The sequence below is a fragment of the Dendrobates tinctorius genome, unplaced genomic scaffold (genome assembly GCF_039654945.1).
Source record: "Dendrobates tinctorius isolate UK_male_01 unplaced genomic scaffold, ASM3965494v1 ptg000129l, whole genome shotgun sequence".
Taxonomy (NCBI): Eukaryota; Metazoa; Chordata; class Amphibia; order Anura; family Dendrobatidae; genus Dendrobates; species Dendrobates tinctorius.
The window spans coordinates 37,806,282-37,871,251 of NW_027361797.1; the positions used below are offsets into that span (position 1 = coordinate 37,806,282).

The window sequence follows — 64,970 nt, forward strand, 5'->3', positions numbered from 1 at the left end:
GAAAGAACGTTTGGAGGGAGACATCTCAGATACCGGAATGCTCATCGTTCCCTATGTTCTAGAGGTCAAAGACCATCTCGCCCAGCTAGCTACCTTCGCTAAAGAACATCAGCGAATGGCCCAGTCCAGACAAAAAACCTGGTATGACCGTAATGCCAGGACCCGGGAATTTATGGAAGGACAGCAAGTGCTCATGATTGCTGCTTCCCCTGCCAACAAGCTTCAAGCAGTGTGGGAAGGCCCTAATCAGGTTGTCAAGAAAATTAATGACACTAACTATGTTATTGCCCTGGACTCTAGTGGTCGACGACAGAAAACCGTCCACATTAACATGCTGAAAGACTACCACGACCGATCTCTGCTTGTTCTAGCTGTCTGCCACCCCCCTAGTGATACCACCGATGACGTGTATCTCCCCGATCTCCTCCAGGTTGCCCAAGCGGGAGGATCACTGGAACAAGTGCCCCTGGGCTCCCATTTATCGGATATACAAAAGGACGATATTGTCGCCGTACTAAGGCCGAGGGCTGCTGCTTTCTCCTCAAAGCCGGGGAAGACTACTCTCACCAGCCACCATGTGACAACCCCTGGACAACGCCCCATCCAGCAGACTGCCTACCGGGTTCCAGAGGCTGTTCAAGGCATGATAAAGAGCGAACTGGAGGAGATGAAGCGACTGGGAGTTATTCAGCCATCTCACAGTTCTTGGGCCTCTCCTGTCGTCCTGGACCCCAAGAAGGATGGTACAACACGATTCTGCGTTGATTACAGACAATTAAATGATGCCACCAAGAGTGATGCTTATCCCATGCCCAGGATTGATGATCTATTGGATCGCCTGGCCAGTGCCCAATTTGTGACCACGTTAGACTTGAGCAAGGGGTACTGGCAGATACCCCTAACGGAAGACACTCGGGAGCGCTCGGCCTTCATTACTCCATTTGGGCTTTTTGAGTTCCTGGGAATGCCCTTTGGGATGAAATCTGCCCCTGCTACTTTCCAGAGACTGGTAGATCGACTGTTACAACAATGTCAGGACTTTGCCTGTGCTTACTTAGACGACATTGCCATTTTTAGCACAACCTGGGAGGAGCATCTTAAACACTTGGGCACAGTGCTAGACTGTATCCTTACTGCAGGACTGACCATTCGCCCTGATAAGTGCCAAATAGGGATGGCTGAGGTGCAGTACCTCGGGCATAGAGTAGGGGGTGGGACTCTAAGGCCTGAGCCTGCCAAGGTGGAAGCCATTAGCAACTGGTGTAGACCCCAGACTAAAAAGCAGGTACTTGCATTTTTAGGAACTGCTGGTTACTATCGCAAATTTGTTTCTAACTTCAGCACCTTGGCCAAGCCCCTAACCGACCTGACCCGCAAGAACATGCCTAGGAATGTGATGTCGACGACTGCATGCGAGGATGCCTTTTCAGCGTTAAAGACCGCCCTCGTCACTGCTCCTGTCTTGGCTGCCCCGGATTATAAGAGCAGGTTCCTCGTGCAGACAGATGCATCCACCTTTGGGATTGGGGCAGTACTTAGCCAAGTGAACGCCGCCGGAGAAGAACATCCTGTTGCTTTTGCCAGTTGGAAACTACTGGATCGGGAAGTTGCCTATGCCACTATTGAAACGGAGTGCCTTGCTATTGTATGGGCGCTAAAAAAATTGCAGCCATACTTGTATGGCAGAGACTTTACAATTGTTACAGACCACAACCCCCTCACATGGCTGAACCGCGTATCAGGGGACAATGGAAGATTGCTGCGGTGGAGCTTGTCCTTACAACCCTACAGCTTCTCCATCCAATACAAGCGGGGAAGCCAACACGAGAACGCCGATGGTCTGTCTCGACAAGAAGAACCATAGGCTCCCCAGGCCGACCTACCCCTGCCACTGTACAAGGAACTATAAATGGTTGAGCAATGTGGACTAAAGTGAGCAGGCCAGAGGTCTGTGTAGACCTCATAGCATGCTCACTTATTATGGGGGGAGAGGTTGTGATGGTGTGATAGGCTATGTGGATATCATTTTGTGTATATTTCTATTTCACTTATTTTCATAGTGTTTTTCTTGTATGTCTATAGCCTGACTGTATCTGTCTCTTGATGACCCCCTATAGTTCTTTAATCCCCAAGGCTCCTTTGTTCTCCTCTGGGAGGCCTGGAAACCGCCCCAACCTGTTTGACTACCCCTGGACACAAGGAAGGGGGTGGGGAGGACAGGAGCTGGTCAAGTCAGTTCCTGTGTGGAGAGGATTGTGTAAAGACTGCACTTCAGAGAGAAGGACCCATTTTATCCTCTGGTGCTAGAGTTTTGGACTCTCATCTCCCTGGACATTTTATCCTGTTACTGGACTACATTCTTGTTCTGGACTATTGTATCCTCAGTGTGGTGGATTGTTTATGGACCTTCTAATTTTGCCTGTAATAAAGGTCTTGGGATTGTTCACCCTTCCCTCTTTCTGTTGATTGTGTGGTATCGGAGAAGGACCCCGTGACAACTGATGGCAGTGGTGGGATCAACAGAGCGTAACCCAATGGAAAACCACCCACAGAGTGAGTACAGACCCCGTGACAATGAATAATATCAATTATGGGAATCCATAATCAGGAGGAATGATGTGCTGTAGAATCTTTTATAATTCCATACTCTAATTAATATGAAGAAACCCTTCAGAATCTTTATGGAATTGCAACAAATTGCTTTCACTTAACGATAGTGATAGCAATCAGAGGTGGCAACAGCAGTGCTTAAAGCATACAAAACCTGTCAAAAAGCATGGCCTTATTCCCTCTTACCCCACAAGTTAAAAACAGCACATGACAGTGAAATATGTCCAGCACCTGTCCCGATTCTCATACTCTGTAACTTGCCATCCACTCTGGATAGTGCTCTGCAATAGCATTCTGTCAGCGCTATAGGAGCTGGAGTTTCCTGTTAAGAATAGGTCACCGAGGAGGATGGCAGGAATAGGCTAGTCCACCAGGAAACCAGAAAGGTTGGTAACTTAGCGGATTACAGACCCCTAATTCTAACAACATAACTAGCAGTAGCCGTGGGGCGTGCCTACGATGCCCTAGACGCCTCGGCACAGCCGGAGAACTAACTAAGCTTAAAACAAGAAAGGTGAAATCTAAACTGCCCCAGAGTAGAGCCCCAAAGAAATAGCCCCCAAACATATATTGTTGGTGAGACAAGATAAGGCACAAACACAGGCAGAAAATAGACTGAGCAAATGATGGGGCCCAAACTGTCTAGTTAGGATAGGAAAGGAAAGACACTGTCTGCAATCACGCAAAAACCCTAAAAAATCCAACACGTCTGATGTACAAAAAACACTGAGGTCTCACGACCTCTCCACTATATCAGCATTCTTGTGAGAACTGGCAGCAAAGCAAAAGAGACTAATATAACAGGGGACTGAACAAACTGACACAAGCTGTAACATATGGAGAGGGGTCCAGCTCAGCCCCAGCAGGGAGCACACTGAACCCTCACAGCAAAGCAGAAAGAGGCAAAACCAGATCAGATGCAAAGGATTAGCAAATGAACAACTTAACTGAAAAATGCAGGATCAGGCAGGAGACAGCAGACCTCAAAATGCACAGGAAGAAACAATCATCAGCAGCAACTGAGGGAAGCCTGCTCACTTATATCTTCCCAGTTAGTAACCCCTGATTTCCAATCATCGTCGTCAGGTGGCAGACTTCTGACAACCCGGCCTGACCCACTACCCGCAATAACCACCAGAGGGAGCCCCGACTCAGAAGTTAGATCAAGAGAATTCACAACAACTTTTGTTTCCACACTTGCCAGCATGCAATGCTCCTGCCATTGCACAATGCCTTTCCTGCCCCCAAATCAATGACCTGCCTCTCTCTTTGGCCTGCAGATGGATAGTTAGAACATTTCTCAGTATTTCTGTTGCTAATTTACATTTGAAACTAGGCATTAGACAGCGAGTGTCATGATCCATGCTGGATCATGACTGATATAAAGCACAGGTAGCTGTTGTGAGTTCATTTTCCCCTTCACTACTGAGGCCCGAGGAACTCCCTCTTCTGGTAAAGAAAGGTAGTGAGCCTGATTATCAAACACCTGAGCCTGATGATGACTGGCTGAGTGGAGTTACTGACTGGATATAAGGCTGCCGACGCCCTTCTGCCCTGCGGGTGATTTCTCTGTGGGATCCTTGGAGACCAGTCTGAATTCCTGCTCTTCTAAAGCTAAGTTTTCTGCTCGGCTTTTTGCATTTGTGCTTTGACTTTGTTTTGCTTTGTTTTTCTGGATTTCTGCCATTCCCTGCTGGGGTGAGCTGAATTCCTTTAGCTCTGTCTTCTGAAAATACCAGAGTGCTGATTTAGTTTTTGAAGCCTAGCTGCTTCAGGGTCTTTTTCCATATCAGCTTGTTGGCTTATGTCTTTGATAGGGTTTTGGCAGATTGCAGACAGCAACCTTCCTTTCCTGTTCTGTTTAGTTAGCTTGGGCCCCATCTTTGCTCAGTCTATCTTTCTGTCTGTGTTGTGTTTTTTCATCTTGCTTCACCGTCATTATATGTTGGGGCTGCCTTTTACTTTGGGGTCTGCTCTGGGGCAGTTTAGATTTCCTTTTCTGTCTTTAGGCTATTTACCTTTCCGGCTGTGATCGAGGGGTCTAGGGCATCGTAGGAACCCCCCACGGCTACTGCTAGTTGTGTTGATAGGTTCAGGGGTCTGCAATCTGATAATTGCCAACTTCTCTGGTTTTCTGGACGTAGCTTCTATTTTTGTGTCTGCCTCCTACGGTGACTCAATCATAACAGAATCACACGCCATACCGCAGATCCTAGGTTACTCAATAGCAGGAAAGAATTGTAAAAAAAAAAAAAAAAAAAGGTGTATATTTTTTCCTCTATATCTCTGAGGCCGTAAGGGGAATTTTTTTTTCTCTCAATGTAGATAAAGCAATTGTCTGATCGTGTGGAGCAGCTCGCTGCGGAAGTGCGGGGAATTTCCGCCTACATTGCTCATTCACATGCTGCTGAACCAAAGATTCCTACACCTGATGTATTTTTTGGGGATCGGTCTAAATTTTTGAATTTCAAAAATAATTGTAAATTATTTTTTGCCTTGAAGCCTAACTCGTCAGGGATCTCCACGCAGCAGGTTAAAATTGTCATCTCTTTGCTGCGTGGCGATCCCCAGGATTGGGCGTTTTCTTTGAAACCAGATGATCCTATTCTGACTAATGTGAACGCATTTTTTCAGGCCTTGGGGTTGTTGTATGACGAACCTAATGCCATTGATCAGGCTGAAAAGACCCTGCTGGCATAGAACCAAGGTCGTGATTCTGCAGAATTGTACTGTCAAAAATTCCGAAAGTGGGCAGTACTTACTACCTGGAATGATAATGCCTTGGCTGCTCTCTTTCGGAAGGGGTTGTCAGAAGCCGTAAAAGATACTATGGTGGGATTTCCTGTTCCCTCTGGTCTTGACGATTCTATGTCATTAGCCATTCAGGTTGATCGGCGTTTGCGCGAACGCAAAGCTGCACGAGAGGTGTTGCCACCTGTTGAACAAATGTCTGAACCTATGCAATGTGATAGAGTTTTTTCCAGAGAGCAGCGTCAGGAGTTCAGAAGGCGTAATAAGTTGTGTTTTTTCTGTGGAGATGCCTCGCATATTATTTCTGTCTGTCCTAAACGAGAGAAACGCTTTGCACACACGTTTTCTGTTGGGGGTGTTCAACCTAAGTTTCTTCTGGCTATTATTCTGATCTGCTCCCTGTCCACATTTTCCGCCAAGGCTTTTGTGGATTCGGGAGCAGCCCTAAACCTAATGGACTTGGATTTTGCTAAACGTTGTGGATTTCCGATGACACCTCTGCAGACGCCTATCCCTTTGAGGGGGATTGATGCTACTCCTTTGGCTAAAAATAAACCTCAGTTTTGGACCCAGGTGGTAATGCGGGTCGCCCCAGACCATCAAGAAAATTGCAGATTTTTGGTGTTGCATAATCTGCATGATACTATTATTCTGGGGTTTCCCTGGTTACAAATTCATAATCCAGTTTTGGATTGGAAATCTGTGTCTGTGGTGAGTTGGGGTTGTCGGTGTGCCTTTAGTGAGGCTCCGGTGTTTTCCACCTCTCCTCAGTCGCATGATGTTCCTGATTATTTGGCGGACTTTTATGATGTATTTAGTGAGAATGAGTCTGCGTCTCTGCCTCCTCATAGGAGTTATGACTGTGCAATTGAACTGAGCCCGGGGTGTAAATTTCCCAAGGGTTGGCTCTTCAATTTATCTGTACCCGAGCACGAGGCTATGCGATCCTATATTAAGGAGGCGTTGGAGAAGGGTCATATTAGACCATCCTCGTCACCCTTAGGTGCCGTTTTTTTTTTTGTAGCCAAAAAGGATGGATCATTAAGACCTTGTATTGATTATCGTGCCCTCAACAAAATTACTGTTAAATATCAGTATCCGTTACCCCTGATTTCTGATCTATTCTCCAGAGTTAAAGGTGCTTGCTGGTTTACCAAGCTTGACCTCAGGGGGGCGTATAATCTTATTCGCATTAAGCATGGGGATGAATGGAAGACGGCGTTTAATACTCAGGAGGGACATTTTGAGTACCTTGTGATGCCTTTTGGGCTCACTAATGCCCCTTCTGTCTTCCAGTGCTTCATGAACGATATTTTCCGAGATTTTGTCGATAAATTTTTGACTATCTATCTGGATGATATTTTGATCTTCTCCAAGGATTGGGATTCTCATGTGGAACATATTCGGACTGTGTTCCGGATCTTGAGGGAGAATTCCCTGTATGTCAAAGGATCTAAATGCCTTTTTGGAGTACAGAGGATTTCTTTTTTGGGATTTATTTTGTCCCCATCAACTATTGAAATGGACCCGGCCAAGGTACAGGCCATTTACGATTGGGTTCAGCCCACTTCTTTGAAGGCCCTCCAGAAGTTTTTGGGTTTTGCTAATTTTTATCGGAAATTTATAGCAAAATTTTCTAGTATTGCCAAGCCATTGACTGATTTGACTAAGAAGGGTGCTGATGTGTTAAATTGGTCTCCGGAGGCTGTTTCTTCCTTTCAGGAGCTGAAGCGAAGATTCACCTCCGCCCCGGTTTTGCGGCAACCTGATGTCTCACTTCCGTTCCAGGTAGAGGTGGATGCTTCTGAGATTGGGGCAGGAGCTGTTTTGTCCCAAAAGGATCCTGTAACATCTAAAATGAATCCCTGTGCTTTCTTTTCCCGAAAGTTCTCTCCATCTGAACGTAACTATGATGTGGGGAATCGGGAACTGTTGGCCATGAAATGGGCATTTGAGGAGTGGAGACATTGGTTGGAGGGAGCTAAGCATCAAGTCGTGGTCCTCACTGACCACAAGAATTTGATTTACCTAGAGTCGGCTAAGCGCTTGAACCCTAGACAGGCTAGGTGGGCCTTGTTTTTTACACGTTTTGATTTTGTGGTTTCTTTTCTTCCTGGAACTAAGAATGTCAAGGCAGACGCCCTCTCTAGGAGCTTCTTTGCTGATTCTCCTGTGGTGACCAAGCCTGCTACCATCTTAGGCGAAGGGGTAGTTCTTTCTGCCATCTCGCCCGATTTGAGACGTGCTCTGGAAGAGTTCCAGGAGGACAAACCTGAGCGTTGTCCCAGTGGAAAGTTGTATGTTCCTGACCAGTGGAAGAAGAGAGTGATGTCTGAAGTTCATTGCTCTGCTTTGGCTGGTCATCCAGGTATTTTTGGTACTAGAGATCTGGTGAGTCGGTCTTTTTGGTGGCCCTCCTTGTCTCGTGATGTCAGGAATTTTGTGCAGTCCTGTGGGACGTGCTCCCGGTCTAAATCCTGTTCTCGCTCTAGTGGGTTGTTGATGCCTTTGCCTGTCCCCAAGAGGCCATGGACCCATATTTCAATAGATTTCATCTCTGATATGCCTGTCTCTCAAAGGATGACTGTTATTTGGGTGATTTGTGATAGGTTCTCTAAGATGGTTCATCTTGTACCACTCCCTAAGTTGCCGTCTTCCTCTGAGTTGGTTCCCCTGTTTTTACAACAGGTGGTTTGCTTGCACGGGATTCCTGAGAACATTGTATCTGACAGAGGAGTCCAGTTTGTGTCTAGATTTTGGAGAACTTTCTGTTCCAAGCTGGGAATTCAGTTGTCCTTCTCCTCTGCTTTTCACCCTCAGACCAATGGGCAGACAGAGAGAACAAACCAGACCTTGGAGTCATATTTGAGATGTTTTATTTCTGCTGATCAGGATGATTGGGTTTCATTTTTGCCCTTGGCCAAATTTGCTTTAAATAATAGAGCTAGTTCTGCCACTTTGATGTCACCTTTTTTTTGTAACTTTGGGTTTCATCCTCGATTTTCTTCAGGGCAGGTGGAGCCCTCTGCCTGCCCAGGTGTTGACACTGTGGTGGAGAGAATGCACCAGATCTGGGACCAAGTGGTGGATAAGTTATCTCTCTCCCAGGAAAAGGCCCAGCGGTTTTCCAACCGACATAGGACCATTGGTCCCCAGTTTAAGGTTGGTGATATGGTGTGGTTATCATTAATAAATATTGCTATGAAGGTGGCTTCTCCTAAGTTTAAGCCTAGATTTATTGGACCTTACAAGATTTTGGAGATTATTAATCCGGTCTCTTTTCGTTTGGCTCTTCCTGTCACATTTAAAATCCATAATGTGTTCCATAAATCTTTGTTGAAGAGGTTTGTTGAACATGTTGTTCCGGGGGTGGCACCTCCAGACCCTGTATTGGTTGAAGGTAACATGGAATATGAGGTAGAGAAAGTACTGGATTCCCGTCTGGCTAGACGGAGACTCCAGTATTTGGTTAAGTGGAAGGGTTATGGTCAGGAGGATAATTCCTGGGTCTCTGCCTCTGATATGCATGCCAAAAGATTGGTACGTGCCTTTCATCAGGCTCACCCTGATCGCCCTGGTGGCGTGGTTGAGGGTTCGGTGACCCCTCCTCAAGGGGGAGGTACTGTTGTGAGTTCATTTTCCCCTTCACTACTGAGGCCCGAGGAACTCCCTCTTCTGGTAAAGAAAGGTAGTGAGCCTGATTATCAAACACCTGAGCCTGATGATGACTGGCTGAGTGGAGTTACTGACTGGATATAAGGCTGCCGACGCCCTTCTGCCCTGCGGGTGATTTCTCTGTGGGATCCTTGGAGACCAGTCTGAATTCCTGCTCTTCTAAAGCTAAGTTTTCTGCTCGGCTTTTTGCATTTGTGCTTTGACTTTGTTTTGCTTTGTTTTTCTGGATTTCTGCCATTCCCTGCTGGGGTGAGCTGAATTCCTTTAGCTCTGTCTTCTGAAAATACCAGAGTGCTGATTAAGTTTTTGAAGCCTAGCTGCTTCAGGGTCTTTTTCCATATCAGCTTGTTGGCTTATGTCTTTGATAGGGTTTTGGCAGATTGCAGACAGCAACCTTCCTTTCCTGTTCTGTTTAGTTAGCTTGGGCCCCGTCTTTGCTCAGTCTATCTTTCTGTCTGTGTTGTGTTTTTTCATCTTGCTTCACCGACATATGTTGGGGGCTGCCTTTTACTTTGGGGTCTACTCTGGGGCAGTTTAGATTTCCTTTTCTGTCTTTAGGCTATTTACCTCTCCGGCTGTGATCGAGGGGTCTAGGGCATCGTAGGAACCCCCCACGGCTACTGCTAGTTGTGTTGATAGGTTCAGGGGTCTGCAATCTGATAATTGCCAACTTCTCTGGTTTTCTGGACGTAGCTTCTATTTTTGTGTCTGCCTCCTACGGTGACTCAATCATAACAGGTAGCCTTTTTTTTTCCCTAAGCTGTGCTTAAGGTGTTTTTGCCCCCAGTGGCCATTAGGATTATTGCACTGTGTGTCGTTTGTTCTAAGTTTTCCCCCCGGGGGTAGTGAGCGTCATTGCACTCTAGTTTCTTTTGTTTAGTGCACATGATTATAATACAGGTGTGATTGCTGGCTCAACTATAAAAGAGTCACAGGTGTTGCAATCGGTGTTGGTGATAGTGTTCATTTCAACCATCCTTGGTGGAGGAAGGAGCTGGAGAGCAGCTCTGACAGAGCCTGGTGTGAAAGGAGTCATAGGGGATTTCCTTAGCTCTGACAGAGCTTGGTGGCAGCGAGTCAGGAGGAGAGTTGCATGTTGGTGGTGGACTCTGTTGCCACGAGCAAGTGCAACAGAGTAAAGCTAAGTGATGTTTCCCTGTTTGTGTTTTTCCTTAGTGTGTATTAGTACAGCGGTGGGGCCAGTGCCTGCGCCACCCAGCTCCCTAGCAAGGGATAGGTGTAGGGTGTGCTAGGGCGACAGGTTCGTGATCGGTGCCCGGTGCGGAACCGGCATAGGGAACGTTAGGAGCAGTAGGGACACTGACTTAGGGGAGTGCAGGAGGTCTCCACATCCCCTTTCCCTATCGCAGGGCCCACCATTGTAACTGTTTTCCTTACCCCTTGTCTTGTTTTAGTTACCGGCCTGCGAGCCGTGTCACACAGGACAGTATCACGTGCCGCGTCCTGTTGTTTTAGTTACCGGCCTTGCTGGTCGCGTCACACAGGACGGGTCCACGTGACATTTAGCACCAATCTAACTTTTTTTTCTGCTGAGCCATGGACCCAGTTCAGCCCTTTGGCCAATTGCTGCAAACCCTTATTAATTAGATTAGGGGGCTGCGCTGAGAGTTGGTGCGGCAGCTGCGGCTGTTGGTGGGCTCTGGGGGCTTGGTCCAGGAACAGGCTCAGCCAGAACCTAAGATATCCCTCCCTGACAGATTTTCTGGAGGGAGAGATCAATTCTTGGTATTTCAGCAAGCCTGCAAATTGTATTTCAGGCTGCGCCCTCGTTCATCAGGGAGTGAAGACCAACGGGTGGGAATTATTGTGTCCCTTCTTAAAGGGGATCCCCAATCCTGGGCCTTCTCCCTACCGGACGATTCTCCATCATTAGAGTCCGTGGACGAGTTTTTTGCGGCTTTGGCGCTAGTGTATGGGAATCCTGATGGCGTCGCCCTGGCGGAATCCTGACTCCGTAGGTGTAAACAGGGAGCCCAGGTTGCTGAGGAGTACTGCTCAGAGTTTAGGAGGTGGGCCACTGACACTCAGTAGAATGACGCTGCACTTAGGAGTCAATTTGTGCAGGGTCTGTCTCCAAGTTGCAGGATACTCTGGTGCAGTACGCCGCCCCCAGGTCGCTGGAAGCCACCATGTCCCTTGCCATCCGGGTAGATAGACGCCTTAGTGAGAGACATACACAAAATGTGCCCCCTGTAGTCCTCGCTAGGGAGGAGGACCCACCAGTGCGGATGGAGGAACCCAAGCAGCCCAGTGTTGTTGGTACTAAAAAGGGGTTGTCTGCGGTTCGCTGTGGTGGGGGGGTATGCTTTTCCTGTGTGAAGCCAGGCCATTTCATGAGAGCCTGCCCAGTGCGTGCCAAGTTTCCTGACGAACCTATGCAAGTAGGAGGAGCTACTTTGGGTACGGAGCTGCCTACGGTTCGGGGAGTGGTGTCGGCATGTTTGTACTGTGGGCAGACTGGTCATGTCCTGAAGGCCTGCCCATTGCACGCCAAATTATCTGTGCCATCTAAGAAGCCGCATTCCCCTGGTCGCTTGGAGGGAGGCGACCAGGGAGTATACATTTCCTACATTTTGCCCTCGCAAAGTACCATGTCAGCAGAGGTCTTGGCTGGCGGGGTACTGGAGGGAAAAGATTGGCGGGCGAGGGAAGTAGCCAGCTGGGGGCAGTTGTGTGAGGGCTGCCGCCTAGGGACTACAGTCTCTGCCGTCTCTCTTCAACCAACCCCTTCCTCTCTGGTGAGGGCAGCAAATGTGCTGCAGGAGAGTAGGGGCAAGTCTCAACCCTCGCCATTGACCAACCTTGGGAGGTGCAGACCTCGTGGTGGAAGGGGTTGGAGGGTGGTGCACCCCTTGGTGAGGTACGGGAGTGTGAGTGTGATGACACAGGGGGACGCCTCTGTTGTCAATCCCAGAAAGAGTTCTCTAAGTGGTGACAAACGAACGAGTGGCAATAAACGTTCCGGTCCGGACCTGTGTGTGAACGAGCGTGTATGGGCGGCCACCAAAAAACATCCAGTGGAAGTGTGTTGTGGAGTGTTACCAGCTCATACCAAACATACACAACCCGTTCCCCAGGTCAGAGCTTCGGAGATGTGTGTTGCCTCCAGAACATACGTTGCCAATACCAGCGGGCTCGTTTGTCATAAACCTGTGGTGCAGGTAGTTGCAAGGGTGAACTCTGGATCTGGGCATCCCCGCTGTAGGTGGTTCCCTGATGGGGAGCGGTTTTGAGGGTCCAGAGGCCCCTCATTAAGGGGAGGGTACTGTCATGATCCATGCTGGATCATGACTGATATAAAGCACAGGTAACCTTTTTTTTTCCCTAAGCTGTGCTAAAGGTGTTTTTGACCCCGGTGGCCATTAGGATTATTGCATTGTGTGTCGTTTGTTCTAAGTTTTCCCCCCGGTGGTGGTGAGCGTCATTGCACTCTAATTTCTTTTGTTTAGTGCACATGATTATAATACAGGTGTGATTGCTGGCTCTGCTATAAAAGAGTCACAGGTGTTGCAATCAGTGTTGGTGATAGTGTTCATTTCAACCATCCTTGGTGGAGGAAGGAGCTGGAGAGCAGCTCTGACAGAGCCTGGTGTGAAAGGAGTCATAGGAGATTTCCTTAGCTCTGACAGAGCTTGGTGGCAGCGATTCAGGAGGAGAGCTGCATGCTGGTGGTGGACTCTGTTGCCAGGAGCAAGTGCAACAGAGTAAAGCTAAGTGTTTCCCTGTTTGTGTTTTTCCTTAGTGTGTATTAGTGCAGCGGAGGGGCCAGTGCCTGCGCCACCCAGCTCCCTAGCAAGGGATAGGTGTAGGGTGTGCTAGGGCGACAGGTTCGTGATCGGCGCCCAGTGCGGAACCGGCATAGGGAACGTTAGGAGCGGTAGGGACACTGACTCAGGGGAGTGCAGGAGGTCTCCACGTCCCCTTTCCCTATCACAGGGCCCACCATTGTAACTGTTTTCCCTACCCCTTGTCCTGTTGTTTTAGTTACCGGCCTTGCTGGTCGCGTCACACAGGACGGGTCCACGTGACAGCGAGTTACGCTTAATGGAGTCAACTAGTGGGCAACACCTAAGAATCATTTTTTTTTTTAGGGGTAAACATAATTTTAATATAATTTGCAGATTTTCTATTGTTCACATTATCTAGCAAATGAGATCAAGTGTTATGAAAGTAGAGGCAATTTATTTATTTTTATCCCACAATAATTATTGAAAATATATCATAGATGGATCTACTGCTACCGAATGCTGTGTTCCGCACCGATCGGCAAAATGGGATACTTTAATCCCTACTTTAAAGGAACCCCAGTTCGCATGCAGGACCAAATTTACATTTATTCCCTATTGGGCTGCTGTGTTCGGCTTTTTCCAGCTGCCCTATAGAGAATGAATGGAGATGTGGTCGGACGTCTGTATGACCTGCCGCAACATTATGTTAAGGCCTCTTTCACACTTCCGTTTTTGACAATCAGTCAAGATCCGCCAATTTTGAAAAAAAACGGATCCGCCATTTTTCTTTGCGGATCCGTTTTTTCCCCATTGACTTTCATTATTGGCGGATCCTGACTGATTGCCGTCCGTTGCATCCGTTTTTTTGAGGATCCGCCACAATGTTAGTGTCCGTCAACATCCTCAAAGATTTCTAAACAGAGCTTGCAACGTTTTTTTTGCCGGCGGATCCTCCAGACACTGAATTAACCCCAAAATCTGTCTGGGTGCCGGACAAAAAAAATTCTCTCTCTCTCTCTCTCTCTCTCTCTCTCTCTCTCTCTCTCTCGGCCAGCGGTTCGTTTAAATTTCCTCATTTTCAGGATCCGTCTAAAAACGGATCCTGTGCCATCCGTTCACATCAGTTGACAACGGATCCGCTTGTCTGCCTTTTTGGCGGATTGTAACTGATGCAAATAGCTGAAATGTGAAAGAGGCCACGACATTGGTTAAAAAAAGTCCCCTATCTACCGACCCGTGAAGGTCCCACGGATTAGGAGGTTATTACCCATCCTGACGATAAAACAACTCCTTTTAACTGGACAACCCCCTTAAGAAAATATTTCATTAGCTTAGAGAAGGTATATTAATCATGAAGAAGATGATGCTAACTGATGAGACAGTAATGTTTTCTTACGCCTTCCATGAAAAAATGACACTAAATCTTTTTAAGTCTAAGGAGTAACATTTCTCCCTGTGGCAAGTGACAAACCAAGCATGGCAAGTCAGAGTGAGGAGACTTATAAGCCTTGTATGCTCCTCTGGAAAATTAAATATGGAAATTGTCTCTTCAGACAGGAAAAGGACTAGACCTCTAGTGCCACCTATTGGAATCAGCGATCCTAACAGTCAATATTGACTCTTTAGCGAGGATAGGATAAAAGCCAAACTAGAATCTCAATTTGCAGACATGGTGTTTCAAGGTGTTGTCCCCTCATCAGTGCAAAGTATGAGATCTGATTTGGCTTATAAGTCTCCTCACTCTGACATGCCAGGCATGGGTTGCATCTCCTCACAAGGTGAAATGTTACCCCTTAGACCCCAGTCCAGAGCCTCTCACTTAACCAGATCAGATTTCATACTTTGTACTGATGAGGGGCAACACAATGTCTCCAAATTGAGATTCTGGTCTTATATTATAACTAATGTGCCAAAAGCAAAAAAAAAAACAGAAAAAAAACTGCAGAATAAAATAGTCAGATGTACCCTGGTCATACATGAAGATCAGCAGATCATGTCATATTGCTACAGAAGTAATAAAACACCTGTACAGAGGAGACATGAGTAGCAAAATGAAACTGGTCTCGGAGCTTAGTTATGCTCCTGACACTCTGAAAGTGCCAGTGACTGTCTAAAATAGATGCATCGAGAGTCCACATTATGGAAATCTTTAGGATGAAGTAAAAACCACAGATTTTTTTTTTTTTGCAGAAATTTCCACAACTGAAAATCAGTTCCATTCATCTGCACTGGCTGACTATTGGAACCGAGCGTCCTTAATTACCAGTTCTCCAATCGCCCAAAAATGCTCATTCTTCACGTGAAATGATTTTTTAAGTTGGCTTAAAAACATCCTTCTCGGCAGCACATCGTCCTGCGTAAACTGGACATGTTTTGCCAAAAAATGATGGCTTTCTTTAATGAGTCTTGTAACATGACAAGACAAAAGACAAACTAGAATCTCAATTTTCAGACACGGTGTTTCGAGGTGTTGCCCCCTCATCAGTGCAAAGTATGAGATCTGATTTGGCATATAAGTCTCCTCACTCTGACATGCTGACATCATTTGACATGATGGCTTTCCATATAATCAGTCTTCAGCGCTCACTTACTGGGTGCAGCAGCGCTGTCGACCTGACACCAAGAGCAGCGGTGGAGACTTAGCGCTGGACCAAAGAAGGGTGAGTAAGGCACTTTTTTTTTTTTTTAAATTGCAGATAAGAGACATAGGTATTCCAAAACCAGAAAACCCCTTTAAGGACTCATTCAGACGTCCATGTTTTCATGTATTTCTCACGGAGCGCACACCCATTGTTGTCTATGTCTGTTTTTTTGTGGACCAATTATTCACAAAATTAAAAAAATAAAACAAGACGTCCATTTTTTATCTGATTTGCGGATCTCGCCCATTCAAGTAGAAGAAAAAAAAAGGAAACGTATATCGCTCGGTTGCCATCCGTGAGTCGTCCCTGTTTATGGGTGAAAGAACCTTGAACTTTTTTTTTTCTGTTTTTTTGGTTTTTTTTTTGCACACCGCAAAACATTGATGGTAAAAATGGACGCAGGGACCGAAAATGAGACCCGAGAATTTCCAATTAATGCACCTGCGCTCTCGTTTCCAAAAAATTAGTGCAAAAATAGAGACATTTTGTCTGCGTAAAGTCTAAATTAGTCCGTATATGATTTGCAAATACAGTTTTTAAAGAACTACAAGCCCCACAACGCCCTGCCAGACACGGGCCAGGTACCATGCACACCTGGGGCCACTGCTTGCCGTGTGAAGCCTCTAGGGGGGGCCTGCGGCTATGTTATCATGCAGGATGTCAGCCGGCGCTCGCTGTCAGCTGCCCGGTAATGCTGTTAGTTCAGCTGAAGATGACAAATAAAGAAGGCAGAGATGTGACTGGAGTAGGTTCTTCTTGTGATGTAAGCTGGGGGTCTACAACCGGGAACTTATGCCAGGGACGGAGTTAAACTCCGCTGGTTGGACCAGTTTGAGCTGTCAGCTGGATGGTGAAGGGACGTCAGTCGGGTAGGTGTCCTCCAGTAATCATCTACACTACTAATAAGATCTAGAACCTTTATTGCATTTGTGTCATATTTATCAGATGTATTATAAATATTTACCTAAGATTAGGCTTGGGGTGTCCAGTTTTGGGGCGACTGAGCGATTATTTTCCAGCCTCGGTTGTCAGATCAGATGCATCTTGACATGTCCGCCTGTGCCGGTCATATTGGTTGCAGGTCTTTGGACCATTGCAATGTTTCTTTATGATATTTCCACAAATTATTTATTGCTGTGTTTTTCCATATTTCTAGACATTCACTGCATTCACTGGCGCTGAAACCGATAGTAGCACCCAACACTTGTATGCGTTCCTAGCAAAGGTTTAGTAAAATGAGCCGAAGCTTCATTATTATTGGATGTGAAAAGAGATTTTTTGCAAAACAAGTTTCCTAAACCGCTTACACATTAATAATAATAATGTATAGGGCAAGTGGTGTCCAATCTGGTCAGACATAACCCTAATATAGGTCTGATAAGGCCGGGGTCACACCAACATTTTTTTTTTCTCATGCGGGACATTCAGGTCCATTATGCTACCGAGTGTGATTATTATGTCATCCGATTTTCTCACAATGGAGAACATACAGAAATTGTTTACTCATCTGCCAGTCCGTGGAAATCAGACTGCATTCAGATGTCATCCGAGTGCAGTCCAATGTTTTCCATGGACCCATTGACTTTTGTGGCCGAGTGTGATCCAAATATGGGATCAAACTCGGGGATGCAGTGATTTTAAAGGATAAAATCTGACATGTTCGCAACTCCATGAACTAACATTGGTCTGAGCGCGATCCGATGTTTTGTCAGACCGCTCTTAGAGACCAAAAGTGCACCTGTCCTAATCTCACATCTGCACCTAAAACTACAGGTGTTGTATTTTGCTGCCAACATCGGGAACACAAATGTATGGAAATGCTTTAGGGTCATAAACTAAAGATGAAAGGAATATTTTCATACGAGCTCGTAGCTTTCTGTGGTTGTTAACGTCTGAAACTAGGGAAATATGGCCAATGGTGTGTAATTCTTTGCCACATTTTTTTTTTTGCTAGATTTTTTTTTAACAATATTACTGATCTCTAACTTCAGTCTGGTAAGTTAATGGTTAAATCATGCATTCATTATGGGTGATCCTATTTTAAGGGGATTATCAAATTAACAACACCACCTATGTTCATGATAGATGATAAAGGTATGATCACTGGGGGCCAGGGCTGCCACTAGGAATTTCGGGGCCCCTTCTGTACTGCTGTTCACCGGGTCCCATACAGCAGTAAGGGCAGTCATGTCCTGATGACGACCCTGCTGGGGGCCACCTGCTGAGACCCCAGGCCACGGCTCCTACCGGCAGTGATTGGAAGCAGTAGATGGGGATCTAGTGGATAGGTGACATTTCTATGGGTCAGCATCTTTAAGTAGTAGGCCAGATTAATGATCGAACTGACTGATGTTTTTCTGATTATTCCCTGAGTAATCCTATCAAAGAAAACTGTTGCCCTTTCAGTGTGTGTCTGGCACTTGGATTTGTCAGGATGTGGTTCCCCCATTGGTACCCGTCGGTAAGGTCTAGGTGGAGAAGTGTATGGCCATCAGGTTCCGCTCTCCTCTTACCCCTGGCTCTCCTTTCTCGGGAGGGGAGACAACCATTGATGGTTTCTAGTTTTCATCTGGGTGGAAGCCCAGGCAAATGTTAGGATCAAGATTTGGTCTCTCTTGGATTCGACTAGTCCCTGACCCTCGATGTGGCCTTCTGGCTCGGAGGGACGGAGAACGGTCTGTGGGGGCCTCTCACCTGTTGGACAAAGTTACGACTGACCGCATCACATTGCCCTTTTTTTGTGGCACGTTTAGTCGCCTTTTTTTAGCTCATCAAGCACACTCTCGGGCTCCAATGACAAAAATTAAGCATAAAGCATTCACGCTCCTTGCCTAGGATAGGTGGCCGCCTGGCCGGTAACCTAGGTAATGAACAGCTCTTGGGAACGGAGAGGATTTTTAATAAATAAATTGCAAAGTTTCTTGGTTTTACAAACACTTCTCAATTCGAACAATTTACAAAGATAAGACAACCGCTCTAAACTGTGTATCTTTTATTCCATAATAATTGTAAAACATTGTGAATTATATAGCCGGAATCGTCCATGTTGGGAGCTCTGGGAGTCTGAGCTCTCAGCTGAGCTCAGTTAGCCACTCCCATCAACTTTATAGTCTGGGTCCTGACTGAAACCCATGTCAGAGCTAGCTTATAATAATAATAATAATCTTTATTTTTATATAGCGCTAACATATTCCGCAGCGCTTTACAGTTTGCACACATCATCATCGCTGTCCCTGATGGGGCTCACAATCTAAATGATGCATGGCTGGGAGGAGAGGTGTTTATATGAGAAGGCGTTTGGAGGAGGTATCTGTGACTGTTGCGTGGGTTTGTAAGTGTAGTAATTCCCTTCCCTCCTCTTACTTTGTTTTTTCCCCCTTCTCCACTCCCCGGTGCATTCCTCTGTTATATGTGAGTGAATATTTGTGTGCCTGGTATTTCCAGTTTACCATTATTTGTCTGATTGGTGTACTGCGATGCACGTCAGCTCCCCTCTTCGCTGGGTGGGGGAAGAGAACAGATGGAGGGCAGATTGAGGAGATAAGTGAAGGTTGGTGGCCCCGGCATCTTCACCTTGAGAAGTATCCCTGGGAATAGGGCAAGCTAGGGCTCCCCCTAGTGTTAGGGACAGGTAAGGAGTCCCTGGTCCTGGGTCACCCGATCTGAGTCGTGACACATAAGTGCACTCATTCAAAATCGGACATGAGTGATCGACATCTCTCCCGACCGGGACCATATACATTAGACCCGCGGCCGAACCTGTTAATACTGGCGGGTTCAGCTGACATTAGTCTGATGTGTATGAGGGCTTAAAAAAAAAAGAGAGGTTCCATATCTAATCACCCTTTGAAACTAATCAAGACATTTGTGTCTCAAAAGTTTACTAGCACCTGAACCACTGAGATTCCTGCTGATTATGTAATATGTGTATGCAGACATTGACATTAAAGAAATTAATAACCTCCGCATCTAAAACTTTTGTTTTTTAGGAGCTGCTGTGACTCTCCAGCACCGCTTGGATCTGATATTGATCCACAATGTTGATTTTCATTTTATGCTTTCATGCAAAATTGTATAAAGGCAGCAATGAATCTAATATGCTAGGTTGCATTTTCACATTGTGCCAGAAATATTCAAGTCTACTTTTAGAAAATAATGTAGGGGTCACTGTGTGTTCCCCTCAGGATATGGAAGGAGCCCTATTAGACCTGCTGGAGTGCCTTGTGGTCACAGCAGGACGCCTGTGAGTCACAGGGCAAAATAAAAGTAAGCGTGGACCTGGTCAAGCTATTTGGCTTGGCTATTGTTCAGGAAAAGTCACTATGGGCTTTTATTTTTGAAACTGACTACAGGAAGGAAGTGGGGCTGGTCCGTTTTCTCCGAGTCAGGTCTTACAGGTGGCCTAAAGGCCCTTTTACATTTAGCGATGCACCAGCGATCCGACCAGCGATCCGACCCGGTCAGGATCGCTGGTGCATTGCTAAATGATCGCTAGTGAGCTTTCACACAGAAAGATCTCACAGCGACGCAGCGCTTGATACTCACTTTTCACACACAGCGATGAAGACGTCCTCCCGCCCGCCTCCACGCGTCGCTCGTCGTCACAGCAGGAAGCCCCAGCAGGAAGCTGACGACGAGAAATGGAGCCGGACATTCTCGCGCCATCAGCGATAACCAACGGGGGAGCTGGTCGGAGTTAAGTATCACACATAGCGATATCGCTAGCAATATCGCTATAACGTCACAAAATCGGTGACGTTATAGCAATATCGCTAGCGATATCGCTATGTGTAAAACCCCCTTAAGCCCACAGATTTTAGTTTCAAATCCCTGCAGTAAAGGGGTTTGGGTGTGTCAGTATCAGAGTGGAGTTTGCAGCAAGCAAAGCAGACGGCTCTGCAAAAGCTCAGCTCTGTGTGAGAGTAACATAGCGCCTAGCAGAGCGAACTCCTGGCACCCCACAGTGTACACAGCGGTGCAGTCACCCAAGGCAACCGGTCAGAGGTGGACCGGCGTATTTAAAAACTGTAATCTGGAAGATATGGTTCCAGGCTGCGATCCAGAGGATATTGTTTGCTGTGTAGAGCCGTGAGTTGGACATTAATGCTGTTTTTCTGAGTTGGACATTTAAACGCTGTGAAGTAAATGCATTTAAGAGTCTTTTGTTTGGAACTTTGCTGGGTCACTGCCTCACCACTGCATAAGTGTGCTACCGCTGCACTACAATGGGTACACATGTAAAATAATATTTTTTAATTTTCTAATTCAACTTTAATTTGTGTTTGGCAAAATTTGTGAAAAATAATAGTCAGGGAAAAAATTGATTAAAAGGTCCTAAACTAAAAAAAAAATTACTACAATTATGTAACATACAAAAACGATTCAACTAAGATCTCAGACACTATTACTACAATTTCAGAATGTGTTACAGAGGGTGTTTTCTCTCTGGGCTTTTGTTATGCACTATGGTGTATGTGTTTTTTCTTCTGCTGGATATATTAGTGCATTTTTAGGTGCAGCTCCATCCAAAGCTCAGGAGATCAACAGGATATAATTTCCTTGAGCGAGTGCCATGTTTGGAGTTAAGTCGTTCTTACAAGATGGGTTTGATGTACGGAGTACAGACTGTGAGGCTCCGTCTCATCACTGATAGCAGAATAATCTGATAGGTACCACAAGTCCAGACTTTAGGTGACTGGTGACACTACTTCATCAACCCATTTGCTAAATCTGTATTTATATCCATCGTTATGTATGGTCATCACATGGTGCAGAGTAACATAAGATTAGAGAGGAATTTCTTATGTTCATGATGGGAACAATGAGGACCAGAATGCAGCCATGATCTCACATGCCCAGGTCATGAGCGTGCTATTCGGCAGCACCATCGCTAAACAGGATGTATCTGTTGAGAGGTCGCATCCATGATGAGGAACCTAGGACATGAGTTAGGGGATGAAATTATTTCATACTTCTCTCTTCACTTGGAAATCTTGACCGAAACTACCATAAACTGTCTCCGATGCCCGACATTCCGAGAGTGTACCCAGAGAGGAGCAATGACGTCCAGACAGAGAAGGAACAGCAGAGTCATTTTAACTTTTTGTTGTTATTTTTGGTTTATTACAGAATTAAATGACTTTTTCAGCACCATAATATCTGGTTAGGGATAGCCGTACCCCCATCAACCTCACTGAGAAGTTGATTAAAGGGGCAGTGGTGATCCAGCAAGAACATCCATTCGGCAGAGGGAACAGCTGACCAGTGGAAGGTACCGCTTGTCTCTCATTGACCTCAGTAGTAACTGTCAATGAGCTGTGGTGCTAGCCATAGTAACAAACAAATATATGGAGCTGTGCCCGGTAAGCAATGAAGAGCAGGCAGTGATCAGTTGCGGAGCTGCACAAAAGAGCTCAATCAACTGCATAGTGACCACACCAGGGTACTACATGTCCACCCCTATCCAAATGGGTAGGGGTAGATCTGCAGTGCCCCCAGCCACTATGCAGTTGAGAGCGATGTGCTTTTCCGCTCAACAGCTAAGCACATCCAGCCACCACAAGCCCCAGGAACAGCTGATTGGCCGGGGTGTAAGGTGTCACACCCCCACCGATCAGATATTGATGACCAATCCTAAGGAAAGACCATCAATTCTAAACTACCAGACAACCCTTTTAACTGCTTTGTTGTGATTTTCACAGTGTAAGCCACATGCTATTCTTCATCTCAGTGCTATTCTGGCGTTGCCAATATGGTAAAGCTATGTCCTCCACATTTCCTGAGTTTGCCCTTCCATAAAACCCTCCAGGTTTGGAGAATTACTTCTACTGTTGTGGCCTAAAGTTTTTTTGATTTACATAAATTTTGGTTTTCCCAAAGTTTGCTGCTTCAGTTTTTTTAGATATCAGTTGGATGTTTCTGTGGTTATTGAAGTACAATGAAAAGCGTTTTGTAAGGTTTTATACTTTTATTGACAAATACATCAAGTTTCTATAAGTTCTTAAAGAGGTTGTCCACTACTTTTCAATTGATGACCTATCCTTAGGATAGCCAATCAATATCTAATCGTCCCGGGGTCCGGCACCTCCGTCGATCACCTGTTATTGGTTCCGGCGGAGGCCTCTATCCGGAAATACTCACTACAGGAGCTGACCGTCTTCTGATAGTGGCCACGTCCAGGTAATATACATCCTCCTCCTCTTGATTTGAATAGGAGGTGGATGTGTAATACCAAGCCCCTACCAGAAGACAGCCAGCTCCGCAACTGAGTATTTCCGTCCGGCCACCTATCCTAAGAAAAAGTAGTGGACAACCTCTTTAATATTTCCAGTGTTGAGTTTTATTTTTCAATACTTCAGCAATTAGTATGCTGGATAATCTCTTTACGTATAATTCTATTTTACTAATTTATACAGTGACACTAATTTCAACAGCACTTTACAGACATTATCATCCTGGTCCCCATTGTGGCTCACAACCTTATTTCCCTAGCAGTATGTCTTTAGAGCGTGGGAGGAAACTGGAGCAAACCGACACAATCACGGGAAGGACATTCAAACTCCTTGCAGATGTCCCTTAGTGAGATTTGCACCCAGGACCCCCGTTGTGGTAAAGCTACAGCGCTAACCACTTAGCTCAGTTTCAGGACCAAATCCTGACTGATGACGACACGTTCTTGCCTAATCAGTGTTGGAGTTTATCACACTTTTTATGTTTTTATTTGTCCCCCGACTTTTTAAGGATTAACTACAGGTTCTCAGTAGGATTGAAATTCTGGGGAGTTTCCTGGCCATGGACCCAAAATGTCAATATTTTTTTTCACTGAAGCACTTAATTATCACTTCAGTCTTGTGACGTGGTCTTCATCCTCCTGAAAAGAGTATGGTCCATTACCAAATTGCTTTTGGATCGGTGGAAGATGTTGCTCTTGGAGGATGTCTAGCTTCCTTCCTTTATTCATGGGCAGCATTCTTAGACAAAATTGTGAGTGAGCCCAGTTTCTTGGATGAAAAGCCCCCACACAAGAATGGTCTCAGGGTGCTCTACTGTTGGCATACCACAGGACTCATGGTAGCGTTCACATTTTCTTCTCCAGGAAATTATTTTTCCAGATGTCCCAAACAATCTGAAGAGGGCTTTGTCAGAGAAAATAACTTTGTAGGAAGTACAACATTGGATTTCCTCTGTAACTGGGGCTGGTAAATCACTGTTTTCCCTGCTGCAGATCTAGCAGTCCTCTGAATGCTGAGCTCTGTATAACCCTGCTCTCCTCACTGATTGGCTGCTTTCTGTATACACTGTGCACAGGCAGAAAGCTGCCAATCAGTAGTGGGGGCAGGGTAAAATATTGAGCTCTTGTATATGGAGGACTACCTGGCAGTAGATTTATTAGTCCTCTAGTGAAAATCTCCTGTTGATAAAACAATGACTTTATCATAACTACAGCAAGCAGCCCAGTACGTGACACATCGTTGGAATCATGGTCTCAGTCTCGAAATTATGCTGCTCTCAGATTAGGTATGAATGTGAAAAAGATAGGTACAGGTGTAGTTATCGCAGGTACCCGGGATGCAGTGACGAGACGGGAGCCGGAGTAAGCTTAGAATGCAACCTTTATCTATATATCTCTATATATAAAACTGAATGTGTGTGTGTGTATCGCCAACCAATAAAGAAGCATCTTTCATTTCACCAGAGCTGTTTAAAAGAAGCTGAGCTGTGATTGGTTGCTATGAGCAACAGTTTTCCCACTCCACAACACCTCAGCAGACACTGATATGGTGGGTGAAACCTAGCATCCCCGGGAACATAAGCTCCCAGCCATTGTCTGCCCCCCAGAAAGGAGCAGAGAGCACATGACAGAAATGAATCACCCCCTCCCTGCCCATATCCCCATCACACATCCTCCATCTCATAGGTACAGCTTCCCTCTTAAAGGGATCTCCGGTATGGAAGTTATGGCAAATCCCTCAGCGCTCTGATTCTGACCCCAGGCTTCTATAAAAGGGATCATTGGTATGGAAGTCAGGGCAAATCCATCCAGCACTTTGGTTTTGACCCCAGGCCTCTCTTAAAGAGATCCCCGGTATGGAAGTTAGGACCGTTCCACTCAGCTCTGTGGTTCTGACCCCAGGATCTCTTAAAGGGATCTCTGGTATGGAAGTTAGGGCAAATCCCTCAGCGCTCTGATTCTGACCCCAGGCTTCTATTAAAGGGATCATTGGTATGGAAGTCAGGGCAAATCCATCCAGCGCTTTGGTTCTGACCCCAGGCTCTCTTAAAGGGATCCCTGGTATGGAAGTTAGGGCAATTCCACTCAGCGCTCCGGCTCTGACCCCAGGCCCCTCTTACAGGGATCCCCGGTATGGAAGTGAGGGCAAATCCACTCTGCACTGTCGTACTGACCCCAGGCCACTCTTAAAGGGATCTCCGGTATGGAAGTTAGGGTAAATCCCTCAGCACTCTGATTCTCACCCCAGGCTTTTATTTAAGGGATCATTGGTATGGAAGTTAGGGCAAATCCACTCAGAGCTCTGATTCTGACACCAGGCCTCTCTTAAAGGGATCCCCGGTATGGAAGTTAGGACTGTTTCACTCAGCACTCTGGTTCTGACCCCAGGCTGACAGTATGATGTGGGATATTTGTAGTAGTTGTCCGGTGGCTCTCGCTGACGGGATGATGTGGGTTATTAGGGGTATTAGCAGGCCCGGTTTTAGGCAAAGTGGGGCCCTAGGCAAAGTTTAAAATGGGGCCCAAATGCTAACATAGTGTACATCACACAGAAGCATTTCGATTGTAGTTACATGTGCTGAGTTCAGGCCGCTAAATGAGTGTGATCGACAATATTTATGTCGTTCAACACTTGTTTCCCGGCCTCTTTCCATTGTCTGAGAAAGAATGATGGGGACAGAACAATCACTAATGGATCAATCTGCCCCCATACAGTATCATGTTATCAGCAGCATATCTGCAGTTTACACCCCATAGTCCTCCATATAATATAATGTGCCCCATAGTCCTCTATATATTAAAATACACCCAGTCCTCCATATAATATAATACACTCCTCATAGTCCTCCATATATTAAAATACACTGCTCAGTCCTCCATATAGTATAATACACTCCTCATAGTGCTCCATATAGTATAATACACTGCCAGTCATCCATGTAGTACAATTCACTTCCCATAGTATAATGCTCCCCATAGTCCTCGATACAGTATAATGCAGCCCACATATAGTATAATGCAGCCACCCCATAGAGCATAATGCAAAGACCCCACGGAGTATAATGCAGCCCCGCCATACAATATAATGTAACCCCCCCATAGAATATAATGCAGCCCCCCTCTTATAGTATAATGCAGCCACCCCACAGAATATAATGCAGCCCCTCCATAGAATATATGGCAGCCCCCTCATAAAGTATAATGCATCCCCCCATAGAATATAATGTACCCCCTTATATCGTATAATCTAGCCCCTCCATAGAAAACAATGTAGCCCTCATCACATAGTATAATGCAGCCCTAATAGAATATAATATAGCCCCCTCAAAGTATAATGAAGCCCCCCATACAATATAATTTAGCCCCCCCATAGAATACAATGTAGCCTCCTCATATAGTATAATGTACCCCCCTCATAGAGTATGATGCAATAACCCCCCATAGAATATAATAAATATAATACAGCCCCCCATTGAATATAATGTAGACCCGAATAGAATATAATACAGCCCACCTCCCCATAGAATATAATGTAGCCCCCATATTATATAATACAGTCTCCCCCATAGAATATAATGTACCCCCATGGTATATAACACTGCCACATAGTATATAGCACAGCCCACATAGCATATAACACAGCCCACATGGTATACAGCACAGCACCATGGTATATAGCACAGCCCCACATGGTATACAGCACAGCACCATGGTATTCAGCACAACCCCACATGGTATACAGCACAGCCCCCTTCCCTCAGTACAGAACCATGGTACACAGCACAGCCCCCCAGCACAGCACCATGGTATACAGCACAGCCCCCAGCACAGTACCATTGTATACAGCACAGCCCCCCAGCACAGCACCATAGTATGCAGCTCAGCCCCCCAGCACAGCACCATGGTATACAGCCCCTCAGCACAGCACCATGGTATACAGCCCCCCCAGCACAGCACCATGGTATACAGCCCCTCCTTCCTCCCAGCACAGCACAGTAACTAGCAAGCTAACAACAGTTATCCTCACAGGGATCAAAACAATAATACACAGGTAACACGATAATAACTACCCGGTTGGAACCGGTAACTATGAGGCCGTGGTATGGCCAACGACGGGTCCAAGAACCATGTTTTATCAACTACAAGGTGTCACTTATCCTCCTCTGATGTCCGGCAGAGTGGTGATCGTGTCGATTCGGGGTCTCAGCCGCTGGGCCCCGCCGACGAGGAGCTGACGCACGCTTCTGGCGTTCCTACGCCCAGGTGGAGCGAGGGCACAACAGGCCCCTGAAGAGTTCCTCTGCGTTGCTCCTCCCGACGGAGGCGGGATAGCGGTGGCCGGGGCCCTGGCCGTAGTCGGGCAGCAGCGACCGCAGGTGGCAGCAGGCAGGCCACAGCCACGGGCTGAAGTTGGACAGTGGCGGCAGCAGGCAGGCCGCGACCACGGGCTGGAGTCGGGCCACGGGTGGCAGCTGGCAGGGCGAGACCGCAGGCTGGAGTCGGGCAGTGGCGGCCGCGGGTGGCAGTGGACAGGCTGCAGTGATGGGAGCGGGCGCGCGGTCGTCCGGTCGGCGTCCCTCGGCTGGGCTGCTCGGTGCTGTCTCCTCTCTGACCATGGTGATACCCCCTCCAATCTCTCTGGTCGTCGCTCACTCCTCGCTCTGGCGCCACCTAGGCTTCCTGCTCCTTTTCTCCCACTCTGTTGAGTGCCCCCTGCTGGCGTTCTCAATTCATTTTATACCTGCTCCTCCCCCACTCCTTCTAGAACTGTCCCAGGTCCATCCTCTAATTATGTCCCCCGGAAACAGTTTCCCTAGTAACCTTGGTGACAGTCTCCTTGGTTCCGGTCCGGTTACACAGTGGGGAATCTCCCTCCTACACAGGTATCTTGTAGCAAAAGAAAAATCCAGCTCCACGAAAAATCCCAAAACTCTTCTTTATTGGTGTGAATAGAAAACACTCCAGTTGGTGAATTAAAATGCCATGGTAGCAGATAAAACAACTAGATTTAGGTATTGAAACCCTTAGGCTGGGTTCACACGTACCGGAACTCTCGCGGAAATTACCACAGCCACATGCGGAAAGTAAGCAGAACAATGCATTCCTATGGGTGCGGGATCGCCGCGATTCCGTGAAATTAATGAGCATGCTGCGTTTTTTACCGCAAAGCAATTCCGCCACGGTAAAAACCGCAGCATTAGCTCAGCATTGTGGAATCCCATAGGAATGCATGGTATGCTTATTTTTCGCGTTTTCACGGCAAAATCGCACGGTTAAAACCGCCGCGGAAACGCGAAAAAAAGCCACGTGTGTACTCAGCCTTAACCCCTTCCTGACATCCGACGGTATATCCCGTCCATGGGACCTGGGCCCCTATGCCCATGGACAGGATAGTACGTCGGGCGCGATCAGCGGCGCCCACGTGGTGAGCGCCGCTGATCGCGGCCGGGTGTCAGCTGATTATCACAGCTGACACCCGGCACAATGTGTCAGGGGCGGTCACGGACCGCCCCCGACACGTTAACCCCTTGCACACCGCGATCAAACATGATCGCGGTGTACCGGGAGTTAAAGGGAAGCATCGGCAGGGAGGGGGCTCCCTCCGTGCTTCCCTGAGCCCCCCACGGCAGCGCAATGTGCAGCGCTGCTGCGGGGGACTCCTTTCCTCCAGGTCCCCGAATCCAAGATGGCAACGGGGGCCTTCGGGGGCCTGAGGAAGCTGGCTTCCTCAGTGCCTGCAAAGCGCAGGCATGAGGAAGCCCTTTTGCAGTGCCTGTGTCAGATCGCTGATCTGTCACAGTGATCTGTGATGTGACAGATCAGCGATCTGTCACAGGACAGTGATGTCCCACCCGGGACTATTTAATAAAGTAAAAAAAAAAAAAAAAAAAAAGTGTAAAAATAATTTAAAAAAAAATCGCCAAATAAATTAGAAAAAAAAAAAAAATATTCCCCCAATAAATCCATTTTTTGGAAATAATAAAAAAAAAAACAATAAAAGTACACATATTAGGTATCGCCGCGTCCGTAACGACCCGCCCTATAAAACTGTCCCATTAGTTAACCCCTTTAGCGAACCCCTTAAAAAATAAAAATAAAAAACGAAGCAAAAAATAATGATTTATTATCATACTGCCAAACAAAAAGTGTAATAACGCGCGATCAAAAAGACGCATATAAATATCCATGGTACCGCTGAAAACATCATCTTGTCCCGCAAAAAACGAGCCGCCACACAGCATCATCAGCGAAAAAATAAAAAAGTTATAGCTCGCAGAATAAAGCGATGCAAAAATAATTATTTTTTATATAAAATAGTCTTCATTGCATAAAACCGACAAAAACATAAAAAAAACCTAAATGAGGTATCGCTGTAACCGTACTGACCCGAAGAATAAAACTGCTTTATCAATTTTACCGCACGCGGAACGGTGTAAACGCACCCCCCCAAAAGAAATTCATGAAACGCTGGTTTTTCTTCATTCTGCGTCACAAAAATCGGAAAAAAAAAGCGATCAAAAAATTTCACGTGCCCGAAAATGGTACCAATAAAAACGTCAACTCATCCCGCAAAAAATAAGACCTCACATGACCCGGTGGGTCAAAATACGGAAAAATTATAGCTCTCAATATGTGGTGATGCAAAAACTATTTTTACAATAAAAAGCGTCTTTTAGCGTGCGACAGCTGCCAAAAATAAAAAGCGCCATAAATAGTAAATCAAACCCCCCGTTATCACCCCCTTAGTTAGGGAAAAATAATAAAATAAAAAAAATGTATTTATTTCCATTTTTCCATTAGGGTTAGGGCTAGGGTTAGGGCTAGGGGTGTGTTGGGGTAGGGTTAGGGCTAGGGTTAGGGTTAGGGTAGGGTTAGGGTTAGGGCTAGGGTTAGGGTTAGGGCTAGGGGCATGTTGGGGTTCGGGTTGGAGTTAGAATTGGGGGTTTCCACTGTTTGGGCACATCAGGGGCTCTCCAAATGCAACATGACGTCTGATCTCAATTCCAGCCAATTCTGAGTTGAAAAAGTCAAATGGTGCTCCTTCCCTTCCAAGCTCTGCCATGCACCCAAACAGTGTTTTACCCCCACATGTAGGGTATCAGCCTACTCAGGACAAATTGCAAAACAATTTTTGGGGTCCAATTTCTCCTGTTACCCTTAGGAAAATAAAAAATTGGGGGCAAAAATATCATTTTTGTGGAAAAAAATGATTTTTTTATTTTCACGTCCGAGTGTTATAAACTTCTGTGAAGCACTTGGGGGTTCAAAGTGCTCACCACACATCTAGATAAGTTCCGTGGGGGGTCTAGTGTCCAAAATGGGGTCACTTGTGGGGAGTTTCAATAGTTTAGGTACATCAGGGGCTCTCCAAACGCACATGACACCCGCAGACCATTCCATCAAAGTCTGCATTCCAAAACGTCACTACTTCCCTTCCGAGCCCCGACGTGTGCCCATACAGTAGTTTTCTCCCACATATGAGGTATCAGCGTACTCAGGACAAATTGGACAACAACTTTTAAGGTCCAATTTCTCCTGGTACCCTTGGGAAAATAAAAAAATGGTGACTAAAAGATCATGTTTGTGGAAAAAATACGAATTTTTTATTTTCACGCCCGGGCGTTATAAACTTCTGTGAAGCACTGGGGGGCTCAAAGTGCTCACCACACATCTAGATAAGTTCCGTGGGGGGTCTAGTTTACAAAATGGTGTCATTTGTGGGGGGTTTCCACTGTTTAGGTACATTAGGGGCTCTCCAAAGGCAACATGACACCCGCAGACCATTCCATCAAAGTCTGCATTCCAAAACGTCACTACTTCCCTTCCGAGCCCCGACGTGTGCCCATACAGTAGTTTTCTCCCACATATGGGGTATCAGCATACTCAGGACAAATTGGACAACAACTTTTAAGGTCCAATTTCTCCTGGTACCCTTGGGAAAATAAAAAAATGGTGACTAAAAGATCATGTTTGTGGAAAAAATACGAATTTTTTATTTTCACGCCCGGGCGTTATAAACTTCTGTGAAGCACTGGGGGGTTCAAAGTGCTCACCACACATCTAGATAAGTTCCTTGGGGGGTCTAGTTTACAAAATGGTGTCATTTGTGGGGGGTTTACACTGTTTAGGTACATTAGGGGCTCTCCAAAAGCAACATGACACCCGCAGACCATTCCATCAAAGTCTGCATTCCAAAACGTCACTACTTCCCTTCCGAGCCCCGACGTGTGCCCATACAGTAGTTTTCTCCCACATATGGGGTATTAGCATACTCAGGACAAATTGGACAACAACTTTTGGGGTCCAATTTCTCCTGGTACCCTTGGGAAAATAAAAAAATGGTGACTAAAAGATCATGTTTGTGGAAAAAATACGAATTTTTTATTTTCACGCCCGGGCGTTATAAACTTCTGTGAAGCACTGGGGGGGTCAAAGTGCTCACCACACATCTAGATAAGTTCCTTAGGGGGTCTAGTTTCCAAAATGGTGTCATTTGTGGGGGGTTTCCACTGTTTTGGTACATCAGGAGTTTTCCAAACGCGACATGGTGTCCGATCTCAATTCCAGCCAAAAACGTCAAATGGCGCTGCTTCCCTTCCGAGCTCTTCCATGCGCCCAAATAGTGGTTTACCCCCACATGTGGGGTATCAGCGTACTCAGGACAAATTGCACAATAACTTTTAGGGTCCTGTTACACTTGGAAAAATAAGAATTGAGGGTGAAAAGATCATTTTTGTGGAAAAAATATGATTTTTTAATTGTATGGCTTTATGTTATAAACTTCTGTGAAGCCCATGGGGGTTCAATGTTCTCACCACACATCTAGATAAGTTCCTTAGGGGGTCTAGTTTCCAAAATGGTGTCATTTGTGGGGGGTTTCCACTGTTTTTGTACATCAGGGGTTTTCCAAACGCGACATGGTGTCCGATCTCAATTCCAGCCCAAAACGTCAAATGGCGCTGCTTCCCTTCCGAGCTCTGCCATGCGCCCAAATAGTGGTTTACCCCCACATGTGGGGTATCAGCGTACTCAGGACAAATTGCACAATAACTTTTAGGGTCCTGTTACCCTTGGGAAAATAAAAATTGGGGTGAAAAGATCATTTTTGTGGAAAAAATATGATTTTTTAATTGTACCGCTGTACGTTATAAACTTTTGTAAAGCCCTTGTGGGTTCAAAGTTCTCACCACATATCTAGATAAGTTCCTTGGGGGGGTCTAGTTTCCAAAATGGGGTCACTTGTAGGGGGTTTTCACTGTTTAGGTACATCAGGGACTCTCCAAACGTGACATGGCGTCCAATCTGAATTCCAGCCAATTTTGCATTGAAAAAGTCAAACGGCGCTCCTTCCATTCTAAGCTCTGCCATGCGCCGAAACAGTCGTTCCCCTCCACATATCAGGTATCTGCGTACTCAGGACAAATTGCACAATAACTTTTGCAGTCCAATTTCTCCTGTTACCCTTGGTAAAATAAAAAAAATTGAACCTGAATTATTTTTTTTATGAAAAAAAGTTAGATGTTCATTTTTTTTTAAATATTCAAAAAAATTCCTGTGACGCACCTAAAGGGTTAATAAACTTCTTGAATGTGGTTTTGAGCACCTTAAGGGGTGCAGTTTTTAGAATGGTGTCACTTTTGGGTATTTTCTATCATATAGACCCCTCAAAGTGGCTTCAAATGTGATGTGGTCCTAAAAATAAAATGGTGTTGTAAAAATGAGAAATCGCTGGTCAACTTTTAACCCTTATAACTTCCTAACAAAAAAAAATTTTGGTTCCAAAATTGTGCTGATGTAAAGTAAACATGTGGGAAATGTTAGTTATCAAGTTTTTTGTGTGCCGTATCTCTGTGATTTAAGGGCATAAAAATTCAAAGTTGGAAAATTGCGAAATTTTCAAAATTTTCGCAAAATTTCCGTTTTTCTCACAAATAAACGCAAGTTATTTGAATGAAATTTTACCACTAACATGAAGTACAATATGTCACGAGAAAACAATTTCAGAATCACCGGGATCCATGGAAGCGTTCCAGAGTTATGACCTCATAAAGGTACAGTGGTCAGAATTGTAAAAATTGGCCCGGTCATGAACGTGCAAACCACCCTTGGGGGTGAAGGGGTTAATCATGACTTCATCAATAAAGAAGAGTTTTGGGATTTTGGTGGAGCTGGATTCCTTTTTCTTTGCAATCATTCAGGTCCAAGCCGCGGACGCTTCCTTTGCTCTGGATCTTCAAACAGTGCATGCGGGTGAGCTGAACTCTATCTTTCCCACAGGTATCTTAGCCAACGGAGGAGTTCATGGGGACAATTCACCTACAATGGTCAGAGGCACTGTAGATGTCGAAACAATATTGAAAATCTAGTTTTCCAAGGTTGTGGTAGCTTTAGTGATACTATTAGATATTTTATGTATATTTATTCATGTGAAAATCATATCAATATCCAAAAGGAACTGTTTAAAGTTAAGGTTGGGGTTAACAGCTTTCTTTGTCTAGATCCACATTGCTCATTCCTGTTCGGTAAACTGCAATTTGTCTTAAATTATATTAATGAACAAAACTTGAAAATTGTTGAAAAATGTTAGTTATTTTTTTTTTAATTATTTTATATTCAGGCTAAACTGCTTATATCTGGATAAAACATTCTATCATGAGAGAAACCAAGTATGTCTGTGAACTTGAAGACCTAAGAAACCGTATTGAAAATGAAGAAATGTGCTCGGAATGTCTAAAAAATGCTCTGCCCCTAAGGACAGTCCGAACCAATGGTGTGGTGCCCCATCAAATCAGGGTTTCCTGTATGCCAAAGGTACACTCAGGCCCATGGGAGAAAACTAAAGTGCTGGTCACTGGTGGAGCAGGCTATTTGGGACAAAACCTTGGACTAGCTCTTATAAAATTGGGCTATACTGTTATTTTATTTGATATACACAAGCCGGACCGGGACATTCCAATTCGTGCAACGTTCATACAGGTGAATCCAAAAGTCTAATCCGGAACCTTAAAGACTGAAGAAGCCTCCTGCGTCCCGTGGCCATTAAGCATTGTTTGTATTGTAGGGTGACATCCGAGATTATGACGCACTGTACGACGCTTGTGAAGGAGTCGACTGTGTTTTCCATGCAGCTTCCTTCGGAATGGCGGGATCTCAGCAAGTGGGTAAAAGATACTTTTCTAATTCGATGTTTTTACATATAAAAAGTTAGATGGGACTTTGTTTGGCACCACGTAGATAATAAAAGGAGTTCTTTACTGAAAGAGAAAAAAATCCAACGATTTGGTAAAACAAATTTTTTTGAAATGTTTTGAGTCAGTCTTTCCCAAATTATGGCGGAACCTCTCGTAATCACAGTACTGTATCTTTCTAAACCCATAAAAAACATTGGTTTAATTATTTCCCCGACATACTGCTGTGCCGACCTACCTGTATCCGTTGTGTTCCGCTGTAATTGGACACTTGCGGGAAACCATGTAGAGGACCGAGTGTCTTCTGTGGGTGCAGAATGCCAAGGTCAATTTATGCCCCTTGGTAGATTGAACCAAAATAATGTGAGGATGAAAACTAGGCAGGCTGTGGTTAAGGTTAACGCTGTTGAAGGGCCAAGGGTTGGAGGGTTGATCATAGCCAAGCGCCCACTGCCAACATCACACTAAATTCAATGCTGTATATAAGGTGTAAAAATTAATTGAACTCTCAATAGTTAAAATGGCCGATTCAGCCATTAAAGTTGATTTCTTTGCATTTGCTTATTATGAACTTAGCTGCTTGACTTCTGGTATAGTTCAATTGAAGAGGTTGTCGAGGCTTGGAGTACTCCGTGTGACTGCAGACTTGTGAATCCTAACAGTGCGCACAGTGCACACTATCAGGATTCTCCAGCGCTGTGAGCAGGCGGTCATGTGACCACAAGTATGTTATTTGCATACTTCTGACCACAATCCTGCTAGACGTATCCTGCTTTGTTCAATTCACTTTGCCGCGCACGTCTAGTCAGCAGGTGACCACGTGCATGCAGAACGTGTAATTGCAGTCACACACCCACAGCTTTCAGCGTCAGCACCGGAGAATCCTGACTGTGCACACTGTATGCTGTGAGGATTCACAAGTCTGCAGTCACATAGAGTGACTGTAGACTTTAACCCCAAGCCTGGACAACACCTTTGAGTTGGGAGAACCTCTTATACTTCAATGCTTTGGGTGTGAGTGTTATTCTCTTTATTTGCAACCATTCTCACCTACAATAAATTCAGACTGTTGCGATTGTTCTAGAAGGGACTCACCAGAAGAGACAGTGATAAATGCGGTGCACAGGGTGCTACTATAACAAGCAATTATATGGATCAGAATAGACCTAGGTGATGTCTCTGTAACTCTCTTGATGCCAAATCTGAGCCATCAATCCACAGGGCTTGTAGCTTCTGGTAATGGTGTTTCTCTTCAAGTAAATACCCATTTCCAGGTTCAATAACCAGTTGACTTTATTTATAAATTCTGGGATTATGGGTACCTACTCAGATATCCACTATTGGGCTACTCATTTCCTAGCTATAAGTAGCATACTAGATACCGAAGTCTTGCCATGATCAGCTGTATATAAATCCTCAATATACCCCAATACACATATAAAATTACGCCCTCCCATTTTGCTTTTGAACAAATCAGTTACTTATCTAAAACCAGGTCCAGAAAGGCACCATATAATATTGAGATCAGACCACCAGAACCATATGGAGAAACTATCCTCTATAGTATTTTATTATGTAAAATTCTGATGTGTTGGCCTAGTTAGTCTAGATTTGATGATCATGCCTTGCTCACAGTCCTCAGCTCTTTTAATTTTCCCAGTCCAATCCATTTTTATACGGAAAGAGTTATTAAAAATTGTCAAGACTAAATACAGTTTCCTATGTTAAAGTATTGCAATGTATCCCTAAAAATCGGATGCTAGATGTTGGATTGTATGGAATCTGATTTTTGCATTTTTTGTGCACCCATAGACTTGAATGGACAAGTTTTATCTGACACACGCAAGAAACTAGTTCACCATTTTTCTTCACACTCCGATTCAGTCCATGAAAACAATTTGATCATCTGCACTGCCCCATGGTCTGAGTGCTGTCCGTTTTTTTTAGGGATATCACTCGCGCCAATAATATGGTCATGTGAACTTGGCCTGAAACTGATTCATGGATAACTTGCTCACTTGACTTAGTGCTACACTTCATGATCAGGTGTCTAATTTTCTTTAGCTTTAGAATTTTATTGGTTTTTATAGGTGAAGAAATTGCATTTTTTTTTTAAATGAGTCCACCTACAAACCCGTAGAGTCATAGGATGCATTTTCACTGTCTACATACCATGAACAAGCGTTCCTATAATATGTAGGGTGTAAGAAAGCAGGAGGTAAGGTTCTGGATGGCGGACATATGTCACTGAGGTGGTTGGCCTTGGTGATGTAAAGACTTTACCATTGACACAAATTAAAGACTTTTAATTTGACTTGATTTTGGGTCCGGGATTTAGGAGCAACCAAAAGAGTCTGGGTGGGAAAGGTCCTTCCCATAATCCAGCTCCAGGCTCACAGGCCTAATAACAGCATCTGGGATTGCTCAGCAGAGTGGAGTTGTGCTGGATCTGAACAGAGGTGTATGTTTGGTGAAATTGTTTAATACTACTTGGGCTAATTCTGCCTGGACATACGAGATTAGTGAAGCTACTATATTTACTTTGTTCATTGTACCTGAAGAAAGGACTGTTTGTTATTCATTTGTACTGAAGAAAAGCTGTTTTCATTTTTGATGAACAATAAACCTTATGCTGTTTTTGATATAAAAACCCTCTGCATGTACGTATCCAAGCAGCTGAAACCATACAAGGAAAAAAAACCAAAAATATTAGTTTCACAAATATTTGAAAACTTTTCACATTTTTTTTTTTTCTGTATTTTAGCTGCATAAGAAACAAATTGAATCCATAAACATTGGAGGCACACAAGTTGTAATTGATGGTAAGTTACTGTTATAAGTCATTATCATGGCGACAGGTGACGGACATGTTTTTTTTGTTGCTCAAAAAAGGTATTTAAAGAACCAACCCGCAGACTTTGGTTCCTGAAGTTCATCATAATGTTCCCCTGATGCACCCATTCCCCCACAATCCCTATTTTGTATAATAAATACTCTCTAATTCCATATTATCCAACAATGCTACCGGGCACCACTGTATCAGAAATAGGGTCAGCATGTTCCTACAACATCGTCCTCCTACTCTACCTCTCACCATAATGGCGCCTTAGGCCTTTTTCACATTTCCGTTGTTTGACATCAGTCAAAATCCGCCACTTTTAGAAAAAAACGGATCTGCCCCTTTTTTTGGCGGATCCATTTTTTTCCCCATAGACTTACATTAGCGGCGGATTTTGACTGATGGTCGTCCGTCAATGTTTTTTCAGAGCGACGGTCCGCTATTTTCAATTGCGCATGTCTCTCTCTCCCTCTTTCTCTCTCTCTCCCAGACTGCGGTTCCTTTTAATTTCCCCCGCTAGCCGACTTCACCGGATCGGTACACTAAACGGATCCACTGACATCCGTTTAGCGCATGACGGAGGCGGATCCGTTTTTAACAGCTCTGGCGGATTTAGCCTCCCGTCAAATAGCGGAAATGTGAAACAGGCCTTAGCTGGCCACCTACTCTACTTACTCCTTATCGTAGCCCCATGTAAATAGCAAAAATAATAAGCAGGTATTTCATCTATCACTGTACTTATAATATTCCCATCTTTCCTTCCAGTTTGCATAGACAGAAACATCCCCAGGCTCATATACACTAGTACTGTAAATGTGGTCTTTGGTGGAAACTACATAGAAGAAGGTGATGAAGAAACAACAACCTATTATCCTCCGGAAAAGGTAATATCTGCATGATAGGAGTTTGAGTTTAGCCTTTTTTTAAATTTAAAATTAGAGCAGAAAAAAGTGGACAAAGTCTATGAGTAACTTATAAGAGCTGATGGTATTTTTAGGGGTTTGTCACATTTTTTCACCAGTAAACTGCTAACCTTTCCGATACACCCCAATTTGTGGTTGCTGCTCTATTCCTTTTGTATACAGGACTAGTGAGATAAGATTAGCTTGCCAGTAGGAAATTTGGCTGTGCGCAGGCGCATGGATGTCAATAGTCACAAATTTGCCAAAACAGTTCACATTTTTTCAGATAAAAAATTTAGGGATATCCTAGGATGAAATATAAGCAACCCTTGTCCAGCTTAAAATGACATTGGTCCATTCTTTGCAGCTGAAGCAGTTTCCACTCTTTTGGGAAGATTTTCTTCAAGGTTTCAAACTACACTGATGTTGGAGAGGGTCGGGCTCACAATCTCTGTTCTCGTTCATGCCAAGGATGTTGGATGGGTCAAGGCTGTATGGCAAACATCAAACTCCCCCTATCATGCCCTTAAGGCCCCTTTACATTTGGCAATGCACCAGCGATCCCGACAACGATACGACCCGGTCAGGATCGCTGGTGCATCGCTAAATGGTCGCTAGTGAGCTGCCACACAGGCAGATCTCACAGCGATGCAGCAGCGATCTAGCGGTCGTTACTTACCTTTCAGACGCGGCGATCCTGACGTCCTCCCGTCCGCGTCCACGCGTCGCTCGTCGGCGCCAGCAGGAAATTTTTAAGAGACAAGAAATGTAATGAATTGATTTATTACAACCGTGCCTCCTATCATAGGACCGCGCAGGTATCAGGGAACTCTTTATCTTATCGGAATACGGTTAGTCATAAAAAGTCACACTAATATCTAGTTTAGGTACCAGGTTACTAGACCATACTCCTTGTGTTACATGGATATATTTTTGAAAAATATAAGATAACATAATATCTATCTTGTTGCTCCGATAACTATATTGCTTGTTCTTCGTTTTTCAGCAACTGGACTATTATTCCAAGACGAAAACCATTGCTGATCAAATGATCCTGGCAGCTAATGAGTCACCACTTAAAGGTAAACTTTCTACCTTGTAAGCCGAAACCGAACTAAATGCCTTTTACTAGATAGGTGCACTTTAAATAAGGTCATAGATATTAGTTTTGAGTCTTTATTTATGTAAAGGCTTTATAAATCACTGTAATTTAGGCTGGCCATACACATTCGACTTCTGTCGGCCGATGCTGCCGATTTTGACCGGTTTGGCCGATGGTCTAATGTATATGGGGGTGCCAGCCAAACGATGGTCGGGAGAAAGTCTATTAGACTTGTCTGATTTGAGACTGCCGACTGAATTGATCTCGTTGAAATAAGCCGGCCAACGTGTCAGTTGGTGGCTTTCTCATAGAAAGCACAGGAGCACTCCGCCGAACTAACACTCCCCTGTACAGAAGAGTCGGCTGAGATGGCTGTCAGCCAAACAATCTTTCATCCAACAGCCATCCAATGTGTATCGCTAGCCTTAATTTATTCTGTTGCGATACTGAATATTTTTCAACGTATTTTGTAGGGTTTAGTCCGCTAAAAGGGTCATGTAGCCATCAGAGAGTAGTGTGGCATTGTCAATATCATCTGTAGGAATTAATACTCCCAGGCTCAATATGACCATGAAGAATTTTTCTATAAAGGGACTGTAAACACCAGGACACCATACAGGACCTCATACATGTCATCAATCAAACAAAACAGATAGCAAATGAGGTCTCAGCAGTAGAATTGAGCAAAACGTTTTGCAGGACCCTGGTTGAGTGGTCACGCACTTCCAGCACCTCTTCTGATCAGTAGGCTGCCCCAATGTCATCATGTTTTGGCTAGACGCAATTCACAATGTCTTGGCTGCTTATTAGTTAGAAGATGCACCAGGGAGGTCACAGGTGCCAGGTTTGCATTGCTCTGGTTGGTCAACCATGATCTAGTCATATGGTCGTTGGATCACGGGGTCCTCAAATCTTTTTGATCAGCTCTACTAGGCATCTTTTGACCACCAAAGAAGTAGAATTTTATAAAGGCAGGAGATCTACTCTACCTTAGGTCAGATACCTGATGATCCAGACTATTTAGCTTCTCGTTTTTCTTTGGGTGCTTATACAATATGTTAATAAACCCTTCGATATCGCTCAGCTTGATCAGTAATCCTACATTTCTGATTGCTTTCCTCAATTGAGTAGAAAGTGACTTTATAAATTGAGTTATTTGCTGTCGGCACAATTGCTTCTAATTGTTTTGTCAGCCCAAGACCTTCTAGCGGTCACCCGATACACTGAGCTGGAATAATTCATGACAGACCCCAGACATTTCCATAGCCGCGGAGTCAGTTCAGCACTTAAGCAGCTCGGAGCAGCGATAAGGTTAGAAATGCCACTGTACAACAAATTAATGTAAAGTGCAACATGATACAAGGTGCCCAGGTGAGACTGGGATAAATTTAGCCGGGGACATGTTACAGTAAGATCTCGCTTCACCTGATATCCGTGCAGAAGCCGCTGCACTGATGCAAATGTTCTGCTACTGACACAACTGGCGGATTGAAAAAGCCTACTGTGTTTTAGGCCGAAAAGTCTAGGGGGCAATAGTTTCTCCTTGTAGAGAGCACCATGGGGGGCAGACAGACTTATCGGTAGGGCAATGTTTCCTGGAGAAAAAAGTATGCAAATTGTCCTACTTCCAAGAGGAAGAAAAGTGGCTTTTTAGTGCCTCCTACTGGAGGAAGAATTACACCCAGAAGAAGAAACTTCGACTTGACCACCTCGGTCTAACCACTCAGGATCTCTTTTGGCAGAAGTCTTCCTTCCTCAGCATTTCTGGGTCAGATCTGTGGCATCATCACACTTTATTGACCGATATTGGTATTGCCTTACCGTCATGTCACTGCCGGCGGTCTTCTACGCTTCTCTACTGTGTCAAAGACCATGACAACCTCAAAGTTGGGATTTGGTACATTCTCTTTCTCCTGGTATCTTAACAGGGTCAGGCACATCTTAATATTTCTTCCTCAATCAATGCCCACCAGACTCAGGATACTTAAAGGGATGGCCTGAAGCAAACTTCATTGAAAACCTAAATGTCTATCTATTGAATGTAATAATTTAATCACTTAACTAATATAATTTCATTAAAAATTGCCTACCATTCCCTCTCTACTCTGTCTTCCTGATTTTTTTTTTTTTTTAATTTATTTATTTTTTGCTTCCGTTCTGATGATGTTTTGATTGAGAATCCCAGTGCATGCTGGAATATGCAAAAGGGACATCATCAGGGGGCCGTGGCTGCTTTTCCCACCCTGAAATAAAACGTCATCAGTGACACCCATTTCAGGGGCTGGACTTGGGGGATTCTCAAATGAAACGTCATCAGAATGGAAGTTAAAGGAAAAAATAAAAGCAGGAAGACAGAGTAGAGAGGAAACGGTAGGAAATTTTTTAAAGTACGGTATATTAGAAAAGTGAGTACCGTAAATAATTCCATTAACTAGAGAAGCATTTAGGATTAAATTCAACTTTGGTTTACGACCACCCGTTTACCTGAATGATAAGTTTCTAGAGTTCCTTTCGGTGTAAAATTTGCGGTGCTCATATATCGTGTCATCCAAGCATGCTCCGGAGTTATCCAGGTACTGTAATGGCGCTGTAATACTGATTATATTGATACCTTTGGTGAAGAAAATCACTTTAGTTCATCTTTAGTCACCATTTTAAGTTTTCTGCTAGGTAGATTTTGGTGCAGCGGGGAAGGACTGTACACGGGGTCTTCTCCTCTCGGTTTGTGATTCCCTGACCCCTCTGTCTGCGTACAGTCATTGAATAACTTGTGTCCTCTGTATGAAATCTGAGCAACGACCTGTCATTCACAGACCGGACGCAGGCAGAGGAATCACAGGCAGGAGGCAGGCGGAGGGGCCGAGGAATCACAGACAGGGAGGAGAAGACCCAGAGCACAGTCCGGCCAATGTGCACCAAAATCTAATTAGCAGAAAACTTTAAATGGTGACTAAAGAAGAACCACAAAGCGGAATTCTTCCCCAAAGGTATCAATGTAATCAATATTACAGCCAGGTCTTTCCATAACAAAATCATGCTGACAGGTTCTCTTTATATACCAGAGAATCCCAGGATTCTTCTTTCCTCAATTTATACCAAGCTACATCCATTGCCGCTGGAGGTCTCCACTCCCTCCGGGAAGGCCTTGTGTCTGAAACTCTGCAGGTGTCACAGTCAGGACATAGTAATGCAATGCAATGGCCTTTTTATAGACTGCTTGCCCATTAGGAAATGTCGGGGTCACCTTTTTTTCTCAAAAAATAATAGAGCAGCGATCTCCCATTTTTTTTCCTTATTAATTTTTAGTAATGGTCATTTTTTATTACATACCCCAAATGCTGCAGATTGTGTGTGGGGGGAGGGGGGACGCTTCAAGTCAACTCAGTTCTTTCCAAAGAGGTTATTACTTATTACGGTTGATGCTTTCCATCTCATACAGTAAATTTCTGTGGATGTTCAAAGTCTCTTTGAAATTATGGGACATGTTTACAGGAATGCTTCCATGACTTTGTACTTTCTCATTCTGAATATTTACAAAACTGAGTAACGTACATTATCCCACAAACTAGCATTAACATTTAACCAACTTTTTATGTTTTTTTTTCCCCATAAATCAATAGTATATGTGAAAATAAGAAACTTTGTAATATACGATATTAAATAAATAGGTTTCTTTCTCCTCCAGGACTGAGTAATCCATCTCTAAATTCTCATTTCATAGGAAAAAAAAATCTGTCTTCAGTGATTACAGATTTTCCCATTACTGAGATAGGAGATGACAGTTGGTGCTCATAAAGTTCTATGGAGAACTGTAAATGTTGTTTCAGGAGAACTTGCAGCAGTATGTCTGTGTCAGCCTTTAGCTCCTCCCTCTGTAACGGTCATTTCAGGAGAATTTGCAGCAGGATGTTTGCGTCGGCCTCTAACTCCTCCCTCTGTAACAGTCATTTCAGGAGACTTTGCAGCAGGATGTCTGTGTCGGCCTCTAGCTCCTCCCCTCTCCATAGAATTTTAAAAGCACCAACTACCATCTCCCATCTTACTGAATACAGATTTTACAGACTTTATCCATGACTTGGGAGTGAACGATCAATCCAGAGGGAGAAAGAAGCAGATTTATCTGATAGGAAATAATATAGAATTGCTTAGTTTCATGTGCATTATTTATTTATTAAATAAAAATTAAGGTACATTTTATTTTTTCATATCAGAATGTGTAACTTTACGGCATTCCGGGGTTCTTAGCCTCATAAAGCAATCAGAGATTTTTTTTTAAAATATTGACCATGAAACTTTCCTGATTTTTTTCAATTTTTCTGTATTCTTAAAGGAGGTGGTAAACTTCTGACATGCGTGTTGCGGCCTCCAGGAATTTATGGGCCAGATGAAAAGACACATTTGCCAAGACTGGTCGTAAGTCATCTGGGATTAAATATCATATATGGTAATTGGACGTGTACTATGAGGTCTACCAAAGGATGGAGTTTAGACTATCCATGATTATGAGCCCAGCGTAGGGCACGGTAGACTGGTATCAATAGATGATGCAGTTTTATATATTCTGGGAATTCTTAAAGGAGTTGTCCAAGGTATTTAAAGATCAGCCCACAGGCTAAAATCACAAATTACCATATACTCGCCCATCTCATCCCCTCCGACCCAGCGCTTTGTTACTTATTCTCCCTGATGGTCTTATGTTAATATTGCCTGAAGACATCACTAACTGTATACCCCATGTGACTGCTGCAGCCAATCACAAGCCCCATTGGTCTTGCGCTATATACAGCGGAAAGATTTGGGTATGAAGAGCTGGAACGACGGGGATGAACTAGGTAAGTATATCTTATTTTAGAAGTATTGTTGCCTAAGGTCTGATTTTTAGTGAATTTAGACTGCCCCTTTAGCTTAACTGGTCGTCAATGAGACCAATACCTTTCTATTGTCTATGGCCAGCTTTAGACTGATGGAAAATATCATGTTAGAACAGATAATTACTAAAAAAAATGTTTTCATCTTAATCCAGGCAAATGCAGAGAAGAGATTACTATGTTTTAAATTCTGGAGTGACCGAACCAGGATGAACTGGATCCATTTATACAATCTGATTGAGGCTCATATACTTGCTGCTGAGGCTTTGACTGCCAGTAAAGGATATATAGCTGTAAGCTAAGGTTACATATAGGCATAATAGTGACAAATTGGGGCAAGACCAAACTTACTGTTTCTTTAATTTCTGTATTTCAGAGTGGAAAAGCCTATTTCATCCACGATGGGGAGCAAGTCAGCTTTAACGAGTGGTATCTCCATCCAATGGTACGTAACGGCTGGAGATGGATCAGTAGTAGTGATGAGCGAACGTGCTGGGATAAGGTGTTATCTGAGCATGCTCAGGTGCTAACCGAGTGACTTTTCATGCTCGAAAAATATGTTAGAGTCCCCGCGGATGTTGGACATTCAATCCCCGTGTTGTCGAACTGCCGCGGGACATGCAACCGCATGGACTCGAACATAGTATTCGAGCACGCCGAAAACACTGTTAACACCCGGGTGTGCCCAGATAACACCTTATCCCAGCACGTGCGCGCATCACTAAAATTTGTTGCATGTTAGGAATCACCCTGAATTGAGATTTAATTGATCCCTGTACGTTCAGACAAGTTGATCTCATTTGATAGATAATGAGCTAAATAGGTAATCTGCAAAATCACTCTATTTAAAACTGTATTCACCCCTCCCCCCTAAAAAAAATACTCTAAAGTACTGACCACCAGGTGTCTTACTTCTGTCCAATTTGCTGCTCACTGCCTGATTTCAAACATAATCCATCTCTAACAACAGAGTCGTCGTTATCGATTACAAGAAGTAGAGTTGGGTCTTCGTCTCTCTCTGCTCCTGCTCTCTCGTCTGTCAGTCTGCTCACAGGCACAAAACAAAGATGGGGTTTCAGTTTGGGGGAGGCAAGTTCAAGAACCTATAGTGCTGACAGAATGCGGAAGAGAGGAACCACCCACTTATAAAGTTACACATGGTGAGAATGAGGATAGTTCCTGGACATATTACACTGGTATGTGTGCAAAATGCAGTTTTAAATTGTGAACGATGAAGAGACTGAGATCGGCCTTTTCTACAGGATCTAAATTAATAAAATATCTTGATAGGCGTTAAAATTCTGTTATATATGGAACTCCAAAACTCATTTCCTTTCTTTAGCCTGACATTAAAAAAAATATAACAAAATTGTGCAGCAAATGTACAGATAAAAAAAACTGTAAAAAACGGATGAATACTACCAATAATTCACAAAGCAATGATGTTTTTTTTTTTTGTTTCATTTTCAGTTTGAAAAACTTGGTTTTCCAGATCCTTGGATAATTATACCCACCTCTCTGGTGTATGCTGCAGGTACGCATAGTTTATTGAGCATTTTTCTGCAGATTCTGCTTGGGCTCTAATTAATTTCTACATGTAGAATTAATATGACTGCTGAGGTAATAATAGAATTGTTTTTCATCAGTGCAGGTTATTATAGTGAGTTCTTTTAAGATGATTTGTCACCAGGTCAAAAGTGTCCAGTGTTTGCTCCTATTTGATTCTCACTGCTCCCCTGATTATGTAATTTTTTTTGTATTTTTTTTATATCCGCCATAGGGAACCAGAGATATAGGCCGCTGTATTTAATGCTAATTTTTATAGCCTTTATCAAGGGGATGTGGCTCACAGGGGAACAATGCAGTGCAGCCTAAAGACACGCCCCAGAGGATCCTGCGAGCTCCGCCTTCTTATTAAAGACCATAAAAATTAGCACTAAATGAAAAGGCCAAGATCTCTGAAATTGTATCAAGTAAAGATATCTCCAGAGCATTGAAACTATTCTTCAGTTAGATTCTTCAGTTAGATGGGCGGAATTTAAAAATATTCTTATCATTTCTATACATTCTTTTCTTAAGAAAACATTTGAGGCACGCTACTGTGGCATGGGTTCTCCTGTATTTTCAATAATCAGCCAGGCAAAACTCACAGCTGGGGGCTGCAACCCTCAGCTGTCAGCTTCAACAAAGCTAGTTATCAAGAATAGAGTTTTTCTCACGCTGCTAGCAGGGATCTCACTGAAATCACCACAGTTCAGCCCGGCTGAGAAAGCAGCCTCAGTGACCAGAGGTAACCTCGATGACATCACCACCTGTCACTGAGGCTGCGCTCACAGCAGCTCATTCATCACTGGTTCTCAGCCTGGATGGTTGCATCTTGGCACCGTCCAGGATGAAAACTGTTTATTTTCCAGACTTGTATTATGACGTGGGACAGAACGATGGATAAGTGAGGGATATTGTTGTTTTTGTTTTATTACAGAAGACGAGGGCTTCGGTAGAATTTGCCGTTAGGTGAGTATAACTGTGTTATTTTTAAATAAAAAAGTAAAAGTGTGTTTTGTTTTATTTCAAATAATAGACTTTATACTTGCTGTGTCTTTATTTACCATACAACTATAGGATTAGTAATGGATAGGTGTCTTATAGACGCCTCTCCATTACTAACTTCGGGCCTTGATGTTACTGGTCAATACAAAGGTGACATCAACCCCACAAATATGAACCCCACTTGCCACCACTACAGGGCAAGTGGGAAGAGCCAGGCAAAGTGCCAGAATTGAGTGGCTGCGGACTGCTATTTTTAGGCTGGGGAGGCAATATACAAGGCCCCTTACCAGCCTGAGTTTACCAGCCCCCAGCTGTGAGCTTTAGCAAGGCTGGTTGTCAAAAATAGGGGGGACCCCATGCCATTTTTTTAAATTATTTACTTAAATAATAAAAAATTTGGCATGGGGACTCCTCTATTCCTGTTAACCAGCCTTGCTGAAGCAGACAGCTGAGGGTTGCCGCCCAAGCTGTGAGTTTTGCCTGGCTGGTTATCAAAAATACAGGGGAACCCATGCCATTTTTAAAAAAATTATTTATTTACAGCGCAGGAGCCGGCTAATGAATACTCCCATAAGCCACTCCTGAGCTCGCTGTTATTAGCGTCAGCAGGCGTCAGATGATGGGATCAGTAGTCCCATCAGCTGACACCAGTGACCGGTGGTAAACTTTATACCTCCGATCACAGCTGAGTGCTCACGCTGTCTTTTGACAGCGTGGGAACCGCAGCTCTCTGACCGGCAGGAATGATTTCACCGTCAATCAGAAGCGGTGTTTGTTGCGTTGTTATGCACATGACAGCATGGCAAACACTGGATGTTCGATCCCTCCATTCAAGTGAATGGGTACCGGGTACTGTTCTGGTGCTCGAACCCGAACTTTTTGTAATTGTTCACCCGCCAGACCCGAATGTCCAGGTGTCCGCTCATCTCTAAACATAAGTCTTTTTTGTATAATTTCTTCATGCTGCTGGTGGGATGATTTTAAAAATCCAAATACTTTTTCTTTTCACTTTTTATATTTGAAAACTTTAATTCTGTTTTATTCTGGGGGGTTTTTCTAAACGTTTACCATTCAGTAAATTGACATGTCCGTTTTATTCTGCAGCGATTTTTCCAATGATACCAAGTTTTTGTAGTTTTTAATTTTTTATGTTTTACACTTTTAGCAGAAAAAAAACACACAAAAATCGGTTTTCTTTGGTTATCGTATTTTGAGACTTATAACTAATGAATGGGTAAAAACTCTGCAAAAACGTGTTTGTTTTTTTATGCAGCGTTTTCACTGCTGAGACGCGTTTCATCTATCATAATACAATTATATTAACCCCTTCTGTGTAAGCTGTTACGCATCCATATTATAGGTCAAAGCTAATATGGCCGACATAATAAACCATCTCATTTTTTCCTGCAGCTTTCATTTTGGAATATTTGCATCTCATACTAAGACCATTTGTATCCTTAAACCCGGTGCTGACCCGACATGAGGTAACATATTAGTTATATAGCCCACTTTTGTCTTACATGCTTAAAATCATAGCCGTCAGATTGGACTCCAGGTAATTCGGACATCTCACTGCCAGTAGCTCAACACTTCCATGTATTTCACCGCATTCTAAAAATGGTCAACAAAAAAGAGACAAAAATGTAAAATTGTGCTTTTTCTTTTTAATATTTAAAATTGAAAAGCAAAGTGTTGGTTCCAAATTTGAAATTTAAACCTTTTAAAAAAATAAATTTAATTTTTAACCCCTTCACAACTGGTGACGTATATTTACGTCATTGACCCTGTCCTTGCCTTTGATGCGGGTTCACATGCTGAGCCCACATCTTTCCCTACACTTGATGGCTGATTTAATCAGCCATCAAGCGCCTCTAACAGCCGAGAGTGGATCCACGATCCACCCACTGCTGTAAATGATGCTGTTAATCACTGACGAAATTTACCACGCGCTGGCGAGTCATTGATCCTGCTCATCGGGACCCCTGTCACTTGATCGCAGGGCGCTGATGGGTTATGCCTGTCAACACGATCATTCTGTGAATGCCAGCTTGTGGTCGGCATTTATGGGAGATCGTGATTTTTGCTCTACGTAGCAGTGCTGAAGCGCTGTTATGTATAGCACAGGTGATCACACGATCGCAGCTTCAATTCTCCTAAGGGGACTATTAAATACAGTAAAAAGTTTTAACAAATATTGCAAAAATAAAAACACACAAAAGTTCAAATCCCCCTTTTGCCGCATTAAAAATAAAACAATAAAAAATATACATATTTGATATCACTTGGTTCAGAAACGCCCAGCTATTAATATATAAAATAAATTCATCAGATTGGTAAACAGCGTAACGAGAAAAAAAAAATCAAAACACTAAAACTACGTGTTTTTTAGCTTGTCACTGCAACATTGCAATAAAATGGAATAAAAGGCTTTCAAAATATCATACGTACACAAAAATGTCATCAATTAAAATGGCAGCTCAGTGCACAAAAAAAAATAAGCCCTCACCCAGCCAAAAACCTGGACGACCCCTTTAAAAGCAACAGTCAATGCAAAAAAAAAACACAATTTTTTTTTACGGCTATAAAAGATGTATTAAAAGTAAAGGAATAAATTACATGTACCCCAAAATGGTGCCATAAAAAATGTTACAAAAAACCCTAAAACAATCCCTCATGCAGTTACACATGGAAGGGGACATTTAAAAATATATGAATGGCTCCAGGGATGAAACAATGGAAAAAAAAAAAAAGTTGCTGGTTTCTAAAAGACGACCCTATAGCTCTCCTGAGATGTCTGTATTTATAGTAAAATAGTAATTGTGGAGCATCTTTTCTTAGGACTCTTTATATTGCCATTGCTGTTATTCTTCTTAGAAATGTATAAATCAGTAGACAACTGGGTGTTTCCTGTTGGGGGGGATGTCTGATATTATCCAACCACTGCCAGATGTTCAGGGTACACTACTGTTAGACCCCTCAGGTGAGGTGAATCCTCCAAGCCAAAGGTCTGGGTGGACACATGGACTACGGGCATCAGCGCAGCAATAAAAGATGCACACCGGATACGAACAGCCAAGGAAAGGGAGACCGCAGGCTTGTAGGCGTAGTGCGGGAGACCTTAGACAGGTGGAGAACGTCAGGAAACCTCAGGCAGGCGGAGGACATCAGGAAACCTCAGGCTTTTGGAGGACATTAGGAAACCTCAGGCATGCGGAGGACATCAGGAAACCTCAGGCAGGCGGAGGACCTCAGGAACCCTCAGGGAGGCGGAGTACGTCAGGAAACCTCAGGCAGGTGGAGGACGTCAAGAAACCTCAGGCAGGCGGAGGACGTCGGGAAACCTCAGACAGGCGGAGGATGTCAGGAAACTACAGGCAGGCAAGCAAACTGCATGCAGGTGGAAGATGTCAGGAAACTGTAGTTAGGCAGGTGGAGCACAGGAGAAGCTGAGTAGCAAAGTTACTGATAACTGCCGACACGTAACTCAGGGACTGAAAACCACAGACAAGCAGGAGACATACCACAGACAAGCAGGAGACATTCTTATGAATGTGAACTGAAACTGTGCACAGCAAACTAAGGGAGTTACTACAAGTCTTAGAGCAATGCCATCACCCAGGTGTGTCTGTAGGGAGCTCTCATATCGTCTCTGGAAATACAACACATGGATCACGCCAGGCTACTGGCAAAGCCCGATGTGGTCACCAAAAACTCAAACGGACCAGGGTAACTCCTCTGAAAAGGGAATGGAAACCTTTTCAGGAGAAATTATGCGGCGCTCTAAGAGAAGATGCTGGGTGGGTCTTCAGAAACAAGAAATGAACAACTTATCAACTTCCTATGATCTAATAGCTAATCTATGTATCTATGTCTTTTTTTTCAAGGTGATGAAAATTGCAGTGGTGCACACCTTCCGAATAGACAAGGCTCGCAAAGAGCTTGGTTACAACCCAAAGAAATTCTCCTTCGCTGACTCTGTGGATTTCTATATCAAAACCAGGCCCATCCCATCCCAAGAAAAATTTAATTTTACTAAAATTGTTATTTTTTTATTGGTTTTCTTTATTTGTCTGTATGTACCATTGTTTCTATAGATAACCTGCATCTCCAGTTGTATTATTACAAATAATGGGGTTACCATTTACCAATACAATATAAAATGGCTTCACCTCAATTTTATTTTATTTATTAATGTATTTATTCATTTTTGGACACTATTTCTCAATTTTCTTATTTCCCATCACAATTATCCTATAAGATTCTTGCCTGTGGTACTAAATTAAAGGGGTTCTCCGCTTTCGATAGTACCTGCTTATTAAAACTGATCACAAAGTTTCTCCCTTGATGGCTTTAATCTGAAAGGACAAGTGGCAATAAGTAATGCATTCTCCTGCAGCGCCACCACAGGCGATATTAAGCATTACACAGTGGCCATTCAAATCAGTGGGTTGCCTGTATAACACAGGACATGATAGGTCCTCTGTAGCAAGAGATGCTTTTTGTAACTGCTCACCACTGGCCAAAAGATTGGGATCCTGATGGTGACCCCCTTATAACACCCTAGTAAAACATATGACAAAGGGTTTTTTAAATTTCATCCCTTGAGTAAAGACCAATTCTGGCCTTTTAATGAGTGACATACAGTCCACAGCATCATGTTATTGGCGGCACATTCCGCATTTCTATGGGGCACTGTTCTGCTAAGGGCTGATACCATATGTGAGAAAAAAAAGGTCCGATTTCTGGACCGAAAAATCGGGCAAGTGCCATGCGATTGTCATGCGAGTGCCATGCAAGTGTAATGCGATTTCCGTGCGATTTTGCGAGACCACTTTCAAATGTTCAGTTTGTCTGATTTTTCTCTTTATAGGTATATTTTTTAGTAAAATGTAAATTGCTGTTTTAGTCTATAAACTTCTGACAACATGTCTCCGAATTTCCAAGCAATAAATTTTGTTTTTTTTACTGAAAAGGAGAAATGGTCAAAATTAAAAAACAAACAAACAGTGCTTTCAGACCGCAAATAATGCAAAGAAAACAAGTTCATAATCATTTAGAAAAAAAGCAATACTAATGTTTTAACTCAGGAAGAGTTCAGAAATCAATATTTTGTGGAATAACCATGATTTTTAAAAACAGCTTTCATGCGTCTTGGCATGCTTGCCACCAGTCTTTCACACTGCTTCTGGTGCAAAAATTTAAGCAGTTCTTCTTTGTTTGATGGCTTGTGACTATCCATCTTCCTCTTGAATACATTCCTGAGGTTTTCAATGGGGTTCAGGTCTGGAGAATGGGCTGCCCATGACAGGAATTTGATGTGGTGGTCTCTTAATTTTTGCCAGAGCTATACAGTATATACACTGCTCAAAAAAATAAAGGGAACACGCAAATAACACATCCTAGATCTGAATGAATGAATGAATGAATGAATGAAATATTCTCAATGAATACTTTGTTCTGTACAAAGTTGAATGTGCTGACAACAAAATCACACAAAAATCATCAATGGAAATAAAATGTATTAACCAATTGAGGCCTGGATTTGGAGTCACACGCAAAATTAAAGTGGAATGTAATGTCCTTAAAACAAGTCAAAATGAGGCTCAGTATTGTGTGTTGCCTCCACGTGCCTGTATGACCTCCCTACTGTACAGTGCCTGGGCATGCTCCTGATGAGGTTGCATATGGTCTCCTGAGGGATCTCCTCCCAGACCTGGACTAAGACTATGTGCACACGGTGCGGATTCTGCTGCGGATCCGCATCATTTCTGGTTTCAGTACCATTGTTTCCAATGGTAAAACCAAAAACGCTGTGCACATGCTGCGGATTTTTCCGCGTGGATTTGCTGCGGGTTACAATCCGCAGCATGTCAATTCTTTGTGCGGATTCCGCTGCGGTTTCACACCTTATCCATTATGAGGTGTGAAACCGCAGGGCTAAACCGCAGGCTAAACCGCAAGTAAACCGCAGGACTTTTGACCTGCGGATTTACCTGCGGTTTTTTACAAATTCGCGGGGACAAATCCGCAGCTCTCAAAAGTACATGTGCACATAGCCTAAAGCATCTGTTAACTACTGGACAGTCTGTGGTGCAACGTGACGTTGGTGGATGAAGCGAGACATGATGTCCTAGATGAGCTCAATCGGATTCAGGTCTGGGGAATGGGAGGGACAGTCCATAGCATCAATGCCTTCATCTTGCAGGAACTGCTGACACACTCCAGCCACATGAGGTCTGGCATTGTCCTGCATTAGGAGGAACCCAGGGCCAACTGCATCAGCATATGGTCTCACAAGGGGTCTGAGGATCTCATCTCGGTACCTAATGGCAGTCAGGCTACCTCTGGCGAGCACATTGGTGGCTGTGCGGCACTTTAAAGAAATGCCACCCCACGCCATTACTGACCCACTGCCAAACTGGTCATGCTGAAGGATGTTGCAGGCAGCAGATCGCTCTCCATGGCGTCTCCAGACTCTGTCACGTCTGTCACATGTGCTCAGTGTGAACCTGCTTTCATCTGTGAAGAGCACGGGGCGCCAGTGGCAAATTTGCCAATTCAGGTGTTCTGCGGCAAATGCCAAGCGTCCTGCACGGTGTTGGGTTATGAGCACAAACCCCATCTGTGGACGTCGGGCCCTCATACTGTACCATCCTCATGGAGTCGGTTTCTACTGTAACCGTTTGGGCAGACACATGCACATTTGTGGCCTGCTGGAGGTCATTTTGCAGGACTCTGGCAGTGCTCCTCCTCTTCTTCCTTGCACAAAGGCTGAGGTAGCGGTCCTGCTGCTGGGTTGTTGCCCTCCTACGGCCCCCTCCACATCTCCTGGTGTACTGGCCTGTCTCCTGGTAGTGCCTCCAGCCTCTGGACACTACACTGACAGACATTGCAAACCTTCTTGCCACAGCTCGCATTGTTGTGCCATCCTGGATGAGCTTCACTACCTGAGCCACTTGTGTAACCCAGCGTCCGTGTCTACCGCTGACGTTACAGAGGCTGCGCAGAGTTCTTGCCTGACCTGAGGTGAACTCAGGAGCGTGGAAAAATGTTTTGAAACACAGACCTGCGAGACAGGTTTCCATTCATTTCTCCTAGGTTAACAGCCGGGCTGGTAGCATTAGCACCACTCCCGCTTGTAAACTATTTAACCCCTTCAGATGGATTGCAGCGGGGGACATGAATGAATGGTGAGAGGTATGGATATTGTTGCTTTTTAAAAAAAAAAAAATTATTACAGGAGAACGATGGCTTCAGTGTTGGATTGGCTGTGTAATAAATTTGGTCAAAAACTGTGTGTCATTATTTCATTAAAATATTTTCTTATTAATGTCTGTGTGTATTTTTTAACCCTTTAATACTATTGGATTAATAATGGATATGTGTCTTATTGACACCTCTCCATTATTAACCCAGCTTAATGTCACGTTTCAATTGCAGGGTGACATTTACCTCTTATTAACCCACGTCACCGCTAAAGGCAGTGGGAATAGAGAGGCTAAGTGCCAGGAAAGGCACATCTTACAGATGTGCCTTTTCTGGGGTGGCTGGGGGCAGATGTTTGTAGGCAGGGGGGCAATAACCATGGTCCCTCCCTAGTCTATTAATATCTGCCATCACTCACTGGTTTTGCCTCTCTGGCGGAGAAAATTGCGCTGGAGCCCACACAATTTTTTTCAACGAATGTTAATTTAACACCTACATGTCCCAAATTTTACACACGTACACTACTCTAATTATTAGTCAAATACATATATAAATCTAAATGATTTCATCCACATGTATGATACGGGCGAGAAAAAAACGGATGATGGGAGCTGCCCCATAGATTAACATTGGTCCGAGTGCTATGCGATTTTTTTTCTCGCATAGCACTCGTCCGTATTTCTCGCTAGTGTGACTCCGGCCAAACACTGATAATAGAATGTGGACACTGCTTTAGGACCTTTGGTGAAATCACGACCGTGTGACCTTGATGTCATCACAGGTCCAGTACTTTGCATGAGGTGGAAGAAATGAACAGAAGGCGGTAAATCTGTTGTCTGCATATCTGTCTGTGTGTGTGTCTGTCTTTATATTTGTGTGTGTGTGTGTGTGTGTGTGTGTGTGTGGTTGAGCCTAGAATGTATAGGCTCCTAGTGAGTATATACAGTTGTGGCCAAAAGTATTGACACCCCTGCAATTCTGTCAGATAATACTCAGTTTCTTCCTGAAAATGATTGCAAACACAAATTCTTTGGTATTATCTTCATTTAATTTGTCTTAAATGAAAAAAACACAAAAAGAGTTGTCCCAAAACCAAATTGGATATAATTCCACACCAAGCATAAAAAAGAGGATGGACAAAAGTATTGGCACTGTTCGAAAAATCATGTGATGCTTCTCTAATTTGTGTAATTAACAGCACCTGTAACTTACCTGTGGCACCTAACAGGTGTTGGCAATAACTAAATCACACTTGCAGCCAGTTGACATGGATTAAAGTTGACTCAACCTCTGTCCTGTGTCCTTGTGTGTACCACATTGAGCATGGAGAAAAGAAAGAAGACCAAAGAACTGTCTGAGGACTTGAGAAACCAACTTGTGAGGAAGCATGAGCAATCTCAAGGCTAAAAGTCCATCTCCAAAGACCTGAATGTTCCTGTGTCTACCGTGCGCAGTGTCATCAAGAAGTTTAAAGCCCATGGCACTGTGGCTAACCTCCCTAGATGTGGACGGAAAATAAAAATTGACAAGAGATTTCAACGCAAGATTATGCGGTTGTTGGATAAAGAACCTCGACTAACATCCAAACAAGTTCAAGCTGCCCTGCAGTCTGAGGGTACAACAGTGTCAACCCGTACTATCCGTCGGCGTCTGAATGAAAAGGCACTGTATGGTAGGAGACCCAGGAAGACCCCACTTTTTACCCCTAGACATAAAAAAGCCAGGCTGGAGTTTGCCAAAACTTACCTGAAAAAGCCTAAAACGTTTTGGAAGAATGTTCTCTGGTCAGATGAGACAAAAGTAGAGCTTTTTGGGCAAAGGCATCAACATAGAGTTTACAGGAGAAAAAAAAGAGGTATTCAAAGAAAAGAACACGGTCCCTACAGTCAAACATGGCGGAGGTTCCCTGATGTTTTGGGGTTGCTTTGCTGCCTCTGGCACTGGACTGCTTGACCGTGTGCATGGCATTATGAAGTCTGAAGACTACTAACAAATTTTGCAGCATAATGTAAGGCCCAGTGTGAGAAAGCTGGGTCTCCCTCAGAGGTCATGGATCTTCCAGCAGGACAATGACCCAAAACACACTTCAAAAAGCACTAGAAAATGGTTTGAGAGAAAGCACTGGAGACTTCTAAGGTGGCCAGCAATGAGTCCAGACCTGAATCCCATAGAACACCTGTGGAGAGATCTAAAAATGGCAGTTTGGAGAAGGCACCCTTCAAATATCAGGGACCTGGAGCAGTTTGCCAAAGAAGAATGGTCTAAAATTCCAGTAGAGCATTGTAAGAAACTCATTGATGGTTACCGGAAGCGGTTGGTCGCAGTTATTTTGGCTAAAGGTTGTGCAACCAAGTATTAGGCTGAGGGTGCCAATACTTTTGTCTGGCCCATTTTTGGAGTTTTGTGTGAAATGATCAATGTTTTGCTTTTTGCTTCATTCTCTTTTGTGTTTTTTCATTTAAGACAAATTAAATGAAGATAATAATACCAAAGAATTTGTGTTTCCTTTTGGAAGTGCATTGAGCATCAAGGTGGTGTGCTGGTGAAAGGGGAAAAAAAAACAAAAAAAAAACTCTTTTAAATCTTCTACCTGAGCGAGTGTGAACGAGCTGAGTGTGACCTGAGCGTAAGTGCGAACTGTGGTAAGTGTGTGACTTGAGATTCTGTGACTTTGGATTCAGGGAGTTTCCAAGGGAGGTCTTACTGAATTGCTGTTATATTATATTAATACTTTTTTTTTTTTTTTTTTTACATTTATTTTAGCTTATCTTATTGTCTGGTGCAATCCCCATTAGGATGTGCTCCACTATTGCCAATGCCATCCAGTGCACGTCTTGCCGCATGTATGAAATCCTTGAACAGCCGGTCGAGGGTGCATACTGCTGTGCGACATGTGAGCACGTTGTGCATTTGGAAGCCCAGATACTGGATCTAAATGTGCAGCTGGCAACACTGAGATCCATAGACAATATGGAAAGGAGTCTTCTGCTCACTGAGCAGACGCTCAATGGGATAGATGAGGGGGGGGATGCTAGGTTGGAGCTGCAGGACAATGAAGCAGCTAGCTGGGTGACAGTTAGAAGGCGGGGTAGAGGGAAGAGCACCAGGGAGGCTAGTCCTGATCTGGCACACCCCAATTAGTTTGCTAAGTTGGCAGATGAGGGGAGTGTTAGTGCAGGAGTAGCACTGCTGCAGCAAGGCATGTCCTCTGAAAGCCGGAGGAGTGCCTGCTCCAGTAAGGGGGGGGGGGAAATAGGAGAGCAGGGCAGGCCAGACAGGTTCTGGTAGTGGGAGACTCAATTATTAGGGGAACAGATAGGGCAATCTGTCACAAAGACAGGGATCGTCGAACGGTGTGCTGCCTACCTGGCGCTCGAGTCCGACACATCGCTGATCGGGTTGACAGATTACTGGGAGGGGCTGGAGAGGATCCAGCGGTCATGGTGCACATTGGCACAAATGACAAAGTTAGAGGTAGGTGGAAGGTCCTTAAAGATGATTTCAGGGAATTAGGCTGTAAGCTTAAAGCAAGGACCTCCAAGGTGGTATTTTCGGAAATACTTCCTGTACCACGTGCCACGCCAGAGAGGCAACGGGAGATTAGGGAGGTTAATAAGTGGCTCAGAAATTGGTGTAGGAAGGAGGGGTTTGGGTTCCTGCAGAACTGGGCCGACTTCTCAGTTGGCTACAGGTTCTACGCTAGGGACGGGCTGCACCTCAATGGGGAGGGTGCAGCTGTGCTGGGGAGAAAATGGCTAGAAGGTTGGAGGAGTGTTTAAACTAGGGACGGGGGGGAGGTATTCCTTTTATAGGAGGGGAAGACAGTGCAGATAGAGACCTGGGCACAAATAATGAAATTGGGGTGGGGGTGGCATGGGGGGTGGGGTTAGAACAGTTAATAATTTAAGAAAGAATAGAGGTACAGAGAGATACATAAAGTGCATGTATACTAATGCCAGGAGCCTCGCCAACAAGATGGAGGAATTGGAGTTAATGTTGTTGGAACATAATTCTGACATGGTGGGGATATCTGAGACATGGCTGGATGAGAGCCACGACTGGGCGGTTAATGTACAGGGCTATAGTCTGTTCAGAAATGACCGTACAAACAAGCGAGGGGGAGGCGTGTGTTTATATGTAAAATCATCCTTAAAACCCATCCTGCGTGATAATATATATGAATCTAATGAAAATGTAGAGTCCCTGTGGGTAGAGATAAGGGGAGGGGGGAAAAATAATAAATTACTGATAGGGGTTTGTTATAAATCTCCAAAAATAATGGAAGCTACAGAGAATATCCTCATAAAGCAAATAGATGAAGCAGCGACTCAAGGAGAAGTCATTATTATGGGGGACTTCAACTACCCTGAAATACATTGGGGAACCGAAACCTGCAGTTCCAGCAAAGGTAATAGGTTTCTGACAACTATGAGAGACAATTACCTTTCACAACTGGTTCAGGACCCAACAAGAGGGGGGCTCTGCTAGACCTAATATTAACCAACAGGCCAGACCACATATCAAATGTAAGGGTTGGGGGTCACTTGGGTAACAGTGATCACAAATTAATAAGTTTTCATGTATCCTTTAATAAGATGTGTAGTAGAGGGGTTACAAGGACACTAAACTTCAGGAAGGCAAATTTCCAACGGATGAGAGATGATCTTGGTGGAATTAACTGGGACGATATCCTGAGACATAAAAATACACAAAGAAAATGGGAGACGTTTATTAGCATCCTGAATAGGACCTGTGCACAATATATACCGTATGGGAATAAACATGCTAGAAATAGGAGGAAACCACTATGGCTAAATAGAGCTGTAAGGGGCGCAATAAGAGATAAAAATAAAACATTTAGAGAATTAAAGCAAGTAGGTAGTGATGAGGCATTAACTAAATACAGAAGATTAAATAAATTCTGTAAAAAGCAAATCAAGACAGCAAAGATTGAGACAGAGAGACTCATTGCCAGAGAAAGTAAAAATAATCCCAAAATATTCTTTAACTACATAAATAGTAAGAAACTAAAAAATGATAGTGTTGGTCCCCTTAAAAATAGTCTGGGTGAAATGGTGGATGAGGATGAGGAAAAAGCCAATATGCTAAATGACTTTTTTTCAACAGTGTTTACACAAGAAAATCCCATGACGGATAACATGATCAAGGATAAAAATTCTCCATTAAATGTCACCTGCTTAACCCAGCAGGAAGTACGGCGGCGTCTAAAAATCACTAAAATTGACAAATCCCCGGGCCCGGATGGGATACACCCCCGAGTACTGCAGGAATTAAGCACAGTCATAGATAGACCATTATTTTTAATCTTTAAAGATTCCATAATAACAGGGTCTGTACCACAGGACTGGCGTATAGCAAATGTGGTGCCAATATTCAAAAAGGGGACAAAAACTGAACTTGGAAATTATAGGCCAGTAAGTTTAACCTCAACTGTGGGTAAAATCCTGGAGGGTTTTCTAAGAGATACTATACTGGAGAATCTGGAGAAGAATAACCTCATGACCCAATATCAACATGGGTTTACAAGGGACCGTTCCTGTTAGACTAATCTGATAAGCTTTTATGAAGAGGTATAGATGCTCATGAGGAGAACATAATTTTACCTCTATATAAGTCACTAGTGCGACCACACTTAGAATACTGTGTACAGTTCTGGTCTCCGGTGTATACGAAAGACATAGCTGAACTGGAGCGGGTGCAGAGAAGAGCGACCAAGGTTATTAGGGAACTAGGGGGTCTGCAATACCAAGACAGGTTATTACATTTGGGGTTATTTAGTTTGGAGAATCGAAGGCTTAGGGGTGATCTTATTACAATGTATAAATATATGCGGGGACAGTACAAAGACCTTTCTAATGATCTTTTTACTCTTAGACCTGTGACGGGGACAAGGGGGCATCCTCTACGTCTGGAGGAAAGAAGGTTTAAGCATACTCACAGACGCTGATTCTTTACTGTAAGAGCAGTGAGACTATGGAACTCTCTGCCATATGATGTTGTAATGAGTGATTCCCTACTAAAATTTAAGAAGGGACTGGATGCCTTTCTTGAAAAGTATAATATTACAGGGCATATACACTAGTTTCCTTAATATTGCGTTGATCCATGGAGCAAGTCTGATTGCCGTATGTGGAGTCAGGAAGGAATTTTTTTCCCCAATGTGAAGCTCACTTGTTGCCACATGGTTTTTTTTTGCCTTCCTCTGGATCAACATGTTAGGGCAGGTTAGGATAGGATATGGGTTGAACTAGATGGACTTAAAGTCTCCCTTCAACCTTAATAACTATGTTACTATGTTACTATTTTCAGGAAGAAACTGAGTATTATCTGACAGAATTGCAGGGGTGTCAATACTTTTGGCCACAACTGTATGAGTGAATATATCAGAATGTCTGGGCTCATGGTAGGTATATATTAGTTAAGACATCAGAATGCATGAGCTCCTGCTGGCACATCTTGGTGAGTACATCAGAATGTATGGACTCCTGGTAGGTGCACATTAGTGAAGACATCAGAATGTACGGGCTTCTGGTATGTATATATGTGTGTGTATATGTATGTGCTCTTTGTATGCATGTGTGTGTATGAAGGTGTTCTGAATATACACATGTATAAATGTATGTTTCTGCTTTGCACATGCATGTCTGTATTTATGTGCTCTCGTACATGTGTCCATGTGTTCTGTGTGTACAAAAACAGCGGGGAAAATAAGTATTTGCTACCCTGCCAATTTTGCACGATTTCCCACTGGCTAAGAATGGAGAGGACTGTATTTTTTATTGTAGGTACACTTCAGCTGTGAGAGACAGAATCTAAAAAAATGCAGAATTTCACATTTTTACATACCGTAATTAATTTGCATTTTATTGAATAAAATAAGCATTTGATACAATAGAAAAACAGAACATAATATTTGGTGGAGAAACCCTTGTCTGTAATTACAGAGGTCAGATGTTTCTTGTAGTTCTTGACCAAGTTTGTACACCCTGCAGAAGAGATTTTGGCTGACTCTATACAGATCTTCTCCAGATCTTTCAGGTTTCGGGGCTGACGTTGGAAAACATTGAGTTTCAGCTCCTTCTAAAGATTTTCTATTGGGTCCAGGTCTGGAGACTGGCTAGGCCACTTTAGGACCTTGAAATTCTTATGGAGCCACTCCTTAGTAGCCCTGGCTGTGTGTTTCGGGTCATTGTCATGCTGGAAGACTCAGTCACGACCCATCTTCAATGTTTTTACTGAGGGAAGGAGGTTGTTGGCCAAAATCTTGCGATAAATGACCCCATCCATCCTCCGTTCAGTACGGTGCTGTCCCCTTTGTATAAAAGCACCCCCAAATATAATGTTTCTCCCACCATGCTTCACATTTGGGACGGTGTTCTTGGGGTTAATCTCATCCTTCTTTTTCCTCCAAACATAGCAAGTGGAGTTGTGGTCTTATCTGATCTTCTCCGTTGCCTCCTCTGGATCATCCACATGGTGATTGGCGAACTTCAAAAGGGCCTGGACATGTGCTGGTGTGAGCAGAAGGACCTTGTGTGCCCTGCAGGATTTTAATCCATGACGGCGTAGTGTGCTACTAACGGTAATGTTTGAGACTATGGTTCCAGCTCTTTTCTGGTCATTGACCAGGTCCTCCTGTTTAGCTATGGGCTGATTCATGAGCTTTCTCAGAATCATCATTACAGTCATCTTCTGTTCCTTCCATTTTCTAATAATTGTGCTAACAGTTGTTGCCTTCTCACCAAAGTGCTTGCCTATTGTCCTTTAGCCCATCCCAGCCTTCTGCAGGGCTACAATTTTGTCCCTGGTGTCCTTAGACAGCTCTTTGGTCTTGGCCACGGTGGAGAGGTTAGTGTGTGATTGAGTGTGTGGGCAGGTGTCTCTTATACAGGTAATAAGTTCAAACAGGTGCAATTAATACAGGTAATGGGTGCAGAGTAGGAGGGCTTCTTAAAGAAGAACTAACACGTCTGTGAGAGCCAAAATTCTTGCTGGTTGGTAGGTGATCAAATACTTACTTCATGCAATAAACGGCAAATTAATTATTGAAAAATCCTACAATGTGATTTTACGGTTTTTATTTTTAGATTCTGTCTCTCACAGGTGAAGTGTACCCATGATAAAAATGACAACTTGGAAAACTTGCAAAATTGGCAATACTTATTTTTCCCACTGTATGTCTATGTATGTGCTCTGTATACATGTGTGCATGTGCTCAGTTTATATATATACTGTATAGACAAAAAAATATAAAAAATATATATATACAGGGTGGTCCAAAAGTAGGTGGACAGAAAATAATAACATTTATTTTGATTTATATATAAAATTCTAATTACTAACACAAGTATAACATTGACAATTACATTTTATTCTGAACAATAATACAAGAGCCCTTAAATTTTATCCACGCAGGCGCTCAAACTGTTTTCCATCCCAATTTGCACAGCTTTGAAGTCTGCCTCTAACGCTTCGACAAACATTTTTGCACAAGTCTCTTTGGGTATTAATTTCTTGAAATGCATCTCTTATGTAATTTTTCAAATCACTGACACTTTTTGGTTTTCCTCTATAAACTTTGACCTTGAGTACTCCCCAAAAGAAAAAATCCATTGGGGTCAAGTCTGGTGAACGTTCCGGCCAATCCAGTAGGCCTCTTCGGCCAATCCATTTATTAGGAAATGTTTCACCAAGATCCTCGCGGACTACTCTTGAATAATGTGGAGGGCCCCATCTTGTTGGAAATAAAGGTCATTTGAATTAGGCTGTTGCTGTAACTGGAGAACACCGTGATTCATTAGAATTTCGAGATACTTATCTCCTGTGACTGTTCCATCAAAAAAATGGTCCAAAAACACCAAAACTTGAAATACCACCCCAACCATTGACACCAGGCTCATTTAGTTGTTGCTCTAATGTTAAATGCATGTTCTCATTATACCAGTAAATACAATTATGTCTGTTAACCCCTTTCTGCCATGAGACGTACTATCCCGTCCATGTGCCCTGGGACTTAATTCCCAGGGACGGGATAGTACGTCATAGCGATCAGCGACGCCCACGTGGTGAGCGCCGCTGATCGCGGCCGGGTGTCAGCTGATTATCACAGCTGACACCCGGCACAATGTGTCAAGGGCGGTCACGGACCGCCCCCGACACGTTAACCCCTTGCACATCGCGATCAAACACGATCGCGGTGTACCGGGGGTTAAAGGGAAGCATCGTCAGGGAGGGGGCTCCCTCCTTGATTCCCTGAGCCCCACACGGCAGCGCAATGCTCCTTCCCTGCAGGCCTCCGAATCCAAGATGGCGACGGGGACCTTCGGGGGCCTGCAGGGAGCCGGCTTCCTCAGTGCCTGCAAAGCGCAGGCACGAGGAAGCCTGCTGATCTGTCACAGTGAGTTGTGATGTGACAGATCAGCGATCTGTCACAGGACAGTGATGTCCCACCTGGGACAATGTAATAAAGTAAAAAAAAAAGTGTTAAAATAATTTAAAAAAATCGCCAAATAAATTAGAAAAAAAAAATTATTCCCCCAATAAATTCATTTTTTGGAAATAAAAAAACAAAAAAACAATAAAAGTACACATATTTGGTATCGCCGCGTCCGTAACGACCTGCCCTACAAAACTCTCCCATTAGTTAACCCCTTTAGCGAACCCCTTAAAAATAAAAATAAAAAACGAAGCAAAAAATAATGATTTATTATCATACCGCCGAACAAAAAGTGCAATAACGCGCGATCAAAAAGACGCATATAAATATCCATGGTACCGCTGAAAATGTCATCTTGTCCCACAAAAAACGAGCCGCCATACAGCATCATCCACAAAAAAATAATAAAGTTATAGCTCGCAGAATAAAGCGATGCAAAAATAATTATTTTTTATATAAAATAGTTTTCATTGCATAAAACCGACAAAACATAAAAAAACGACCTAAATGAGGTATCGCTGTAACCGTACTGACCCAAAGAATAAAGCTGCTTTATCAATTTTATCGCACGCGGAAAGGTGTAAACGCACCCCTCAAAATAAATTCATGAAACGCTGGTTTTTGCTCATTCTGCGTCCCAAAAATCGGAATAAAAAACGATCAAAAAAGTCACGTGCCCGAAAATGGTACCAATAAAAACATCAACTCGTCCCGCAAAAAATAAGACCTCAGATGACTCGGTGGGTCAAAATACGGAAAAATTATAGCTCTCAATATGCGGTGATGCAAAAACTATTTTTACAATAAAAAGCGTCTTTTAGCGTGTGACAGCTGCCAAATATAAAAACCGCCATAAATAGTAAATCAAACCCCCCATTATCACCCCCTTAGTTAGGGAAAAATAATAAAATAAAAAAAAATGTATTTATTTCCATTTTCCCATTAGGGTTAGGGTTAGGGCTAGGGTTAGGGTTAGGGCCAGGGCTAGGGTTAGGGCTAGGGTTAGGGCTGAGATTAGGGTTTGGGGTGTGTTGGGGATAGGGTAGGAGTTAGAATTGGGGGGTTTCCACTGTTTGGGCACATCAGGGGCTCTCCAAATGCAACATTGTGTCTGATCTCAATTCCAGCCAATTCTGAGTTCAAAAAGTCAATTGGTGCTCCTTCCCTTCCAAGCTCTGCCATGCGCCCAAACAGTGTTTTACCCCCACATGTAGGGTATCAGCCTACTCAGGACAAATTGCAAAACAACTTTTGGGGTCCAATTTCTCCTGTTACCCTTAGGAAAATAAAAAATTGGGGGCAAAAATATCATTTTTGTGGAAAAAAATGATCTTTTTATTTTCACGCCCGGGCGTTATAAACTTCTGTGAAGCACTTGGGGGTTCAAAGTGCTCGACACACATCTAGATAAGTTCAATGGGGGGGGTCTAGTTTCCAAAATGGGGTCACTTGTGGGGAGTTTCAATAGTTTAGGGACATCAGGGGCTCTCCAAACGCACATGAAACCCGCAGACCATTCCATCAAAGTCTGCATTCCAAAACGTCACTACTTCCCTTCCGAGCCCCGATGTGTGCCCATACAATAGTTTTCTCCCACATATGGGGTGTCAGCGTACTCAGGACAAATTGGACAACAACTTTTGGGGTCCAATTTCTCCTGGTACCCTTGGGAAAATAAAAAAATTGGTGACTAAAAGATCATGTTTGTGGAAAAATTTGATTTTTTTATTTTCACGCCCGGGCGTTATAAACTTCTGTGAAGCACTGGAGGGGTCAAAGTGCTCACCACACATGTAGATCAGTTCCTTGGGGGGTCTAGTTTCCAAAATGGTGTCATTTGTGGAGGGCTTCCACTGTTTTGGTACATCAGGGGCTCTCCAAACGCGACATGGTGTCCGATCTCAATTCCAGCCAAAAACGTCAAATGGCGCTGCTTCCCTTCCGAGCTCTGCCATGCGCCCAAATAGTGGTTTACCCCCATATGTGGCGTATCAGTGTACTCAGGACAAATTGCACAATAACTTTTAGGGTCCTGTTACCCTAGGGAAAATAAAAATTGGGGGTGAAAAGATCATTTTTGTGGAAAAAATATGATTTTTTTAATTGTACCGCTGTACGTTATAAACTTCTGTGAAGCCCTTGTGGATTCAAAGTTCTCACCACATATCTAGATAAGTTCCTTGGGGGGTCTAGTTTCCA

General features: G+C 43.8%; 1 protein-coding gene across 3 annotated transcripts; it reads left to right on the forward strand.

Annotated features, from left to right (window-relative positions):
• The first annotated feature begins 16,133 nt into the window (after positions 1–16,133).
• SDR42E2 (short chain dehydrogenase/reductase family 42E, member 2) lies at positions 16,134–50,408 on the forward strand. Of its 3 annotated transcripts, XR_012219897.1 has the most exons (13): positions 16,134–16,296; positions 33,277–33,635; positions 33,721–33,816; positions 36,612–36,669; positions 37,452–37,570; positions 38,595–38,670; positions 43,021–43,103; positions 43,714–43,851; positions 43,935–44,003; positions 45,029–45,092; positions 46,041–46,072; positions 47,519–47,592; positions 49,993–50,043. XR_012219897.1 is itself a non-coding variant. In XM_073542977.1 (12 exons), exons 2-12 carry the CDS (start codon positions 33,312–33,314, stop codon positions 50,200–50,202), a joined length of 1,311 nt encoding a protein of 436 aa, XP_073399078.1. In that variant the 5' UTR covers positions 16,135–16,296; positions 33,277–33,311; the 3' UTR covers positions 50,203–50,408. The 3 variants fall into 3 exon arrangements, 2 of the variants coding, with proteins under 2 accessions (XP_073399080.1, XP_073399078.1); XM_073542977.1 differs by lacking the exon at positions 46,041–46,072 and having other exon boundaries at positions 16,135–16,296; positions 49,993–50,408; XM_073542979.1 differs by lacking the exons at positions 43,714–43,851; positions 46,041–46,072 and having other exon boundaries at positions 49,993–50,408.
• Positions 50,409–64,970: the final 14,562 nt, after the last annotated feature.

Bases quoted from the DNA above. Each gene is read 5' to 3' on its own strand.
- SDR42E2 (XM_073542977.1), top strand. From the start codon at position 33,312: ATGAGAGAAACCAAGTATGTCTGTGAACTTGAAGACCTAAGAAACCGT. The intron at 36,670-37,451 runs GTAAGTTACTGT...CTTTCCTTCCAG, and splicing joins CACACAAGTTGTAATTGATG to TTTGCATAGACAGAAACATC. The intron at 43,852-43,934 runs GTAAGCTAAGGT...TCTGTATTTCAG, and splicing joins CCAGTAAAGGATATATAGCT to AGTGGAAAAGCCTATTTCAT.